General features: G+C 36.8%; 2 protein-coding genes and 3 long non-coding RNA genes across 7 annotated transcripts; 3 read left to right on the top strand and 2 right to left on the bottom strand.

Annotated features, from left to right (window-relative positions):
• Nucleotides 1-8,358: 8,358 nt before the first annotated feature.
• Nucleotides 8,359-12,963, bottom strand: LOC126765461 (uncharacterized). The gene is made up of 3 exons (XR_007668424.1): nt 12,898-12,963; nt 8,555-8,715; nt 8,359-8,468 (listed from the first exon to the last, which is right to left on the bottom strand). It is a non-coding gene; the product is annotated as an uncharacterized LOC126765461 (long non-coding RNA).
• Nucleotides 12,964-52,239: 39,276 nt separating this feature from the next.
• Nucleotides 52,240-54,559, top strand: LOC126765263 (reticulon-4-interacting protein 1, mitochondrial). 3 transcript variants are annotated; one of them, XM_050482966.1, is made up of 6 exons: nt 52,240-52,615; nt 52,666-52,880; nt 52,934-53,336; nt 53,433-53,539; nt 54,019-54,169; nt 54,229-54,559. In XM_050482966.1, exons 1-5 carry the CDS (start codon nt 52,339-52,341, stop codon nt 54,124-54,126), a joined length of 1,110 nt encoding a protein of 369 aa, XP_050338923.1. In that variant the 5' UTR covers nt 52,240-52,338; the 3' UTR covers nt 54,127-54,169; nt 54,229-54,559. The 3 variants fall into 3 exon arrangements, with proteins under 3 accessions (XP_050338923.1, XP_050338922.1, XP_050338921.1); XM_050482965.1 differs by having other exon boundaries at nt 52,723-52,880; nt 52,934-53,539; XM_050482964.1 differs by having other exon boundaries at nt 52,241-52,615; nt 52,934-53,539.
• Nucleotides 54,560-55,396: 837 nt separating this feature from the next.
• On the top strand, nt 55,397-56,638 carry LOC126765418 (uncharacterized). The gene is made up of 3 exons (XR_007668363.1): nt 55,397-55,994; nt 56,058-56,205; nt 56,264-56,638. It is a non-coding gene; the product is annotated as an uncharacterized LOC126765418 (long non-coding RNA).
• A 54-nt stretch (nt 56,639-56,692) lies between these two features.
• On the bottom strand, nt 56,693-58,012 carry LOC126765475 (uncharacterized). Its single transcript, XR_007668443.1, has 3 exons — nt 57,788-58,012; nt 57,532-57,727; nt 56,693-57,451 (listed from the first exon to the last, which is right to left on the bottom strand). It is a non-coding gene; the product is annotated as an uncharacterized LOC126765475 (long non-coding RNA).
• A 6,059-nt stretch (nt 58,013-64,071) lies between these two features.
• Nucleotides 64,072-64,999, top strand: LOC126765356 (uncharacterized). Its single transcript, XM_050483081.1, has 3 exons — nt 64,072-64,208; nt 64,291-64,595; nt 64,649-64,999. Exons 1-3 carry the CDS (start codon nt 64,142-64,144, stop codon nt 64,862-64,864), a joined length of 588 nt encoding a protein of 195 aa, XP_050339038.1. The 5' UTR covers nt 64,072-64,141; the 3' UTR covers nt 64,865-64,999.
• Nucleotides 65,000-72,089: the final 7,090 nt, after the last annotated feature.

Below are 72,089 nucleotides of genomic sequence, written 5' to 3'. Positions count from 1 at the left end.
TGACGTTGTATAACTCGGTTGTGTGTCTTAAGGGGCTATACCAGTGTGACGTATTGAAAACATTTTTTTTATTTGCTTCTTCGATAGCTTATATTTCCATAAATATCCTGTGAAATTGGGAAGGTCGTATTTTGAATAGTTTTTGGAGGTGCAAACATATATACATAAGTGAAACTTTAAATGAGTTTTTCTCGAAACGACATTTTTCAAAATTGCTGGCGTCATAACTCAACGAGAAATTAACCGATTGACCTCAAATTAAAACTACGATCTTTTTAATTGGTTGAAAATTGTCAATTGGCATTAAAAAAACGACCATTTTTTACATAAAAAAACGTTTTCTTTTTTTCAAATTACGACGGAGTTCCACTCTTAATTTATTATATTTTTTAATTGAGTGTCTTCTTCTTTCTCGTTGTTGTTTATTTGATTAACACTCTGGCGGAGAACTTAAAACAAGAACATTTGTTAGAATTGAAGTAATGAATTCACCTCACAGCCACCGGATTCACGCTGTGAAATGTTAACATTGTTTATAGTTCTCTCACATACCAGTGAAATGAAAGGAATGACCCAAGACGTTTTTATATGAGCACATTTAAGTTCATTTGGCACATTTTGTAATAGTCGAAATTAATATAATTTATTTAAAATTTTTTTAAACTAATTTTTCTCGATTTTGTAAAAAAATTTAAATTTTTACCATTTTTTTTTTCAAATGATACAAAACATTCACGCATATGTGACTTTGTATATTTTTTCTTCAAAGCATTTCTCTTTATTCATTCTCGCGTGAGATCAGTCGTTTCATCATACAGAATTCAATTTGCACCTTATCTATGTTTTTAAATTCTCTGGTTCAGAAGTCATTTCGTTGAAGTGTAATTTCGATGTGCGCGGAAAATGTGAAGCAACGCTTTTGGTGCGAACAATTTTATAAAAAAGGCAAAATATTTTCGTACGTACCACTTCTTAAAGAATTGCAAGCAAATTCTATGTCTGTAAGTGTATATCCTACTTTAGGTAGCGGTAAGCAATTGGCGACAAAAAAAATACGCTCAAAGACTATCATATCGCCGACCGTAATTTTGACGATTACTATATTATTTAAAAAACGACTCCTAATACCTAACTGAGGAGAATCTTTGTGCCTACTATCTCAAGAGGAACTGACTTTTCCCTAAATGAACTACTACTTAACATTTCTCAAAATCTTTCTAATTCAGCTGCCATTTAGACTAACTGATCCTTTAAACTCTATTCTCCTGTTCTTTTTTATTTTTAAAATCCTATTCTCTTCATGCAATTTTCTTTTTTTTCTTTCTGTCTCTGCTGTCGGACCACTACTTGTTTGCGCGGCTTTATCACTACTATTCAATAGTTCCTCCTCAAGGAGGGGTAGAGGCTTTGAAATTATTTCGTGATCTTCCCTTTCTAAAAGCTGATGCAGCTATCTCGATGCACCGTCGAGGTAGAGCCTCACATTTGTGGAACAAAATCGTCAATGCTATATTTATTTTTTGAGTTACGCATTTCTTCAGAAAAATGCCGCTCACACGCACGGTGCTTTTTCGTCGAGTTTTCAAAAACACTTACATGTTTGATCTAACATTTACGCCTATTAAAAGAAAAAATAATAATATACCAGATATTAATTATAATCATAAAAAATATATAATAATATTAATAGTGCAAAAATTGCCCGAAAAATAAATAAAATGAACCTTTATTTTAATAATCCCGTTCAATATTTCAAAGTTCGATTTTATAACTATCATAAATATTCAACGATAAGTCGTTACTTTAAAGTAATTTATGATTGAAATTTTATATATGTATGTATGAATTATCGAAACCCATATTTTAGCATATTATCGAAAACATTTGTAAATTAAATTCTCGGTTTCCAATTTCTACATATTCGCATATCTAACGTTTTTTTTACATTACTCACCGTTCGAGATCCGTTCCCTTATTTGGAAAATCAAAAATCCGTCCTCCCTCCCCGCAGCCAGCAACAAATTTTCTCCAATTAGTTGTTTTTTCGGCATTTTGTCTGCAAAATAAAGTTAAAAAGTATTAAAAAATGAAAATTTATTTAATAAAAGTTAAAATATTCTTACATGTTCACAAGCTGCCAGAGGTTTTTACTTCGCTATCCTCCGAAGTAACGGCCGTTTCAAATGGAAAGAAAAAATTAAAAATGTTTACTTCCGAATAATAATTTGGCTGGATTTTAATCTAGTAGTCCCTCCTTTCCAATTGCTAGACCTTAAAACCTCCTGAACTTTGACAGTTGGCTCTCTCATTTTTAAGTAGAAATGACAGGACATCTCTTTCTGTCTGACTAGGTTTTCAAGCCTTCAAAACTGAAGAGCTTCGAGTTATGGAAGTTCAACTGTATTTGTTACCCAGATTTCTGTTAGTGTAATTGTTTTGGTTAGCAGTTTGTTACCTTTAACATATAAATATGTTAGCACATTTAGTACCTATATGTTAGCAGTAACAAACAAATCTGTTACTTTGATTTCCCTTGATGTGTTATATTACTTGTTAGCGATTTTTTACTTCTAACAAATTCTTGGGTTAGCGTATCGGTTTAGTTACCATAGCTAGTTCCTAAAAATCCATTTTAAGTATTTTCCATAAATTTTTTTGTAATTTTAATTTTTTATGTTATTATTATTTTTTACAAATTTAAATAAAAATTTAAAATTAATTTGCGTCTTAAAATTATATATTAAGACTAACACCCCTATTCTGTGCACTTAACAAATTCAACATATTTCTTATTTGTCAAAATTTTAAATTTATCAAGCATTTGGTATTCTGTGTCTGAAATAAAAAACTCTTTTCTTTATAAGTTATTAAGAAGTCAAATGCTCTTGACAGTACTCGTTATGAATTAGATATCTTATTGTGCCTCTTGTTGTGAAAATGGAAGATATTTTACTTTTGCTATTATTGTTAAACGAAGATGAAAATTGTGAGAATAGGAATCACTCACGGTATTTTAAATGTTTACGTGACGATAGCAATCCATTTTCTTTGAGGGAGAATACCTTTGTGCAAGAAGAAACTTTTATAATAACGGGGCAAGTATTAATAATATATTAATTTAAGCTAATTTATTTGAAATATATTCCAGATCTTTTAGAAAATTTGTCATAAAAAGCACCACAGGAGCAATTGACTGCATTAATTTGAATAGAAATCAGCTCTTTTTATTTACATTATTTTGTTCACCACACGTGTGGGGAAAAGCTTTGAGAATTGAAGATTTTACTTTTATCAAGATTGTCACAGAATACCAAAATATTTCTCACTTGATAAATATTTGAGTTAATTTTCAATATTTCATTAATATGTCAAGTGCACAGAATAGGGGTGTAAGTTTGAAAATAAACTGTCAATTATATTAAAATATATCCTTATACATCATATTTCGAAGAAGGAAAATATTTTGTTTATTACATATGTACCCTGTTTATGTTTCGTGTGTTTGGTGGGGCCAGGCATCATATCTTTACTGCGTTATTGTCAAGGATATTATGCTAAACCGCAAATTTGTTTGCATGTCATGTTATGTTTTTTTGTTATGAATTATGTGCGTCGTTCGTCCATCGTTTACAAAGTAACCGCTATCGCAACCGGTAAATCTTTCAATGCCATTTTCTGCTGTGATATTATAAATGCATTAAGGTTCTACGTGGTGTGTCAAAAAACAAAAATGACAACACTTTGAGGTTCACTTATCAAATAGTACTCAGTGCCCGGAGCTCATTTATATATTGCATGTCATAAGGTTACGGAACTTTTCAAATCGTATGCAAAAAAATTTACGGTCTCCGTCCTTAAAACGCAACTGATGTCTCTGTCTAAGATGATATTTTGATCACTATCATTGCAGTTTGTTTTGGTCTATATATTTGATGGCATTGAAAATATCCATATGTTAGGTGAAAAGAGCTGTAAGCAAAATTCTTTCGTTTACATTTATTGATTTCACAGTTAAGATGACATCTCACAAGTTTTCATATGCCCAACGTTAAAGGTAAAATGCTCTTGTGGATTCTCACCATACGTTGATATCTGTACTACTTTCATCATTCATACTATAAAAATTACTTTTATTTTCATTGAAAATAATATGACGAATTGTTTCTTTAATGCTCTCAAATACCCGTCGTGTATTGTGGGGTATTGGTATATTGAGTACATTTGGAGTCTTTTTTTTGGTAACTAAGAGTATTTTAATTAAATAATATAAAAGCTTTAATAACTTTGGCTGTTGTGGTGGCTATATGTCCAACTTCAAAAGGATCAGCATCAAGAAGGAAATAGTTTTTTTACGATAGCACCCGCTTATTAAAATGTAGTCGAAACTGTTTGCAAAATCTGTAAAATAAAGTTCATTTTAAAAATGGTCACGTATGTTGGTGGGATATAGTACATTTTAATGAAATGGATTCTAGTCGAGTTATCGGTGTGGGCATAAATTAACCGATGCTCATATTTACCCCAATACCTTTCAAAACATTAAGATTAAATTCGTATCTCAAGTGTTGAGTAATACGGTAGCTTCTGGTATGTTATCTCTTTACAGCTCGGGAACCTTAAACTCAAACAGTGTAAACTTTATTAATACCGCAGAAATTGTTCTTTTTTTAATAAATTATTCGAGATTTTTAATAGCAGTTTTACTGAGGTTATTAAAAATCATTGACAAGACGACTATGTCAAGACTTAAGCTTATAGTATTTTTGGTCAGATTAGAAGTAATAATGTCCTAGAGTAACACCTTTCATTTTATCAAGTTTATTTTTATGTAGTTGTGAGCTGCCTTTAGAACAAGAAGTGACTTCTGCTGTGGCAGTCATTTCAGAACATATACATGGTGTTCTTCACAATGTGTGCAATGATTTCCTTTAAAGTGACCTTTTTTGGCAGGATTTTCAGGGCTTGCTACGGCCCGAGAACTCCAGATGCATCACTTAAGATGGTAGTTTGAAAGTTAATTTTTTAAAAGAAATGATTTTTGAAAAGTTTTGAATTTCTGTAACACGAAGTGATATTGTTTTTGTTAATTTTGTTTTATATGTCTTTAATTGTGATTTGTTATCGTTTGGTTTTTTATTTTTTTATGCAAATAATGGGTGATATAGGCCTAGAGGGGAACCGAGCACTCAAAAATAACTTCAGTATCGTACCCTTTTGCGTGCCTTATAGCCCTAAAGTGTTCAAAGTGTACAGACGTGTTTTTGAATTCGCTCCGTGAATCTGATTTTTGCAAAAAGTAAGCAAACAATAATAATAAATAAAAACAAACAAACAAATAAAAAACAGTACACACACTTTTAATATTAAACATTAACAAATAGTGCACAAAACAAATATATAAAAACAAAAAACAAACAATAATGAGTGTTTCGCAGCCTCAACCGCAAAACCGTAGGCATTCCTTAAATGCCTACTTCAGTTTTTTCGAGCCAACAAAAGCAACTCCTGGCAAAAACAAATGCAACGGCGATGATGAGTCATCGCAGCGATCAGATGAAAGAGAGACTAAGCAAGCGCAGTCAGCAGAAGCAGCAGTAAACAGCAATCGGGCAACAACAAATCCACTGACAGCAGCCACTATGCATCAGTTCAGAATGGTATTGATCGCTACATTAATGTAAAAAGGAAATTGAGTTCTATTAAAACAGCGGTCAATACCAAAAAATTTCAAGCAAACACGCCAAACGCCAAAAAGCCAGAAATTCTTAATGGCAACAGATTTGCCTTATTAAGCAAAGAGCCTAACGACGAAGCAAAGGGTACTACCACGGCCGTGAATGCCAAACCCCCTCCAATCTATTTGCGTGAGCGTAGCTCAAATGCGCTTGTTTCAAAAATTAGCAATATAATAGGCACAAAGTATTTCCACATTGTGCCCTTGAAAAAAAGTAACATAGATGGAACAAAAATGCAAACATATACTGAAAAAAGTTTCATGGAAATAGTAAAATTCCTATCAAATAATAACAAGAATTACTACTCTTACCAACTGTAGAGCTCAAAAGGCCTAGTTGTTGTCATAAAAGGTATAGAGTCTTCGGTAGACTCTAACGGCGTTAGAGAAGCACTAGAAGAAGGTGGTTTTAGCATTAAATCAGTAGTAAATATTTTTAACAGGAATGAAGTCCCACAGTACAATGTACAAACTGCCAAGAGTATGGACACACGAAAGCATATTGCACTCTACGAAGTGTCTGTGTAGTATGTGGTGATCTACATCCAACTTCAAAATGTACTCTTAAAAAAAAGGGTTTAAATAAAAATATGCAGTAATTGTGGAGGAAATCACACTGCTAACTACAGGGGTTGCCCTGTGTACAAAGATTTAAAATCGAAGTTGTCACAGGGCATCCAAGCACGTCGTAACCAAATGATGAATATTCCATCTAATGAAAATATTAAAATCCCCGTCCATATTTCAAAACCAGTAAATCTTAAAGACAATTCTACACAAGGGAGTTATGCAAACGTGGTGAAAGGCAATACTACACAAATGCAATTGCCCCAAAACCAACCAAATGGAAGCGTTGAAACTATGATTTTAAACCTTACTCAATGTATGACACAGTTTATGGCTTCAACGCAAAATATGATTCAAGAGATAATCAAATCACAAAACCAAATGTTGCAAACTTTTTTAAGTAAAAAATGAGTGTATTGAACATTCGTTTATGGAATGCTAACGGTGTTAACCAACATAAATTGGAACTTATTAGATTTTTGGATGAAAATAGTATCCATGTAATGCTATTGTCAGAAACTCATCTTACGGACAAAAACAATTTCTTTATACCGGGATTTAGACTCTATATTACAAACCACCCAGATGCAAGGGCACATGGAGGAACAGCAGTGTTGGTTAGAAAACGTTTGAATCACCACACATCAGAATCTTATGCCACAGCGCAATTACAAGCGACAACAATAACTATAAAAAATCGCTGCGGGGACTTAAATCTGACGGCCATATACTGGCCACCTCGGTTTAAAATTACAGACATCCAATTTAAAGACTTTTTTGGAACACTAGGCCATAGATTCCTAGCAGGTGGAGATTACAATGCAACGTACACTTATTGGGGCTCACGGCTAATTAATCCGAAAGGACGACAGCTGTATCACACTATTATAAATAAGCACAATAACCTTGACATAATATCTCCTAGTAACCCGACATATTGGCCTAGTGATCATAAAAAAATACCAGGGGGCTTACTCTGTAAAGCGATGCGAAAGACAATGCGATTCGAAAGCCCAATGCGATGCGATAGGCAATTGATACTCTGTTTTGCTTACGCATCACTAACAATGTTGTTCACCTTTGCTTTTTTTTCTTTTTATGTAATAGTTGGCATTACTTCCAAAAATGTCAAAGTATAAACGAGCAAAATAAATAAAATAATAATAATTTAAAACAAATATGATAAATGCTCGTAACCCAACTTAATTAAAACGAACTATTTGCAAATTAATAAATCCAGTCTTTTATTTCATTGTAATAACGAAAATTAAATTTAAATAATTACAGATTAAATTTGTAGTTTTTAATTCTGTTTCTCGCAGTTATATAGTTATTTAACTTACATTTTCCAGTTTCTCAATTTTTGTTCATCAATTTTTTGTTTATATAGAAATTTTTCCTTTTCAAAGGTTAGTCTCCGTTTTTATAATTTATTTCTTTTTTTCAATGTTTTAAAAATGTTTTTTATAATAAAATTTATGTCGTTTAACACTTTAATCGAGTTATTGTGGAATATAATTTGGTTTTCGACTTGTTGTTCAAGCAGAGTCTGCTGGTTTTTGCGCGGTGGGTACGTCACATTTGAACAATGTGGTAGTTAATTTTCTTGTGTATTAAGAGGAGTATGCTGTTTTTTGTGAGGTGTGCATGTCACTTTGGAACATTGTGGTAGTTCCCTGTTTTGTGTATTTGGTTCGGTAGGGTCTGCATTTACCTCCGACATGCTGCTTGTAGCTGCACCTAATGACAAGGTACCACTCATTCCATTTATTGATTCCTCTATTGACAATAACTCACTCACTTGTTGCTCTAACTGTGATAAGGGTATGAAAAGTGAGGGACCACCTCCAGTTCCCGAAATATTATTTTTGTTTCGTCGTATTTTTGCCTTTAAGTGAATCTTATAGTCCGCCCATACCTTTAACTGATTACATTTAATCACATTTATAATTTATCTGTCTTTCTATCTTTCCACCCGGGCAATGTCGCGCTATGGTGGCCCAGCTGCGTTTAAATGGGAAACTAAATTTTTCCATAAATTATTGGAGGTATTTTGTCGTCTGGTGTTTTTAGTGATCCTTTCGATAAATCGGGATGCGCCTTCATGAAATCCACGAGAATTTCAAATTGCTTTGGTTGAGTTTGTTGTTTTATTTTCGGTGCTTCCCTGTAAATTTGTGCCAAATAGTTCATATGCACGGCGTTATATATTTTAGTAGCAATTAAAACAACTAATTTATATTTGAAACTTACATTTTCAAGCAATGCGACTTCTTTATACTTGTAGCACAAAAATTACGAATATAACGCATGTTTGACAATTGCTTTAGCAAAGCAGAGTACCGCTAATGCGAAAGGGAAAAACTAAATTCGAAAATTTCAAAATTTACTGCGATTGTCGAATTACAGAGTACCTACCAAAATTGAAGATGCGAACATTTTCATATTCGTATCGCATTACAGAGTAACCCCCCAGATTTAATTGATGTGAACAACCCATATTCGTTAATCCAAAAGTGGGTTTAACTTCTTATCAAACAAACTGGCTAAAATATAAAAAATACGTCAGTAGCCACATTAATGTTGAGTACAAAATAAATACTGGAAGAGATATTAACGAAAGCATAGAAGAACTCAATGATATAATAACGAAAGCAGCTGTCTTAGCAACACCAAACAAAAACTATAAGCCGCTTGGTGCCAGAAAAATTACTAACAGAGTTATAGAAAAGCTTCTAAACGAAAAAAGGCGTGCAAGGCGTGAATGGCAGATAAATCACTCCCCTTCCACTCAGCTTCAATTGAAATCAGCTGCACGTAAATTAAAAAAAACGCTTAAACGTGAGGAAGAATCCAATACCGAAATGTATATAAAAAAGTTGTGTCCAAATTCAAGCAAGCAAAATTCTCTTTGGAAAACCCAAAAGTCCCTGAAGCCACCAACTAACTCCAACATGCCTATACGAGACTTGGGTGGAAATTGGGCTCGAAGTGACGAGGAAAAGGCTAATTGTTTTGCAAATCACCTAGAAAAGGTATTTCAACCAAATTGCCCAAAGAACAACTTCGAGTTGTCCAGCTTACCCAACACAGTTAACGAGTCACTCGAGTCTTTTAAGACTTCATCTACTGAAATTATTAGAATAATAAAATAACTTAAACCAAAAAAGTCACCAGGACATGATAATATTACCCCAAAAATGCTAATTGATATTATCCTAATTCATGGAAAAAGTCGCAGATTATCTTGATAGATAAACCTGGGAAAGACTTAACACAGCCGTCTTCATACAGACCAATCAGTCTTCTACCCTGTCTTTCTAAAATATTTGAAAAAGTGTTACTATCAAAGATGTCTCCTTTTCTCCACGAAAATAATACAATACCAATGCATCAATTCGGATTTCGTGCGAAACATGGCACAATAGAGCAAGTAAATAGAATTACTAACAAAATAAGGAAAGCATTTGAGCACAAACAGTACTGTTTCTAGATATAGCTCAGGCGTTTGATAAGGTGTGGCACGAAGGTCTTTTATGTAAGATTAAAAACATTCTACCTTTTGAATTGTATAAAACATTGGAGTCTTATTTAAAAAATAGAATATTTACGGCAAAAGTGGGAGATTTCATATCTGACGAACGACACTATACATCACATATACAGCAGATCTTCCTACAGCTAATAATATATTGACCTCAACTTTTGCGGATGACACAGCTTTAGTGAGCCGTAACAAATGCCACATAATAGCATCAAGAATATTAGCCGAGCACTTAAGGTCTGTCGAAGAATGGCTAGCCAACTGGCGTATAAATGTGAAGGAACAAGAATGCAAGCATGTTACGTTTTCACTAAGACCTAAAATGTGTCCGGCAGTAAAAATGAACTATATTTTAGTACCCCAAGGGAACGAAGTAACTTATCTTGGTATTCACCTAGAAGAAGACTTACGTAGAGAAAACACATATCTAGTAAAATAACTTGCATAAAAAGCTTAAATCATTTTATTGGGTATTGAATGGTCAAAAGTCAGTTGTTTTAACATAGCATACAAAGATTTAAACAATTTCTCTATATATTAATTAACCACTATATAGTAATTTTTATTCGTGCTAAATGTTGGGTGTTTTAATTTACATGCCCAAAAATTATTATAGTGACCCATCTGGCCATACTGGAAAATGTTATAAAACACGCTAATTTTGAAGCGCTCTCACACTGGAATAAGTTTTACATCCCTTTATCCACAGTAGATACAGTAATAAACTGAGGCGTAATTAAACTCCACATCAATTATTAAACGTTTATTTATTAAGTTAATTCAAATAATTTTATACTTGTTGGCGTCTGTACAATAAGTGACGCTTCTTAAACTGTAACTTTCCAGGAAGAATATCAAGAAAAATAAAGAATAGAATAACTAACAAACGGTGCTGCAGATGTCATACTTTTTGTCTGTGGTCCCACAGTACTCCCCCCTAAATAAAGTCTTGCTGGACATTTTTGAGGTGACCACTACCAGACCCTAGCGCGGGAGCAAATGCTTCAAGTTCTTTGGTGCATAGGTAGGCTGGTTGATGTACGTGGCGAATTCATTGGCTCGGTGAGAATACGGCTATGGGGCATACTGTCCAACACTTCGTCACTGGCCAAATGGGCTGGTTTTACGGGCTCGATGCTTACATTTATTACCTTGCCGTTAACCTCGATGGCAAAAACACGTTCATCAAGTCTTTTGATCACTTTGTGTGAGTCTGAATATGGCTGGTCAAGTGGCCGTTTAGTTGCGTCGATCCTCAGGAATACGTGTGTGCATGTAGACAGTCCTTTGAAACAGAACATTTTTTGACGGCAATAGTGGGTTGATGGAACTGGTCTGATTTTCCGAATATAAGAGCGAAAATCTTCAAGGAAAAATTGGGAATCTCCTGGTGGATCTCCATCTGAGAAAAGTTCGCCAGGAACCCGGAGTGTTGTCCCGTATAGATATTCTGCGGGTGATGCCTTTAACTCTTCCTTGTAGCACGTTCTCAATCCCAATAATACGCTTCTAGCCACTTCGTAAATTAGTCGACCATAGTCATGCAGTACTTGAATCCGTGAGAGTCTGGCAAAGCTGGAGCTCTTTGTCCAAGGCCTGAGCTCGAGGCAGCTCATCGTAGTCAAAACTGCTGGTAGATGCATAGTTTCAATGCGTGAAAAGGTGTCAGCGACGTTGTTGTCTGAACCGGAGAGGTATTCAATGTTAGTCGTGAATTGGCTGATGAATCCTAGCTGTCTGAAATGGCGAGGTGAGGATTTATCCGATTCTTGCTGGAACGCGAAAGTCAATGGTTTGTGATCCGTCTTGACTTCAAACTCACGACCTTCAACCCAGTGTCTAAAGTGCTTGATGACATTGTATTCAGCCGTTAATTTTCTATCATATGTGCTGTATTTAATCTGTGCGGGCGACAACTTCTTCGAGAAGAATCTAAGTGGCCTCCAATCGTTTTTATGCTTCTGCTCTGATACTGCTCCCAGCGCAGTACAAGATGCGTCACACGTAATCCGAAGTTCGGCGGCTGGTGATGGATGAGTTAGGAGAGTTGCGGCTGCTAGTTGTTTCTTGATGTAGATGAAAGCTTGCTGTCCAAGGTACTGATCTGTGATCGTTTTATTCTGATGTGGTTTTCGACTTGTTGTTCAAGCAGAGTCTGCTGGTTTTTGCGCGGTGGGTACGTCACATTTGAACAATGTGGTAGTTAATTTTCTTGTGTATTAAGAGGAGTATGCTGTTTTTTGTGAGGTGTGCATGTCACTTTGGAACATTGTGGTAGTTCCCTGTTTTGTGTATTTGGTTCGGTAGGGTCTGCATTTACCTCCGACATGCTGCTTGTAGCTGCACCTAATGACAAGGTACCACTCATTCCATTTATTGATTCCTCTATTGACAATAACTCACTCACTTGTTGCTCTAACTGTGATAAGGGTATGAAAAGTGAGGGACCACCTCCAGTTCCCGAAATATTATTTTTGTTTCGTCGTATTTTTGCCTTTAAGTGAATCTTATAGTCCGCCCATACCTTTAACTGATTACATTTAATCACATTTATAATTTATCTGTCTTTCTATCTTTCCACCCGGGCAATGTCGCGCTATGGTGGCCCAGCTGCGTTTAAATGGGAAACTAAATTTTTCCATAAATTATTGGAGGTATTTTGTCGTCTGGTGTTTTTAGTGATCCTTTCGATAAATCGGGATGCGCCTTCATGAAATCCACGAGAATTTCAAATTGCTTTGGTTGAGTTTGTTGTTTTATTTTTGTGCCAAATAGTTCATATGCACGGCGTTATATAAACCCTGTAAATTTGTGCCAAATAGTTCATATGCACGGCGTTATATGTTTTGGTAGCAATTAAAACAACTAATTTATATTTGAAACTTACATTTTCAAGCAATGCGACTTCTTTATACTTGTAGCACAAAAATTACGAATATAACGCATGTTTGACAATTGCTTTAGCAAAGCAGAGTACCGCTAATGCGAAAGGGAAAAACTAAATTCGAAAATTTCAAAATTTACTGCGATTGTCGAATTACAGAGTACCTACCAAAATTGAAGATGCGAACATTTTCATATTCGTATCGCATTACAGAGTAACCCCCCAGATTTAATTGATGTGAACAACCCATATTCGTTAATCCAAAAGTGGGTTTAACTTCTTATCAAACAAACTGGCTAAAATATAAAAAATACGTCAGTAGCCACATTAATGTTGAGTACAAAATAAATACTGGAAGAGATATTAACGAAAGCATAGAAGAACTCAATGATATAATAACGAAAGCAGCTGTCTTAGCAACACCAAACAAAAACTATAAGACGCTTGGTGCCAGAAAAATTACTAACAGAGTTATAGAAAAGCTTCTAAACGAAAAAAGGCGTGCAAGGCGTGAATGGCAGATAAATCACTCCCCTTCCACTCAGCTTCAATTGAAATCAGCTGCACGTAAATTAAAAAAAACGCTTAAACGTGAGGAAGAATCCAATACCGAAATGTATATAAAAAAGTTGTGTCCAAATTCAAGCAAGCAAAATTCTCTTTGGAAAACCCAAAAGTCCCTGAAGCCACCAACTAACTCCAACATGCCTATACGAGACTTGGGTGGAAATTGGGCTCGAAGTGACGAGGAAAAGGCTAATTGTTTTGCAAATCACCTAGAAAAGGTATTTCAACCAAATTGCCCAAAGAACAACTTCGAGTTGTCCAGCTTACCCAACACAGTTAACGAGTCACTCGAGTCTTTTAAGACTTCATCTACTGAAATTATTAGAATAATAAAATAACTTAAACCAAAAAAGTCACCAGGACATGATAATATTACCCCAAAAATGCTAATTGATTACCAATTATCCTAATTCATGGAAAAAATTCATGGAATTATCTTGATAGATAAACCTGGGAAAGACTTAACACAGCCGTCTTCATACAGACCAATCAGTCTTCTACCCTGTCTTTCTAAAATATTTGAAAAAGTGTTACTATCAAAGATGTCTCCTTTCCTCCACGAAAATAATACAATACCAATGCATCAATTCGGATTTCGTGCGAAACATGGCACAATAGAGCAAGTAAATAGAATTACTAACAAAATAAGGAAAGCATTTGAGCACAGGGAGTACTGTTGAGCAATATTTCTAGATATAGCTCAGGCGTTTGATAAGGTGTGGCACGAAGGTCTTTTATGTAAGATTAAAAACATTCTACCTTTTGAATTGTATAAAACATTGGAGTCTTATTTAAAAAATAGAATATTTACGGCAAAAGTGGGAGATTTCATATCTGACGAACGACACTATACATCACATATACAGCAGATCTTCCTACAGCTAATAATATATTGACCTCAACTTTTGCGGATGACACAGCTTTAGTGAGCCGTAACAAATGCCACATAATAGCATCAAGAATATTAGCCGAGCACTTAAGGTCTGTCGAAGAATGGCTAGCCAACTGGCGTATAAATGTGAAGGAACAAGAATGCAAGCATGTTACGTTTTCACTAAGACCTAAAATGTGTCCGGCAGTAAAAATGAACTATATTTTAGTACCCCAAGGGAACGAAGTAACTTATCTTGGTATTCACCTAGAAGAAGACTTACGTAGAGAAAACACATATCTAGTAAAATAACTTGCATAAAAAGCTTAAATCATTTTATTGGGTATTGAATGGTCAAAAGTCAGTTGTTTTAACATAGCATACAAAGATTTAAACAATTTCTCTATATATTAATTAACCACTATATAGTAATTTTTATTCGTGCTAAATGTTGGGTGTTTTAATTTACATGCCCAAAAATTATTATAGTGACCCATCTGGCCATACTGGAAAATGTTATAAAACACGCTAATTTTGAAGCGCTCTCACACTGGAATAAGTTTTACATCCCTTTATCCACAGTAGATACAGTAATAAACTGAGGCGTAATTAAACTCCACATCAATTATTAAACGTTTATTTATTAAGTTAATTCAAATAATTTTATACTTGTTGGCGTCTGTACAATAAGTGACGCTTCTTAAACTGTAACTTTCCAGGAAGAATATCAAGAAAAATAAAGAATAGAATAACTAACAAACGGTGCTGCCAGATGTCATACTTTTTGTCTGTGGTCCCACAGTACTCCCCCCTAAATAAAGTCTTGCTGGACATTTTTGAGGTGACCACTACCAGACCCTAGCGCGGGAGCAAATGCTTCAAGTTCTTTGGTGCATAGGTAGGCTGGTTGATGTACGTGGCGAATTCATTGGCTCAGTGAGAATACGGCTATGGGGCATACTGTCGAACACTTCGTCACTGGCCAAATGGGCTGGTTTTAGGGGCTCGATGCTTACATTTATTACCTTGCCGTTAACCTCGATGGCAAAAACACGTTCATCAAGTCTTTTGATCACTTTGTGTGAGTCTGAATATGGCTGGTCAAGTGGCCGTTTAGTTGCGTCGATCCTCAGGAATACGTGTGTGCATGTAGACAGTCCTTTGAAACAGAACATTTTTTGACGGCAATAGTGGGTTGAGGGAACTGGTCTGATTTTCCGAATATAAGAGCGAAAATCTTCAAGGAAAAATTGGGAATCTCCTGGTGGATCTCCATCTGAGAAAAGTTCGCCAGGAACCCGGAGTGTTGTCCCGTATAGATATTCTGCGGGTGATGCCTTTAACTCTTCCTTGTAGCACGTTCTCAATCCCAATAATACGCTTCTAGCCACTTCGTAAATTAGTCGACCATAGTCATGCAGTACTTGAATCCGTGAGAGTCTGGCAAAGCTGGAGCTCTTTGTCCAAGGCCTGAGCTCGAGGCAGCTCATCGTAGTCAAAACTTCTGGTAGATGCATAGTTTCAATGCGTGAAAAGGTGTCAGCGACGTTGTTGTCTGAACCGGAGAGGTATTCAATGTTAGTCGTGAATTGGCTGATGAATCCTAGCTGTCTGAAATGGCGAGGTGAGGATTTATCCGATTCTTGCTGGAACGCGAAAGTCAATGGTTTGTGATCCGTCTTGACATCAAACTCACGACCTTCAACCCAGTGTCTAAAGTGCTTGATGACATTGTATTCAGCCGTTAATTTTCTATCATATGTGCTGTATTTAATCTGTGCGGGCGACAACTTCTTCGAGAAGAATCTAAGTGGCCTCCAATCGTTTTTATGTTTCTGCTCTGGTACTGCTCCCAGCGCAGTACAAGATGCGTCACACGTAATCCGAAGTTCGGCGGCTGGTGATGGATGAGTTAGGAGAGTTGCGGCTGCTAGTTGTTTCTTGATGTAGATGAAAGCTTGCTGTCCAAGGTACTGATCTGTGATCGTTTTATTCTGAGTCTTTTAAGAACTCGTTGAGGGATGCCTTGGCAGCAGCAGCGTTTCTGATGTGTCGTCGGTAGAAGTTTATTGCGTCGATAAATCTTCTTTGCTCTAAAATTGTTTCAGGTTTTGGGAAATCCTATAGCGCTTTTACTCGGCTTTGAAGTGGTGCAGAACCGAGTTTTGAAATTTTATATCCCAAGAAATCGACTTCGGAAGCACCCAAAACACATTTTTCCGCATTAATGCACAGGCCGTATTGGCTAAGCCGCTGGAACACTAACCAGAGGTGTTGTATGTGTTGTTGTTCACTGGATGATGCTATCAGCAGGTCGTCGATATAAGCATATAGGCAATTGAGGCCCGTGAGTGCTTCGTTGATAAAACGCTGAAAGGACTGCGCCGCGTTGCGGAGCCCGAATGGCATGCTGATGAACTCGAATAACCCCGACGGGGTTATTAGGCGGTTTTTGGAATGTCTTCCTCGGCCACCAGAATATGATGAAACGCACGTCTGAGGTCGATTGTAGAAAATATGTTCTTTCCATCTAATATTGGCATAATCATGAAGAAGCGAGATTGGGTACCGGTCAGGAATAGTTCTTTCGTTGAGTCTACGGTAGTCACCGCATGGTCGCCAGTCTCCATTTTTTCTTTGCCATGTGTAAAGGACTATTTGACAGTCTGGCATGACCCAAATCGATTAGAAGCTCAAACTCGTTCTTGGCCACTTTGAAGCGTTCAGGACATAACGGTCGAACACGTTGCATGCACGGTGGCCCGATGGTAGGGATGACATGTTTAACGGAGAGGATAGCCGTAAATTTGTTGCTCTCGGTTAGGGCTGTGACCGCTGTAATGGGGGCGGTTGCATAGCAGCCTACACTGTGGGAGTCTGAGTTAGGGTCTACCAAGCGACCACGTTTTAGGTCCACAACTAATCCAAATTCATGGATGAGATCTGAACCGATGCACAGTGGTCGGTCTTGTATGGAATCAGCGGCCAAAAATACTTCTACTGCATATATAAAAGCGAAACTTTTGCCAAAGCTGTTTAAAATCTCCCTCTCCCGTTTCCCACTCTGCCACCCCCGACGGTTTAGCAAGTCCTGATTTGTAGCGATCCGTTAGTTTTTTCATGTATGATGGAGTCGATACATCTTAACGTCCTTATTGCTTGACTCAGCAGATTCGTATGAGAGCTCTATAATTGAGAGTGGTGCATAATGAATAACATCAGGAGCGTGAATTAAAATTTTACGGACTGACGAAGGAAGATAATACCAGAAATATTTTGAAGTTAATTCCTTTGCAGAATCTAGCGCAAATCTAGTGCATTCAGGGTTTATTAAATTAATTCCTTTTCAACTTCAACACCAGATTCTGAGACCTTTATTGGCTCAGGATAACTGTTTTTCCTTTGAAACTTTTTAAAAGTTATTATCAAGTTTTTTGTTAACGAAGCTTCTATTAAGTAAATAAGGAAACTTTATTAAATTTGCTTCGGTGATAAGTGATATTTCTTCACACATTTTCTAAACACCAAAATTCAAAAATATATAGGCGTGAAAGTTTACACCGATATGATGTGCCTAAATAAAATTACGTATAAAACAAATATTTGATAAAAGTGAAAAAATGATAAAATGAAAACCAAAGCTCAAATATGTGTAATACCCATTGTGTATATATGTATGATGAAAAAAAAACATAAAAAACAATAAAATATGCACGAATATACGTACACGTAAATACAAAAAATTATAAAAATAACACACAAAAAATCGCATGCCTGGTAGAATAACATGAATAACAAAGAAAGTTGCAAAAAGTTGCAGCTGAAATCAAAAGCATTCAAAACTTGATTCATTTAAGGGCGAGACAGGGATCACAACTTTTTGTATACCTTAAATCGATGTATAAGGAAAAACATACTGCTCAAAAGGGCACTTATAAAATAATTGTTTTAATATAATAAAACGATATATTATTACATAAAAATTACTTTGTTATATAACATATGCCTTTATTATCAATACTCATTTCGATTTATGGGGATTAAACACGATTTTATATCGCAATTTAATTTATTACAAGAGCTAATTTTTAAGCTATTTTCACTGCACAGTCGGTGTGTTTCTATTGTCTCACTTCTCTTGCTTTTCGTAGCCCCTATGAATGGGATAGACCAAAAATGTATTTACCGTTAGTTTTATTACTGTTTTAAGAAATAGCCTTGAAACAAACAGTGGTAAATTTCAAAATTTATTTTTTCTATTTTTGGCCTATGAAATCGACCAGTGTGCGATGATTGGATACGGTACGTTAGCTATACAAAATGTCCAATGGATCGGACGCCGTAGCCCTATGTTGAGGTTGAGTGCCTTATCTCCGTAGGTTTCGATTTTGCTACCGTTTGCAGCTTAAAGTCGAAAAGGTGTTGATATTTTGTTGTCGAGAAAGCGGTGTCACCGAAATATCCGCGCCAGTGTCGACGAGGAATTTCTAACCCGATATGCGATCGTAAACGAATAGTCGGCGATATGTTATGTTGCCACCAGCATCCGACATGTCTACTGGGGGCCGTTCCTGTTTCCCTGAAACGTGCACGGCCGTGCGCACTTTTTGGCACATTCGCCAAATCTCCGATGATAATAACATGGTGTGGTTGTAGCATTGTCCTGTGATGTGCTTGACCTACTGTTAGGGTCACTGTGACTGCTTCCGTTGAATGATGTTTTGTCGAGCCTCTGAGCTAGCTTTTCGACTTGCCAACTCTTCAAGTTGCTTTTGTATGTCACTACTAGCAGCAAATTTGTGGGTCATGTCCATTATACCGTGATCTCCATATCCTCGCTGTACTTCCATAAGGCGGTCTGCTGTTCGCGCGAGAATAGCACTGTCTACCTTACCGGTGGCAGTAAGTGCCAGCCTTATCTGTAAAGGGAGACGGTCAAAACAAATAGATTCAAAAAAGTGCATTAAGTGCAAGCGTTAGGCAATAACGCCGAAAGTGCAAATCAAAACATAAAACACATGGTGGCACGGCAGTGTTGATTAGAAATCGTTTAAACCACTACGCTCTAGAATCTCATGATTTCACCACAGTTACAAGCTACAACAATACCACTAAAAAATCGGGATTGTGACTTAAGCCTCACGGCTATATACTCTCCACCTCGGTTTAATATTACAGAAATCGATTTTAAAAACTTTTTTGGAACACTAGGTCAAAGATTTCTAGCAGGTGGAGATTACAACGCAAAACACACGTACTGGGGCTCACGTCTTATTAATCCGAAAGGACGACAACCGTATGAAATTGTTATAAATAGGCACAATAACCTTGAAATAATATCCCCTGGTAAGCCGATATATTGGCCTAGTGATCATAAGAAAATACCAGATTTAATTGATTTTGCTGTAATCAAAAATATAGATAAATCGCACATAACGGCTGATACATGTACTGATCTATCTTCTGATCACTCTCCTGTACTAATAAAGGTATGTGAACAACCCATGTTCGTTAATCCAAAAGTGGGTCTAACTTCTTATAAAACGAATTGGCTAAAATAAAAAAATACGTCAGTAGCCACATTAATGTTGAGTACAAAATAAATACAGAAAGAGATATTGACGAAAGCATAAGAGAAGTCAATGATATAATAACCAGCGCAGCTGTCTTAGCAACACCAAACAAAAGTAATAAGCCGGTTGGTTTCAGAAAAATCTTTAATAGAGAAATAGAAATGCTTGTAAATGAAAAAAGGCGTGCAAGACGTGAATGACAGATAAATCGTTCCCCTTCCACTCAGCTTCAATTAAAATCTGCTGTACGTAAATTAAAAAAAGCGCTTAAACGTGAGGAATAATTGAACACTGAAATGTATATAAAGAAGCTGTGTCCAAATTCAAGCAAGCAAAATTCCCTTTGGAAAGCCTAAAAGCCCATGAAGCCACCAACTGATTCCAACATGCCTATACGAGACTTGGGTGGAAATTGGGCTCGAAGTGACGAGGAAAAGGCTAATTGTTTTGCAAATTACCTAGAAAAGGTATTTCCAATTTTCCAAAGAACAACTTGCTCGCTCGAGTCTCTTAAGACTTCACCTTCTGAAATTATTGGTATCATCAAAGAACTTAATCCAAAAAAGTCGCCGAGACATGATAAAATTTCCCCAAAAATGCTGATTGAGTTACCAATTATTGCTGTAGAGGTGCTCTCTTTGCTCTTCAAGGCAATTCTAAGTTTCGAATACTATCCAATTTCATGGAAAATGTCGCAGATTATCTTGATAGATAAACCTGGGAAAGACTTAACACAGCCGTCTTCATACAGACCAATCAGTCTTCTACTCTGTCTGTCAAAAGTATTTGAAAAAGTATTAATATCAAATATGTCTCCTTTCCTTCACGAAAATAATACAATACCAATGCATCAATTCGGATTTCGTGCGAAACATTGCACAATAGAGCAAGTAAATAGAATTACTAACGAGATAAGGAAAGCATTTGAGCACAGGGAGTACGTTGATCAATATTTCTAGATGTAGCTCAGGCGTTTGATAAGGTGTGGCACGAAGGTCTTTTATGTAAGATTAAAAACATTCTACCTTTTGAATTGTATAAAACATTGGAGTCTTATTTAAAAAATAGAATATTTACGGTAAAAGTGGGAGATTTCATATCTGACGAACGACAGATAAGGGCTGGTGGACCCCAGGGCAGTGTTTTAGGCCCAACACTATACATCGCATATACAGCAGATCTTCCAACAGCTAATAATGTATTAACTTCAACTTTTGCGGACGACACAGCTATAGTAAGCCGTAACAAATGCCACATTTTAGCATCAAGAATATTAGCGGAGCATTTAAGTTCTGTCGAAGAATGGCTAGCGAACTGGCGCATAAATGTGAATGAACAGAAGTGTAAGCATATTACATTTTCGCTAAGACCAAAGTTGTGCCCGGCAGTAAAAATAAAAAATATCTTAGTACCCCAAGCGAACGAAGTAACTTATCTTGGTATTCACCTAGATAGAAGATTCACGTGGAGAAAACACATCTCTAGTAAAATAACATGTATGAAGATTAGAGCTGCAAATTTAAATTGGCTTTTAAATAAAAATTCCAAACTTAGCCTAGACAACAAAGTGCTTTTATATAATGCGGTCATAAAGCCGATTTGAATGTATGGCATTCAATTGTAGGGTACGACCTGTGCAACTTACATTGATATAATACAAAGGTTCCAATCAAAAATGCTTAGAACAATCACGGTGAACACGTGGTGGTACATGCATAACGAAAATATCCATAAAGACCTTGGTATTCCTATAGTAAGGAAAGAAGTAGAAGATAGCAGAATTAAATATATATCTAAACTCCGAGATCACCCAACCCCTTTGGCTAATGCTTTGGTACATTGGATCAAACACGACTTAAAAGAAGAGATATGCCTGCGTATTAAAGAGCGACGTATCACCAAAACAGCTCAATTACTTGCTTGAGCCTGTCTAGTATTTAAATAGATTTAAGATTTTGTAACTTATTGTTAGGCTTTATGAAAAAACAGATCCAATACATAAAATAAGTAAAAAAAAAGCAAATAGTGCGCACAAATGCTGAATCTAAATGATTTCCTCCCAGGCGATGAATCTCTACAAGCAGTTCGGATGGGCGTTGATCACGTAGTTCTACGCCCGATAGCAACATCTTGAAACGGCGTTCCTGAGGAATGGCATAGTGATTAAGCAGTGCCTCCTTTAAAGTGATATACTTATCTGTCTCGGGCGGATTAGAAATAATGTTCTCAACAACGATGAGTGTCTCTTGATCGAGGCGAGCTATTACTGCATAGTATTTCGTTGCGTCCGTTGCGATTTTTCTAATCTGGAACTGGCTTCGATGGCAGCAAACGACAATTGAACATGCTGGTTCCAAAACGGCGTCAGCTCGATTCGTTCAAATTGGTCGATCGGTCGGCAAACTACGCACTGCAGTGGTGGGAGCTGGGCAAGCGTCTTTGCTTCAAAAAATTTCGTAGTATAATTTTGCTGTTGGTCCATTTAACGGGTGTTGTTAAACCTAGGGGTCACCAATTATGTGGCGTAATAAAACTCCACATCAATTATTAAACGTTTCATTACTAAGTTAGTTCAAAGACTTCTATTCTTGTTGGCGACTGTACAATAAGTGACCCTTCTTAAAAACTAAATTCTGTGAATTTAATTGAAACAGTAACTTTTCAGGAAGAATAGCAAAAAAAAGAAAGAATAGAATAACTGACAAACGGTGCTGCCAGATGTCATACTTTTTGTCTGTGTGCCCACAAAACCTTCGCTTTGCTAATACTATGCTATGTAAACATAGGCACAGCTGAGAGGTGCCACTGTAAAAACGTCAAGGGGAGTCCAAGATGGCCGACTTTTAACCGGAAAATGTTTGCATTGTGTTATTTTCTTAAAATTTTTGGAAAGTTGTCCCAAAAATATTGGTTATATATACAACTTTAATATATTTTCAAAAGAAAATCTTTTTATCTTAATATATATTCTTAAAGATGAGAACAATATCAGCAAATACATGAAAAATTAAGTTTTTTATTTATGCCTTTTTTAACTGTGGTAAATTAATAAATGTTCACCACAGAAAAATGTTACGAACAAATAAGCAATCATGCCGAATAGTGGGGTCCAGATTATGCTCATTCACAGCTATATTTATCCTATATAATCCTTTACGATGGTTTATTTAGTTATTTGACTCTGGAAGAAGTGTTTGCAAATTTCCCTTGGGACGATAAATAACAGATCGACTGGGATTTTATTCCAATAATAGTACGAAATAACTAAACATGGCCTCGTTAATATTGCTGCGTAATGGGTCAGGTGCTGTTCCAATTTTATGATTTAAGAGATGAAAAAGCGATACGCGATGCTGTGAAGTACTCAAATGTAGTTATCAACTTAGTTGATCGTGAATTCGAGACAAAATTTTAAATTCAATGACGTGCTCGTGGAAGGTGCACGTCGCATTGCTAGGTATAGCTAAAATTAATCTTTATTTCAAAAGATTTACCATGCATTTAAGTTTTTTTTATAGAATCAGCAAAGAAGCTGGTGTAGAACGTTTGATTATTTGTCAGCTTTAATTGTTAGTCCCAAACCAATGAGCTTTGTGCTTGAGAGTGAAAGCAACTTTTTGAAGAGTAAATACTACGGTGAGCACAATCGGATGTTGCACAAGCTATTAACACGCTAAGGATCCCGATACTGCTGGTCAAGTTTATCAAGCTGTTGGGTAAGTTTTGAGCAAAATAGAATTTACATACTTTCTAATATGCTAAACACTCAACACTCACCTTGTAGACCAAAGCGTTACCAGTTGAGCGAATTAATTGACTGGTTCCATCGTGTTATGCGCAAAGATGAAAAATGGTGGGGATACCGTCGTTAAGACATGCTTTGCGATCATACCTTCCTATTGAAAGCCAAGTTCACTGAGCTTATCTGTCCTTGACAACCTATTGCTGAACGTATCGATCGCGAATGTATTACCGATTACCCGGTAGATATTTTTTTTAAGGTCACTCAAGATGTGCCCCTTAAAGTTAGAAACTTATTATACACTTATATATTTTTTTACTATTTTCAACATTTAATTAATAATTCAAATCGAATATCTATAATATTATATTATTTATATTATTATCAATTATTCATAATAAACCCGGAATACGAGGATTGGAGTACACACATTCATATCCATCTTTCATCCCCAAGAAGAATATAATACAGATGAACTTCTACAACTCGAAGTTCTCCATAACTTGGACTCTTCAATTAGCAATAGATGTCAAATTGCATACAAATTTCCTGTCATAACTCAAAGTTTTTTGTGGATTATGGTGATTCGAGTTAGGAAAGTTCAGCTGTAATTATAATTTTCATTAAAATTCTTAAGGGCCGTTTTCTTAATGTCTGGGTAACTGCCACTTGTCAGTAAAGTTCTGGTAGACTTAACCAAGATCCCTTCTTTCGGTAAAGAACTTCTTTTTCATTAGAACTGACAGATGGTGTTAACCTAACTGAACAGCCTTAAATTCGTTATTTTTTCCATAGACATTTATAAGTATGAACATATTCAAAATACACTAGTACAATCCCCTTGATTCTTATACCATCAAAAACGTGTTCACCTCTATTCGGTAATAAATTGTTCACTCTATTTGGTATGTCCAACGTATATTAACGTCCAAAACGCAGCACGAAATAATGTAAAAATTTGCACAATTATTTATTTAATTCCGTCGATTGTGCAATACCATTTGATGATCATATAAATAAGAAAATAAAAATAAATATTCTACTTACCTGGGCATTTCTCGCTCTCCAGGAAATTTATGCAGGCGTAACGAGCCTTTGCAGTCCAATACTCACTTGCGAGGCATTGTCCTTCTGCAAAAAAGTTTCAATTAGTATTTGGCTATAATTTAACTTATAGAATACTAACCTGTGAAAATAATAATAAAGTAATAATTATATTGAAAACTTAAATAGCTTACTTTTAAAATATACCGTCCGTCCGTTTGAACATTTTCAAATATTGTGCCAGTATTGCTATTGAGCATGGCAAAATAGTGTTGCGTAAGCTAATTTAAACTACTTTTTACTCTATACACATAGATGTTGCTAATTCAAAAAATTATTTCTTTAAGAATCCTTTTTATTTAAAAACTTAGCTCACAACTAAAAAATAATATGGTAAATCTGTTTGGATGGTCAAACACTCCATTTGGGAATGAGTAGGATTCCTGATCGCCGGCGTATAGTTAAATTCTGACATATACTATAAAACGTGTATGTAGTTTGTGATTACAAAAATTTATACTTAAAATATAGGAAACATGGCTATTATAATTATCTCTTAATTTATCTTATAATAAAAAATTGTGTTTTACTGTTCATACGAATTATTATGATATGTAATACCAAATTTTTCCACAATAGTTATCTCTATTTCCAATTTGTCCATGAATAAGTTAACTAAATATATAGCATATTTATTTATATCAAGAAGATATATGTAATTAAATCTTTTGATAAAAGCATTAAACTTCATTTTATAAGCAAAATTGAAAATAGTATTTATAAATGAAAAAATATAGTACTGTAAATTTATAATTTAATATTAAATAATTTTTGCCCTTATGCACCAGAGGTGGCCATGATGTTTTTATTGTGAACGTACACTTGGGGGGTGGGTTAAGGACTGTGAATGGCTTTTTTACTATGGTGAATGGGCACTTTCCCTACTCCCTTGTACCATGCTCGTTTCTATTAAAGTGCCCATACATGAGCACACAAGTGCGTTCGATCGGTATGAATTCGTTTGCCCATACACGACATACAAATCCATTTTGCGTTCGTTCTTCACAGAGTTAACATGTGCGACAGGCAAGCGGAACATTTCTTGGAATTTATTTCTAAAGTAGCATTTTTATCTATTTCTTTGTATTTCGTTAATAAGTTATTCCAACTTTTATTTTTCTCAATTTTATTAAACGTCGTATGGAATTAGGGCAAAGTTTATTATCATTGGCATAAAATTTTATTTTTTTATTTTTTTATTTTATAAAAGCTTACATAATAATACAATTATTATACAAACTTAAAAATTTAAACTGCAAAAAAAATTTAAGAAAAGTCAAGTTTCAACATACTCTTAAACAGCATAAAGTAAAATTTTTTTGGTCAAAAGCCACTATTTATTCAATTTTTAAAAATTTTTTAATATTTTACACTTTTTTTGGAATTTTCTTAAAATAATAAAAATATGAAATCATAAAAAATATGAATCTCTTTAAATTTTTTGATTCCAATAGAAATTGCGACCTGCATCCTGCCCGCCGTCCGAAAAATGCACATGCGAGATGCATCGGGCAATTGCTTCCCAAAGGCAGAATATCAAAGATTTCGTATCCAAAAAATTTGTGAAAGATGTTCAAATATATAACTATAAAACCTAGAAATTTGGCTTGAATCAATTATTTCTTTCCCTCCCAAAAAAAATCGATTTTTTGAAGCCTCGAAAGCAGGCTCTCCCCTTAACACTTCCCATTGTCCGCGATCTTCACTGTTCGGCGACACGAGAGAAATGAGATTTTGTGCGCAGACAACGCCATACACGATACACATGTTCGCGGACCGATCGTAAAAAATCAAACATTTTCGCAAACATGGATCGGTACGCGAACAAGCCCATACACGATAAATCGCAAGCACACACATACCGATCGAACGCACTTGTGTACTCATGTATGGGCACTTTTAGTGGATTTCTCCACAAAAATATTATAAGCGGTTTTCATCAATATTTAACATGAGGGTGTCGAGCATTTTTAGTGTTAAATGAGAAAATGTGCTAATTTCAATGTTTAGAAATGTACGCTTACAGATGTACATATGTATTTATGTGAATTATAGATATTCTCAATATATTCGATATAAAAGCATATATGTTAGTATATATGTGCAATTTGATTTATGTATATTATAATGAATTTTATAAAATCTGTTGAAATATATAATAATGTCATGTATTATTGCCAAAATATTTAATTTACATACATAGGTTTGGTAAGTTATCTACACTAATATTATAAAGAGGAAAGATTTGTACCTATTTTTGTATGTTTGTAATGAATAGGCTCAAAAAGTACTGGGCCGATTTAAAAAATTCTTTCACCAATAGAATGCTACTTCCAATTTGACATAGGCTACATTTCATTTCGAAAAAAATTAGGGATCCTTGGTAAAATTTGAACAATGTAACCGAAGGTGCAGAAAAATGAGTCTTAAAATGTCTTTCGTCGAATGCGCTGCCGAAACTATAAGCGATAGAACAAAATAATGTACAACAATAATGAAGAACATCACAATGTCTACAAAAAACTCCGCGGTAGCATATGTCCAACTATCGTAGTTATGTCGTAATTTTTAAATTTAAACATTAATGAAAATGCTAATGTGTTAATATTAATCCTTATCCAAATAAATTATTTAAATTGGACTTTTCATTCAAAAGATATTACGAATTAAAAAATTCAAACAGTAAACAAAACCGCCATAGCGCCGTGGCCGTTGTTTGCGATGCAGTCTGAAAAGCGCGCCGGGCCAGAGAATGTAAAGTATAGAGAAGGTGCAAATTGAATTCTGTATGATGTTCGATTTGGCGGCTAACAGAGCCGATAGATTCAAAATCGCCGTTGTAGCTGCTATTTAGCAGAATTGAGCACGTGCAGTGGCAAATATACATATATGTATATAAAACGACTGAATTCATACCAGAATAAATAAAGAGAAATGCTTTGAAGAAAAATATACAAAGCATTCTCTGAGTCACATATGCGTGATTATTTTGTATTATACGAGTATGAACCATTGTTTTCTGGAAAATGGTAAAAATTTTAATTATTTTTGCAAAATCGGGAAAAATTTGGAAACGTTATTTTAATTTTATTTTTCTTTAATTTAATTTTTTAGTTTTTAAATAAATTAATATTTCAAATAAATTATATTTATTTCGACCATTAAAAATTGAAGAAGAAAATTCATGACCTTCATGAAATATGCATATTCGTATTATTTCGTTATCATTTCCATATTTGTACCAATAGAATTTCTATGACATATGCATATGTACATATGTATATTATTTCTTTGGCACATTTGTCTGTATGTTTATGAAAGCAAATTCGAGCCATATACATATGTACATACATTCATAATAACAAGTGTCGCACGCTTCTTTCGCATCTCCGTTGTCACGGTCAACCAATGGCCGAAACTTGCGTTTTGTCAAAGAGTCAAGTGCTGAACACATTGAGCACCACAGACTGCAAGCGGGACGGCCTGCTAGACTTCTGGTGAAGGAATTGCGGGAGAACGTCATAGTAGCCACTATAATCACCGGGGCCGCGACCGGACAACTCGCCCACATACCGCGAGCATGGGGATCCATGATTCCTACGGACTACAGTTTCCCTCACAATAAATAAGTCCCAGGGTCAAACATTTTCGATGGTTGGCATCGACCTAAGAAAATAATGCTTTTCTCATGGACAACTGTACGAGTATGTTGCCCTTTCTCGAGTTGGATCTTCTGAAAATCAATACATTTTGTTGCCATCTACAAATACCACTGCCAACGTAGTTTACAGTGAAGCTTTAAGATAAAAACTGACAAATATAAAAGTAAAAAACGTAAATCTACCTTAATATTATATCTGTAAATAATGTAAAAGTAGACCTGAAAATAAAAAATACTAAAAATGTAAATTATTAAGTAAGAATAAGAATGAAAATGATTAATGACAAACCCTTTTTTAATAAAAAATAAAAAAAAAAACAAAAAAACATAAAAGAATATATAAAACCAAAATAAAAAGCACAAAACAACAAAACCAAACAAAAAATAATAATTTTGTAAGGAAAATACTAAATAATGATAGGCATGTTTCTATCGACACTAACAAAAATTTCTTTGAAATACCTAGATGTACAGGTATACATTTTTAGTTGAAAGTTGTCAACGTTTAATTTTGACTGTATATAGTTTATTCGACTCTGCTTTTATCCGAACTACTTAAAAAAACATAGTAAAACTTTATACAATATCCTATGTAAATATTACTTATTTAAGTGCCCGCCACTTAAGCCATCAAAGAAATTGAACATAAATAGACTTACATACAAATATAACTGTGGGATTTTTTTTAATACAAATAAAAATATTTGTGAAAAAAAGTGTTTTATATCCAAATTTCCAAAAATAAATAATTGTCTACCCTGTGCAAAGACGGGACGGGCTTTGGGCATTAGAATTTTTGATAACAATAAGACCAAGACGTCGCACATAGGAGCATTTACCCTCAAAAACCGGACAAAATTTAAAATTACAAACTTTAGCGATGGTACTCAAAATTAATTAAATGCTATATTGCAACACAAGTAGTCGGAACCTAGACTTCATTCAGAACGCACGTGCTTAATCGCGAAATTCTCCATTGTTCTCGAAATTGCAAGTGGTTTTTTTTTATTGCGTGAACGGAATTCTTGAAAATATTTCTTATGGATTCAGGACAACATGGTATGTATTTAATATTAATGATATAAAAATTAATTTAGTTGATGTATTTATATGTTTTTTTTTCGGGAAAACAATGAATCATTAAAAAAACTAAATTATTTTTTAAATTTTTTAGAAATTAGTGTTTTTGTTATAGTGTTGGGCGAGGTCAAGCTATGAATTATTTTTCTTAGTAAACTACAGAGCTTCTACTTAACATATTAGCTTAAACAACCAAAGTTATTCAAGCCCCTAGGTACCGAATATGTGAACCCGATACCAATAGTTGACTTTTGACCGAAAATATCGTTCATTGTGTGAGATATGAAATTGAAATTCACACAGAATCCTTTTCTGACAATAGTATTTCATTGTGTCAAAAATGGGTTAAATCGGGTCAATACTTTCCTGAGCCTTCATATACCTAATATAAAGATTTTAGAACTTCTAGGTCACTTTATGTTGGATATATCCGCCAATATTTGAGTCAAGTCTCAATGAAAATTGCAGAACATATTTTATTCAGAACAGTGTATCTTTGCGCCTAAAATAGATACAATTGCGCAAAAACATGACCCCTCCAACACAACCCCCCACCTATATAACTATTACCAAGATTTTCGGACATCCACTTGACCTTGCTCCACATGATTGCTGATTGTATTTAACGTACCTAAATGAAACCGAGGGAACATTTTTTTGAGTATGTGGCATATATATTTGTAGTATGTGGGATGAGCAAAAATAGATAAAATCTGGTCGGCACTACCCCTTCTCAAATATATTCAATATAAAATGTTCGGTTGCACCCAAACTTAGTCCTTCCTTACTTGTTTTATTTTCATATATTGCATTATTATATTTAATCATTTTCATTCATAAAATCACTTTAAATACTTTTGTCCGGTTTTTGAGACCAAATGCTCCTATGTGCGTCGCACAGATTCACATACCTATGCATGTAATTATGTGTACATATAAACAGATTTTAAGAAACCATACGCATAATGTTCACATATTCACATTTGTATGTAATTTTGTGTGCACGTAAACAAATTTGAAAGAATCATTAGCATAATGTTTGTAAATTTGTCTACACACAACTTTGTATGTAAATATATACACCCATTATTTTATACAAAAACTCCGTTGTCATAGACAACCAACGGCCGAATTTCACGTTTTGTCAAAAAGTCAAAGTGTCGAAGGACTGACGCGATGACAAAGCGTCATAGCATTGTGTTGTTGGATAGAAAATCCGAGCTGTGCCGAAAAAAATAAACGAACGGCCGCCGATTGTCACCGCATCCCTTGCCGCTGTAACAGCTTCGCCGGCAAACCAGCGTAATTATGTATGTTTATGTGTGAGTTTACATACATATATATCTAGGCAGATTTTTGCAAGCTGAGTAAACATATTTCATAATTACAAAATATTTTTTTACATTCCTTGACAAATACAATCAATCCCGGTTATATACCACAATCAAAGATCCACATTTTTGTGGTTTGTTAAAAATATAATATGGTACAAAATCGAGTCGTACTTAAAACAATAATTTCTATGTATTTCAAAAAACAAAACTTGAGATGCAGCAAGTTATAGGCAGTTAAGAGGGATGATTTTCATTTAAGCGGAGTACTACTTAACCAGGATTGACCGTACACATACATCAGAGGAATATTGAATATTTTCTTTGAAATATTTTTTGACTTGAAAATCGACAAACAAACTATGTTGTCAATTTTATTCTAATATATTTGAATATACTTATATTTACTGGGTTGTCATTTTTTCCTTCTCATACATTTTCAGAAATATGTTCAATTTATAATTTTTAGCTTTAGCCTTCGTCGCCAAAAACCGCTTGTAGGAAAAGATATGCTCGGGAAGAGGAGTATGTAATTGGTTTTATGAATGAATAGCATTTGCTTTTTGAAGTACTCTTCCGTTCATGAATGAAAATTTTGTTGTTGTAAATTACTACTATAAATTTTGACGTCGGCAATTTGGCTGCCGGTTGATTTCTGATACTATTTCAGACGATTGTTGTTTTTGTAGAACAATATTTGTAATTTTTGCGGGTGACATATTTAAATGATTACGCATATATGTAAGTATGTATGATGATGTTTGGGACGATTGTTGTTTTTGCAGAATAATGTTTGTAGTTTTTGAGGGCGACATATTTACATGTGAACGCATATACATTATTATTTGTGTGAGAATGTCATACGCATATATGTGTGTATGTACATATAGAGCAGTGCGCGAGTTAATTTTTACATTAAGTAAAAATGAGTCAAAAGAATATATTTTGAGCTGCACCGAAATGTGTACTCTTTATTTATGCTCTTAAGACTAACTTATTACATATTTCTTACTTCTATTTATACTAACTAGTATGTTTACTTATTACTAGTTGATACTTTGTCTAAATACAGATTGTATTATTTGTTTAGGTTTGTTTACATATGTATATATTTTTTGCCTAGATACATTTTCTTTGTTTTAAGATAAGGTTGTTGTGGTATTGAAACTCAATGTTGGTTTGATATTTGTTTGTTTAGGATTGTTTGTTGGAGTGATAGTGTATTTCAATTGTTCCAACTCAAGGTTGTTTCTACATTCTGTTTACTGAAACAAAAGGTTGATTTGATGTTTGTTACTATTATAAGGAATACATTCCTTAACTCGCGCATATTATATTATTAATAAATGATAATATCTTGGTTTGAAATTGATTTGTTGTTATCTACATACATACATACATATTTGCAGGATAGATGCGTATGAACGTTTTAAATGATAAAAGTTGTGATTTACATTAATTATTATTGTAATACATGTATTAAGTTTTTATAGTAGATAGCATATCACATATATAGCATATATACATGCATATGAAATTATATAACATTATCAAAGATAAGAAATATTTAAAAAGTATCTTTTATTTTCATGTTAACTACAAATATTGTTTTGAAAATTGCATAATTTAATTATACTATTATCAATATAATAATAATAATATTATCAATCTTGCATGCATTCACAAACATTTGCAAAACGATATTCATGTCAATTGATATGATAGCATATAAGTGTATAAAAATATAAGCCAAAGGCCCAACATACGTCTGTAATAGCAATGTATATTTCTGAGCATTATTTTCATTGAATGCTCGACTCTATTCACTTATGTATTTCTGTTAAAATTTGTCTTTCTGAGCTGATAGTGGTGAAATCCACTAAAAGAAAATTCATGGCTCTTGACAAATTACACGCCTGTCTGCAATTGAACCTTCGCTATAATTCACTTTTTCTGTTGGTTAGCCGTTACAACAGGAAATTAGTTCAAATCTGCACTTAGATATAAGAATATAATTTTATAAATAATTTATTGAAATAAAAGAAGCGAATTTAAAGTTGAAAAACAAGATTGGCTTAGAAAAGCAGCACCTTTTATGTTTTCTGTCGGTCAAATGTAAACAAATACAGCCGTAGAAAACTCAGCCACCGAGAAATCAAACACCAGGGACACATTTTATCTTTACTGTGGCTGATACATAGATAATACCATTACTACCATCTATCTATATCAGAGCCGCTCAAAATAATACGCAATTTTTCATGCCTATACTCGGAGTATAGGCAAGCAAATGCAGTCGAAACATGTACGGTATGACGCGTACATCAAATGTGTGATTGTGTGCGTTGGTAAATAAATTGCGCATTATATTGAGCGGCTCTGATCTATATGATTTCTATTAGTTAGATTATAACTATTAGTTAATGAGATATAGTATTTTTGTGAAGCAGTTCGTATTATTTTGCAAAAAAATGGACCATAAAGCTTTGCTTTTTGGGGGAAAATACTGTTGAATTGGGGTCTGCACCAGGGAAATCCGCCGTTGAAAAGAGATTTGCTAAGTTCGAAAGTTTCGAAAGAGGTGAAATGAGCACGGAGGACAGTGACGCCCTAAAGAGGGATAGCTCTCCAAAGAATAACAGATCCTCAGAAGTGTTTGAGTGCTTCTTAATCGTAATTAAACGGAATTTTTACATCGGTGTGTGACAATGGAAACAGCGTCTCAAGCGTGGAAAGACGAAAAAGTCGGCTGGCAAGGTTATGACATCAGTCTTTTTCGATGCACGTCAGTTATAATCCATTGTACTGCGTTTTTGGTTGCAGTTCTTTTGTACTATTCCAACAATTTAGCAATTGTATTATTTTTGGGAAAGGATCAGTTTGAAATTACTTCATCGTTTCCCTTTAAATATTCCTCCCTAGAGAGCTCCGATTTTTAAATCTGTAATATCTTCGAAAATATTTATTTAAATCATATGCTGTAATGGGCCGTATTGATCTATATTAAATCATCAATGTATTTGAGGTATTTAATGGGATAAGGATTAAAATCGTTTCGAAAATTAGTCATTATTTGTCGTAAAAAGTAAATGACAAAAAGGTTTTATTGTGGGACATCCATAAGAGATAGACACATACCATCGGGGAGTTTTCGGTATACCTTTTCAGTGTTTATAATATTTTGATAAATCTTGTAGGGTTCAGCCTGTGTTTTCAATGTAAGCGGAAAAAATGCAATTTACGACATCATATTAGAAACCTCAAAAATAACAGTATACCTCCACTATTTAAGGGATTTTATTATACATATAAGTCTTCATCTTCAATCACTGTGTCTATTAAAACAAACCGCTTCAATATCCGTTGAGTCGTTTTCAACACTTAAGCATACAAAGGGACAGAAAAAACGACATTATTTTATATTATGTAGTGATAACAATATTTGTAGTTGCTTTCCCTTTTATTTACGACCTCAATGTATACAGCACTGCGTTGCTACCGCTGGAAATCCAAGATGGCCGCTATCCACCCCTCAGAAAGCTACCACGAAAACGTTTTCTACTGTTTCTACAGTGCCTTTATCCTTGCTCTAGGCCATTGGTTCCCAAATTTATTTTTTCTACCGCCCACTTGGAGAATAAATATTTTTTTAGCGCCCCCATTTTTTCACCTATTTAAAAACCACTATAACTTCAAATTAATTATTGAGACCTACATATATATATTAACGGAGAATTCTAAACGAAACTTTTACTGTAACCAGCAACTTGGAACCTAAGCGCAGTAGGTAACATACAACGGCGCATAGGTCTCAAGTTAACTCTTACGGGCTCTTCTTGAAACACAACTTTATAGTATTAAAACAGATAATCTTTTATTAAAAATAAAACTAAAATAATCGATCCATATATAAAAATTAATGTGAAGGATGAATCTGATGCTGTTTAAAAATTTTGTTAATATCAGGCTCCAATTTACTCAAGAACAGTCGCAAGTCGCCACGTTCGGTAACAAGCAAATGATTTCTATTTTTAGTACGCAGTGTTATCACAGCACTAAATCCACGTTCACACAAATATGACGATGGGAATGCTATCAAGAATCGTTGAACGATTGACCACAATCCAGGGTACAATTGCGAGATCGGTTTTTGTAGCCAAAATTCTTGGTAACCATTTTTGAACTTGATTTTTATTTCCTCGTTTGTTGTCAATTCTATAAGTTCTCTTCCAGCTGAGGTGACATTGCTGTGTTGACATTTGAAAACGGATCCAACACCCAGTCTGGTATTTCCAAGTTCAAAATGTCCTGGTATCGTTCGGTGAAGTTAATGTGGAGGTTTTCCAAATGTTGGCAGTAGGCAATCAATTCGTCGTTACTGCATGATACTGATAAATTCGAAAAATTGTGAAACTCACGTCTCCCCAGATTCTTTTTGTGTTGAAGCAGTTTAGCTGTGAAAGCAGCAACGACGTTTTTTGTTTTAATTAAATTTAGTTCATCGCCTTGCAGTTGGAGATTCATGTCGTTGAACAATTTATAGAGGTCTGTCATGTAAACTATATCATTCTTTGATGTTATGAGCTTGTCTTGAAATTCTGTACCTTTAGTTTCCAAGAACTCTATAACAGGGTCAAACAGGTTGTAGAATCGAGTCAGACAATTACCTCTTGATAGCCAACGAACTTCAGTATGAAACAAAAAACGATTGAAATCCTCGTCATTAGTAACACAAAGCTGATGAAATAATCTATCATTCAAAGAGCTGTTGCGGATTTTATTGACTGCTTTGATGACATATTGCAGTGATTGAAATAGCTTTTCACTGAAGTTTCTAGCAACTTAATGTTGTCTATGAATAACGCAATGTTCACCAAGGACATCTGGAATTTTATTTTTTAAGTACGCTATGAAGCCTTTATGGCACCCTGTCATAGCCGGAGCGCCATCCGTAGCAATTGAAATAATATTTTTCAAAGGAATCTCTTTCTCATCGCAAAACTTTTCCAATATATTGAATATGGTTTCGCCTTTTGTTTCGGTCTCTAAATTTCTATCAAATAATAGTTCTTCACATATTTTCTCATCTTTAATAAAGCTCACGTAAGACAACAACAATGCTTCATTAGTTGGTAAAGTGGACTCATCCAGCTGAATTGAAAATTGACCTCAGGTGACCTCAGGTGATCGTACAATGATTCTTCAATGTTTTCAGCCATTTCATCAATTCGTCTTTGCACAGAATTATTACTCAAAGAAATTTTTCGGATAATATCTGCGGCCGGTTTATGAAGCACCGTCGTCATCTTGCTTAGCAGCCACCGAAAATAGTTTTGCTACACTTGGCTGACGCCAGTTGGATATTCCAAGCGAAGCCAGGTCCTTCTCCACTTGGTCCTTCCAACGGAGTGGAGGTCTTCCTCTTCCTGTGCCTCCCCCGGCGGGTACTGCGTCGAATACTTTCAGAGCTGGAGTGTTTTCATTCATCCTGACAACATGACCTAGCCAGCGTAGCCGCTGCCTTTTAATTCGCTGAACTATGTCAATGTCGTCGTATATCTCGTACAGCTCATCGTTCCATCGAATGCGATATTCGCCGTCTTAAATCTTTCGCAGAATTTTTCTCGCGAAAACTCGTAACGTCGAATCATCGGTTGCTGTCATCGCCCAAGCTTCTGCACCATATAGCAGGACGGGAATTATGAGCGACTTATAGAGTTCAGCTTTTGTTCGTCGAGAAAGGACTTTACTTTTAAATTGCCTACTCACTCCGAAGTAGCACCTGTTGGCAAGAGCAATCCTGCGTTGGATTTCCAGGCTGACATTGTTGGTGGTGTTAATGCTGGTTCCTAAATAGACGAAATTATCTACAACTTCAAAGTTATGACTGACGTGACAGCGAAATCGCGAGTGCGACGACTGTTTGTTTGATGACAGGAGATATTTCGTTTTGCCCTCGTTCACTGCCAGACCCATTTTCTGTGCTTCCTTGTCCAGCCTGGAGAAAGCAGAACTAACGGCGCAGGTGTTGAGGCCGATGATATCAATATCATCGAACGGCTCGGAGAGGTCCTTCCCGATCCTGACGGAGCTTTTCGTGTTGCTCAATGTCAGTTTACACAGCCGTATTAGTTTTGTGGGGATACCAAATTCAGACATCGCGGCATAAAGGCAGCTCCTTTTTGTGCTGTCGAAAGCAGCTTTGAAATCGACGAAAAGGTGGTGTGTGTCAATTTTCCTTTCACGGGTCTTTTCCAAGATTTGGCGCATGGTGAATATCTGGTCGGTTGTTAATTTTCCAGGTCTGAAGCCACACTGATAAGGTCCAATCAGTTTGTTGACGGAGGGCTTTAATCTTTCACACAATACGCTCGATAAAACCTTATATGCGATGTTGAGGAGGCTGATCCCACGGTAGTTGGCGCAGATTGTGGGGTCTCCTTTTTTATGGATTGGGCATAGCACACTTAAATTCCAATTGTTGGGCATGCTTTCGTCCGACCATATTTTACAAAGAAGCTGATGCATGCTCCTTATCAGTTCTTCGCCGCCGTGTTTGAATAGCTCGGCCGACAATCCGTCGGCCCCCGCCGCTTTGTTGTTCTTTAGGCGGGTAATTGCTATTCGAACTTTTTCATGGTCGGGCAACGGAACGTCTGCTCCATCGTAATCGATTGGGGAATCGGGTTCGCCTTCTCCTGGCGTTGTGCGTTCACTGCCATTCAGCAGGCTGGAGAAGTGTTCCCTCCATAATTTAACTATTCTCTGGGCATCAGTGACTATATCACCTTTGGGGGTTCTACAAGAGTATGCTCCGGTCTTGAAACCTTCTGTAAGCCGCCGCATTTTTTCGTAGAATTTTCGAGCGTTACCCCTGTCGGCCAGCTTATCAAGCTCTTCGTACTCACGCATTTCGGCCTCTTTCTTCTTCTGTCTGCAAATGCGTCTCGCTTCCCTCTTCAACTCTCGGTATCTATCCCATCCCGCACGTGTAGTGGTAGGCAGCCTGTTTTCTCTCCGCTGTGACACGGCACTCCTCGTCGTACCAGCTGTTCTTTTGCACTTTCCGAAAAACAATGGTTTCGGTTGCAGCTGTACGTAAGGAATTTGAAATGCCGTCCCACAGTTCCCTTATACCGAGTTGTTGACGAGTGCTCTCAGAGAGCAGGAGTGCAAGCCGAGTAGAAAATCGTTCGACTGTCTGTTGTGATTGCAGCTTCTCGACGTCGAACCTTCCTTGTGTTTGTTGGCGTGCGTTTTTTGCTGCACAGAGGCGGGTGCGAATCTTGGCTGCACCAAGATAGTGGTCCGAGTCGATGTTAGGACCACGGAGCGCACACACATCTAAAACACTGGAGACGTGTCTTCCGTCTATCATAACATGATCGATCTGGTTGGTAGTTTTTCGATCCGGAGACAGCCAGGTAGCTTGATGAATCTTCTTGCGCTGGAATCTAGTACTACAGATAACCATATTTCGGGCCCCGGCGAAGTCAATCAGCCTCAACCCATTTGGGGATGTTTCGTCGTGGAGGCTGAATTTACCGCCCGCAGAGCCAAATATACCTTCTTTGCCCACCCTGGCGTTAAAGTCGCCAAGCACGATTTGGACATCGTGGCGGGAGCAGCTCTCATAAGCGGGCTCCAAGCGCTCATAGAAAGCATCTTTGGTCACATCGTCCTTCTCTTCTGTCGGGGCGTGGGCGCAAATCAGCGATATGTTGAAGAACCTCACTTTGATGCGGATTGTGGCTAGACGTTCATTCACCGGAGTGAATGATAGTACTCGGCAACGGAGTCTCTCTCCCACCACGAATCCAACACCAAACTTGCGCTCCTTTATATGGGCACTGTAGTAAATGTCACAAGGACCTACTCGCCGCTGTCCTTGTCCCGTCCATCGCATTTCTTGAATGGCGGTGATGTCAGTCTTTATTTTTGCGAGGACATCAACCAGCTGGGCAGCGGCACCTTCCCAATTAATGGTCCGGACATTCTAGGTGCATGCTCTACTTAAAACTATAAAAATAAACGTATGTACAAATGCCAATATTTTTTGTAATTAAAAACTTTCTAATCTTTATCGTTCTAACTTTAGAGCCTATTAATGCGAATCTGCTTAAAAAACCTTATTTTTGAATTAAATATTTAGCTCATTGCAACCACTAAAAAAGGAAGATAGTGAAAGGAAGATAGTGAACATGAAAAGTGTAACTCTAGTACTTCCTCTACTTCTAATCTGACCAAAAAAATGCTCTAAGCTGTCTTGACATAGTCGTCTTGTCTTTAGGTAAGGAAATCCTGAGTGTGACAGCAATCGCTACAATCGTCTTAAACTATTAATATTAATTAACCGCCCCTTGATAAAATTGAAATTATGTGTTGTGTTGTTTCCTAACTCATCTACGACCCGAATTGTTTTCAAAACTTTTTCTGCCTCATCTAAAAACGAGACCCGAATTTAACTTTCATTTTTTGAAAGGTATTGGGGTAAATATGAGCATCGGTTAATTTATGCGCACACCGATAACTCGACTTAGAGTCCTGTTTATAAAAATGGACTATATCTGACCAACATACGTGACTATTTTTATAATCAACTTTATTTTTCATATTTTGTAAACAGTTTCGACTACATTTTAATAAATGGGGGCTATCGTAAAAAAAACATATGTCCTTACCATTAACGTTGAAAAAAAACCGTGACATTGAAACACCTAACAAATTAGCGAAATTTTGAAAATTGGTACCCTGATCACAAACAAAATGGCAAGGAACTAGCCCTATATTTTGAAGTTGGATAATGGCTTCAAGAATATATTTCTTGAGGACATCCCCTTTACATGAGCCTCTAACAAAAAAATAAGCTAACGGGTGGGACCAAGGTTCCCCACCTATACCTTGCACCATTATGGTCATTGTAGTTGTGGCTATTCTAGATGTGCGATTTTCATCGCCATAATCTTCAAAACCTATCGTCATATCAAATTTCCAATCATACTGAAAATGACATTTCAGTGACATTTCATCACAAGAAACTGATATGAACTTTTGTTCAAAAGAAAAGCCCTTACTCCTAATTTGTAAAGACTTTATGCTGCTTTGGGTGCAACCTGGAAAACGAGGCCAATCTGCGACAAAATTATGTAACGTAATTTCCGAGGGAAAACTCAGTTGGTGCTTTAGGTAGCGGTAAGCGATTGGCGATAAAAAAAATACACCCAAAGCTAAAGTTTTAAGAAAACTATCATATCGCCGACCGTGACTTTGGCGATTACTATTTAAAAAACTACTCCTACATAATACAGGCACTTAACTGAGGCGGAACTTTGCTGCAAACTATATCAAGAGGATCTGACTTTCCCTAAATGAACTACTTCTACCAACTGAGCTTTTAAACTCCTATTCTCCTGTTCTTTTTCATATAATTTTATTTTTAAAATCCTATTCTCTTCCCTCATTTTTTTTTCTATCTATCGCTGCTATAAGTTCAGTGTTTAGTAGTTCCTCCGCAAGAAGTGGCAGAGGCTCTAAAATATTATCGCGGTCTTCCCTTTCTAAAAGCGGAAGCAGCTGCCTCGATGCACCGTTTGCATTTGAGGCAGATCCTTCCATTTGGGGAAAAAAATCTTCAACGCCCATTTCAATAGTTTTTTCAAAAAAAGAATTTGGGGCGTTAAATATTGGCTCAATAACTAAGTTGATATCCGGAACGGCTCTCGGACGCAATTTTTTTGCGTTACGCATTTCATTAGAAAAAAGCCGCTCACAAGCAAAAATGTGTTTAGGTGTTTTTTAATTTAGACCTTCGTTTGAGCCAACGTTTACACCTATTAAAAGAAACAAAATAAAATACGAAATGTTATATATGTGACCTGGTCTACGAAAAGGGGGCTCAAAAAAAAGGAGAACAATTAATGAGATAACGAGAAACTGACGATTATTTTTAACGGCTTTTCCCAGAAAACTAGTTTTCGCACGTTAGCTGCCTTTTCGTAGACCAGGTCACATCAAAGCGCTTACCCACGAAGTCATAATAGAGATTCGGGACCTGGACGAAATCACAACCAAGGAGGACATTTCGGAAGCTATACGGAAGCAGGTGAAAAAACTAAATAACTTTGATGTGAGTGCGATAAAAACCCTCAGGGCGGCATATGCGGGTACACAGGTAGCGGTAGTAAGCCTCCCTACGCTGGAAGCAAGGATTCTGCTAGATGAGCGAAAAATTAGGATAGGCTGGGTAGTCTGCAGGTTAAGAGAGAAACCCAATTTAAAAAGGTGTTTCAGGTGCTTGGAATATGGGCATCTGGCAGCAGCATGTAAAAATTCGGACGACAGGAGCAAGTGCTGTCTAAGATGTGGCGAAAAAGGGCACTTCGCACAGACGTGCGACAAGGCTCCTTCTTGTGGTGCTTGCAAGAGCAAGGGAAGGGAAAACTCAAACCACCAAATAGGTAGTAAAAGATGCCCTCTATATCAGGAAGCATATAAAAAATTCAACAAATGAAAGTTATCCAGCTAAACCTGAATCATTGTGAAGCGGCGCAAGATTTGCTTAAGCAAACCGTCTTTGAGGAGAAGGTGGACGTGGCAATACTGTGCGAACAGTACAAAAACATAGACAACGCCACATGGGCTTCAGACACCACCCGCAAAGCTGCCATATGGGCATGTGGAGGTAAAGCTTTCCAGGAAAAGCCACTACTAGGAAAGCCCTACTTCACACGAGCCAGGATCTGTGGAATCAACTTTTATAGCTGCTATATACCACCGAGTGTCCCGCAAGGCGCGTTTGAGAGGATTTTGGATGATCTGGTACAGGAAATCCTAACAACTACGAATAACGTGGTAGCAGGTGATTTTAACGCATGGGCTGTGGACTGGGGAAGTGTCAGTACGAACAAACGAGGAGACGCTCTTCTCAAGGCATTCTCATCACTCGAAGTGGTGCTATTAAATACTGGAAATAGGAACACTTTCGAAAAAAATGGCCGTGGATCCGTGATTGACATCACGTTTGTTAGTAGCCCGTTGGTACGATCAACATGCTGGGAACTGTCGGACCTCTATACACATAGTGACCACCTAGCTATCATAATGGAGATCGGAAAATCCAGGAGTGGAATATACACGCACGCAAAGATGGTACAGACAAAAGGATGGAAAGCAGAAACGTTCGACGAAAATCTCTTTCGGCTTATGCTAGATGACAACATCGCAAATGTAGAAGATACAGAACGACAGGCGGAGATATTGGTGAGGCATGTCAGCAAAGCATGTGACGCTGCAATGTGCAGGAAAAAACAAGGCGCTAACGCTTACAGACAGCCTGCATACTGGTGGAATAGTGCAATCGACAGCCTGAGAACTGATTGCAACAAAGCAAGGCGTACTTGCCAGAGGAGACGAAGTGGGCCAGAATACGAAAACCTGCGCGAAAGTTTTAAGAGGAAACGCCGTGAGCTCAAGAAAGCAATCAAAAGAAGCAAACTCTCCTGTTTCAAAGAGCTCTGCGAAAATGCCGATGAGAATCCATGGGGCGATGCGTACAAAATAGTGATGTCAAAACTCAAAGGAAACAAAGGGAGAACACCAACCTGTCCCACCCTATTGAAAAACATCGTGGAAACGCTTTTCCCTACGCAGAGTAACGAAGGGCCTGTATTAGCAAATATATCTACGGTAATAGATGCACCATCGGTCACCGACGATGAAGTGATTGAAGCAGCCAAAAGGTTTGGAAATACCAAAACACCGGGTCTAGATGGAATCCCCAACAAGGCCCTTAAAACGGCCATAGCACACAAAGCGGTTCCCTTTTCACAGCTCTTTACCCGCTGTTTGCAAGAAGGTGTCTTTCCAAAAATTTGGAAGAAACAGCGCTTAGTACTTTTGCAGAAACCAAACAAACCGGCTGGAGAACCAAGTTCGTACCGCCCACTCTGCATGCTAGACACGCTTGGAAAAATTTTGGAGAGAATAATATGCGTACGTCTGGAGAAGCATCTGGAGCAAGAATATCCAGGACTCGCCGAAAACCAATTTGGTTTTCGTAAGCACAAGTCAACTATCGATGCGATCACAAAAGTGACAAATGTGGCAAGCAAGGCTATCGAAGGAACGAGGTGGATGTATGGTACGAAAGAATACTGTGCAGTCGTAACGTTTGACGTTAAAAATGCGTTCAATTCTGCGTATTGGCCATACATAATGAGCGCTCTGGAAGACAAAAGAACACCGAAGTATCTGTTGAGAATTATCTCCAAATACCTGTCGAATAGGCTGCTACTCTATGATACCGATGAGGGACCAAAGCAGTACAGGGTGACGGGAGGGGTACCACAAGGCTCAGTGCTAGGTCCACTGCTGTGGAACGTGTTGTACGACGGAGTACTTCGACTACCATTAGAAAGAGGGGTCCAAATCATCGGGTACGCCGATGATATTGCGGTAACGGTGGTAGGAAAAGAAATCAGTCAAGTAGAAAGTTTATGTGAAGACACCGCTTCAAGAATAAAGAGCTGGCTCACGGCAAAAAAGCTTCAATTAGCAGCCCAAAAAACGGAAGCAGTGCTAATTACCAGCAGAAAAAAATTAGAAAATGCTACTTTCAATATTGATGGCCATAGCATAACGACTCAGCAGTCGTTAAAATACCTAGGCGTTGAAATAGACACGCGGCTTAATTATTACACGCACATTGAAAAAGTCATGTGCAAAAGCGACGCGAATAACGGTGGCCCTATCCAGGATGATGGCTAATATTGGAGGACCAAGCCAGGGCAAGCGAGCACTCTTGGCTAAAGTGAGTCAATCGGTGCTAATGTATGCGGCGCCAATATGGGGACCAGCAATGTATAACAAGACATACGCGAAGAAAGCAAGAACTCTGACTCGGCTAAATGCAATAAGAGTTATTTGTGGATTTCGCACGGTGTCACACGAGGCGGCCGGGGTCATAGCGGGTATCATACCGCCGGACATAATGGCGTTAGAGCTCAAAAGAGTCTACGAAAAATCAAGAAGCGTTAGGAGGCGTCTTACAACAGCGGAGCGAAATAAAGAAAGGGAGGACAGTTTATGTGAGTGGCAGAGGCGCTGGGACATAGCAGACAATGGAAGGTGGACATACAAGCTAATCAGAAATGTGAAAACATGGGTGGAGAGGAAGAATGGCGATTCTGATTACTACCTGACACAATTCCTGACCGGACACGGATGCTTTCGAGAGTACCTGTACAAATACGGCCACGATAACGGAACAGAATGTTCATTCTGCGGAAATGGCAGCGAAAACGCACAGCATATTTTCTTTTACTGCCCGAAATTCGAAGCAGAAAGAAAAGACATAGAAAGTATTATCAACGAACGTGTGACTCCAGAGAATATCGTGCACCACATGATAAAATGCAAAATCGTGTGGAATAAAGTGAAGAATTGGTCCGCAATTGCGATGCAAGAACTAAGAAAAAAGGAAAGGCAACGAAGTAGCGATAGCAGAAGCGTTAGAGAAGAGTAGTCCAGAAAGGTGCCCACGAAGAGCCAATTTTGGCTGAGCCTGGTCCTGCGAAGAAATACTTAACGGCAGTGCCGTAGGATCAGTGAAATGCAGTCGGAGTTAGGGTTTAGTACGTAGGTGTACTGTTACGCAAGTTCAGCATGGTATGATCATCCATACTGGGCGTGGTCCCGAAAGAGGTGCACCCTTAGCGTGCAGTATGAATCGTGCATGCCGTCCAGGAATGACGGTATCTATGAAAGATTCCCCCTTCGAAACAAAAAAAAAAAAAAAAAAAAACTTATTGAGGCAGCTGCACGGCTACATAACTGTGTCCATAAGAACGTGTGTATTTTAATATTTGACAGTTGTCGCTTGCAGTCTTTCGCGCTCTACAAGTTCAGCACATCACACTTAAAAATACACGGAATTTCAATTTCTTTATCCAAAATTAATATTTTATTTGCACAATAAAAACACTTATTCCATCGAAATTTTTACAAAGTCACAAACACTTTTTGCACTATTTAATGTTTTTTACTTACCGTTCGAGATCAGTTCCACTGTTTGGAAAACTAAATGTTCTTCCTTCCCCGTTGCAACCAACAATACATTTTCTCCAACTGCTGGTTATTTTCGGCATTTTGTCTGTAAAATAAAAGAAAAAAGTTTTAAATAAATGCAAATTTATTAATTAAAAGTTAAAATATACTCACATCTTTCAATCTACGTGCTGTTTCGTTTTCGCTTTTCTTCGAACTAATGGCCGTTACAAATGGAGACAAAGAAATGAAAAATGTCTCCATTCGAATAATTATTTGACGGGATTTTAATCTGGTCGTTCCTCTTTTCCAATTGCTAAACGTCAAAACCTCCTGAACTCGATCAACTGTCAAAGTTCAGGAGGTTTTGACGTTTAGCAATTGTTCTCTCATTTCCAGAGAGAGAGGAGTTGGACATCTCTTTATCTCTGTCCTCAACTCTACTGTCACTGGAAATGTGAGAACCTCTCACCTATCGTACTGTGACAGTTGACTGGATTGGGTAGGTTTTGACGTTTTGCAATTGGAATGACTGGAACGGTCAGATTGAAATTATACCAAAAATATATGTGAACGGAGGAATTTGTTGCCGCCGTTCGCTAATAAAAATTCAAAACAATGAAAATTAAATGAAAATGCGAAATTTAAATATATTTCATGAAACGGTTTGTAATTTGATGCATAGTAATATTAATTTTCAATTACCAATGATTAAAAACATTTAATAATTGAGAGCTAACAGGCTTAATTCACCTTATCAAGTATTGAAAGATCAAAAGTCAGTTGTTTTAATATACCATAAAATCATAAAAAAGGATTTAAGTAGTTTCGTCATATATTAAAAGTCCAATATATAATAATTTGCAATCGTAATAAATGTTGGGTGTTTTAATTTAAAATGCCCAAAAATTCTTATTTTGTTCGATCTGGCCATAATGGAAAATGTTATAAGAAACTCTTATTTTGAGGCGCTCTCACACTGGAATAAGTTGGGCATCCCATTATCCCTGCTTAGCACCATTGCTGAAATGAAAACATTCATAGTTGTAACTGAGAAATCCCCTTATTCGATAAATCTTACCATTTGTTCGCATGATATTTACATTGCTGAAATGGATATCTCCAGCGATGATACCGACTTTAGTCTAATTCGTTGCAAACAATTGCGCTTGTTATCAAGTAGCGACGAATAATTATGTAGCTACATAAATATTTTTTCCTTATTTTTATTCAAATTTTTCTGTACTTAATTCTGGAAAAAACAGATTTCTTTTGTTTTTGCTAAATCTACCAGTTTTTCACCTGTATGAATTATATATTTTAAGTTTTAATGTTCAATAAAATGCTATAGGAACATACTATTTGTATGCATATCTGAAATTGTATACTTTTCAACATTTTTTCACGGTTTTTCGAATAAATATAGTTCTTTACTTCATCTTACACGGTTTTCAGATGACATGGAACGTATCCCCCATTTTACTATAGGAAACGCCTCTTTTTTAAACGGTTTTTTTCACACGGATTTCTGAGGAACGTATATACCGCATAAATGAAAGTTGGGTGTATTTTAATGTTTGACGGATGTCGCTCGCAGTCTGTCGTGCTCTATGTATTCCGGGCGTCACACTGGAATAAGTTGGATACCTTTTTAGCTCTGAGAGAAGACCCCTTTCAAGTTCGAAAAGGGAGAGTGTGGTAATAAAAAATTCTGACACTAATTTTAATCACTTTCGGCTGGCAGGGAAGACGCCTTTCATGTTCGAAGTCAGACTGTGGTAATAAAAAGGTCTGAGGGAATTGCAACTTGAACCTAATGTGGTGAACACTTTTTTTTTTTTTTTTTTTTTGCGGGTGAGGGGGTGGAAAATGCCTTCCGCATCATCGGTGCTATCGTCACAGCAGCGGTATGTGCCACTTGCAGGTCACTAAAAACCCCCCCCTCTAAGGAACCGTCGCCCATCCTGAGACCGCGTTTGCATTACTTCAGGGTGGCGTTCCATTTTTCTCATTGAGAGATTTACATCTGCGCACCTGCGTCCAGGTCCCGCTTTTTGCTGCGAAGCAAAATTGCTGCGAAATTCTTGATGATCTCCCAGTTTGCTTCACTCTCCAACATGACGCTGACTAAATTGTCCACGTTTAGGTTTTCTACGGCGGTGCGTTTTTGTTGCCAGCGCACACATTCAAAGAATGTGTGTTCAGCGTCGTCTTCTGTCGCGTCGTTATATAGGCATGACGGCTCTTCGACTTTTCCCATTCTGTGGAGGTACTTTTTGAAGTATCCGTGACCGGATAGTAACTGAGTTGTGTAAAAATCGACTTCTCCGAATTTACGGCTTGTCCATAAGTCTAGATTTTTTATTAGCCTGGCCGTCCATCTGCCGCGACTTTCATTCTCCCATCTTTGTTGCCATGTTGTTATTGTGTCTTTCCTTATTTGTTGAATTGCGCTCTTGTTGTTATTGGATGATTTCTTTAGCTCCCACAGTTTTTTCCTTTCATATGCTAGAAGGTCAATTGGGGCATTACCGCTTATAACTAATATTGCATCGCCTGATACTGTCCGGTACGCTGATGCAACTCTGAGGGCTGCGGTGCGGTGCACTCTGGCCATTACCTTACGCCGGTTTTCCTTTTTAAGAGCGTCTGCCCAGATCTCGGCTCCGTATAGTAAGACGCTTATTGTCGTCGACATTAGGAGCTTTCTCTTTTCTTGGCTGGGGCCCCCTATGTTGGCCATTAATCGGCTCAGTTGAGAGGTGATTTTCGCTGCCTTTCCTGCGGCGTGCTGGATTTGAACGCAGAAGGTTAGTCTGGGGTCCAGTCTTACGCTCAGGTAGTTTACTGCTCTCTGCGTCCTAAGAATATCCATAGTTGTGTGCATGCTTATCTCGAGAGGTATGTGCTTGTTTGTTAGCAGCAGTAGCTCTGTTTTCTCCGTAGCGAGCTGGAGGTTGTGTGTGTCAAGCCATGTTTGCGTCCGTATCATGACCTGATTCAGCTTTCTTCGCGCTTCTTCTGTGTCCCTTGCTGTGATTACTGCCGCAATGTCGTCCGCGTAGCCAATTAAATATGATTCGTCTGGCATTTCTAGTTTTAATATAGCGTCGTAGCTGATGTTCCATAAGTCTGGGCCTAGAATGGATCCTTGTGCTGCTCCTGACGTAACCGCTATCTGTCGTGACCCTTCTTTGGTTTCATACAGCAGTTTTCTGTTGCTAAGGTAGCTCCGCACCGCAGCCCTGAGGTAGTCGGGTATCTTGAAGCTTTTTTCGAGAGCGTCAATCATGTCCACCCATCTAGCACTGTTGAAAGCGTTTCGGACATCTAGAGTCGCCAGTAACACTATTCTTTTATATTTATGCCATCTACGCTGCGCTGCTTCTACGCTTTCGACGACGCATTTTATGGCTCCTATTGTTGATCTACCGGGTCTGAAACCATATTGTCTAGGGGACAATCCTCCAGCTTCGTTAATGGCCGCTTCGAGTCTGGGTTTTATGAGGCTTTCGTATAGCTTTCCCGCTGTATGAAGCATGCATAGAGGACGGTAAGCTGATGGCGAATTGGGGTCTCCTTTTCCCTTACTGATTAACACTAGCCGTTGCTTCTTCCATGGTTCAGGGAATATTCCGGTTTCAAGGCAGGCGTTGTACATTTTCAGTAGTACTGCCGGGCGCTCTGCAGCGATTATTTTGAGGATTTCTGCTGGGATCCCGTCCGGGCCGAGTGATTTGTTGGCCTTGAGCTTGCCAGTGGCTAGCTGCAGCTCTTCAAGGGTGAACAGGGGGATTTGCGCAGATCTTGGTGTTTGTTCTGGATCACTAGCCCTGCTTTGGTGTGTGGGGAATAGTGCGTTCACGATGTGATCCATTTTGACAGCGGTTAAGTCAGGTGGCTTTGCTCGAGCGCCGAGTTTCTTCATAAATACTTTATATCCGAGTCCCCAGGGGTTTTCTGTTTATATCCTCGCGTAGTTCCTCCCATATTTTCTTTTTGCTGTTGTCGATGGCGTGCTTCAACTCCTTTTTTGCTGCTTTGTATTGCTCGGCTTGTGCGGGTGCGGCTCCTCTGCGCCTGGATCTCGAGTAGGATCTGCGAAGGTGGAGGCATGTGCGTCTGAGTTGAGCGATATTTTCAGTCCACCAGTAGACTGCTGCCTTATGTTTGTTTTGGGAAGCCTTGGGCATTGATTTTTTACAGGCTCTTGTTATATTGAGCATTGTGTGCTCGACAATTTCTTTTGCATTATTTGGGGAGCTGCTAGATGGGTTTTGGTCGTCTATTGCAGAGATCAGTTTCGAAGTATTTAGCTTCGAAATGTTGTCCTGTTGCAGTCTTTTTCCTGTGCTGGTTAGCGTTTGTTCCAGTATCGATAGTGAAGGAAATGTACTGGTGATCGCTACCAGTGTAATCCTCCAGGACTTTCCATTTCTTTATTGAGCCTGCCAAGCGTTCTGATGATAGAGTGATGTCTGGTGTAGTTTCCTCGCATCCCGGTCTTCTAAACGTGGTTGCATTTCCCGTGTTGAGCACTATTAGACTTAGGCGCGCTGCCATTTCTAGGATGCGCTTTCCCCTCGAATCCGTATTTGGCATACCCCACTCTACGGCTTTGGCATTTAGGTCTCCGGCGATTATTAGTTGACCTCCTATAGACCTGGCTGTGTCCTCAATATTGTCCAGCTTTTCTTGGAATTCCTGCATGCTATCGCTTGGCGTCAAGTAGCAGCTAATTACTGTAAAAAGGTCGCATTTGGCCCAGACAAAACCATTGCCGTTCCCTTTGTCTACAGCGATGGCGTTACTCCCTGGTGGTAGCCATATAGCGACGGTCGAGCTGCTATCTTCCAGCCAGATACCTCTCTCTTTCTTTTGGTATTGCCCGCTTGTGATGATTAACTCGTAGGCGTTCTCCATCACCATTTGCGAGAGTAGTGCGTCAGCAGCCTTGCATCTATGCATATTGGCCTGTAAGATATTCATTTGTTTTGGTATTTCCTATATACCATACATTTCGCGGAACCCGGGATATGGTCAACTTTTTCGTGTTTAGCCTCCACGCAGAGGCAGCATGAAGAAGGCTTTGTGCACTCTTTCATTTTGTGACCTGGTTGGCCGCATTTTATGCAGACCCCTTCTCCTCTTCTATCGGGCCCTTTGCAGTCCCAGGTTAAATGGCCTGGTCCAAAGCAGCGAAAGCATCTTTTTGGAGTTTCTTTCAGTCGGAGCCTGCAGTTAACCCAGCCGACTTTTATGCGTGCCTGTCGCATCAGTGTGTCAGCCTTATCCTCGTCGAGCGTTATATATGCCCTGACCTGCTCTCTTATGTTAGGTGCTATTATGCTTATCTTCAAGTCTCCGATGGAGTCTTGTAGCACTTTTTTACAGCCTCTGCTACTTCCTCCTTTGTTGAAAGGGAGTCGAGGTCTCTGATCTCTATTGTTGCTTTTGTCTTAAGGTCGGCCACAGTTGCGGATTCTCAGAGGGTCGTCTTGAGTGCCTCGCAGAAACTGGCTTTTGTGGATTGTCCCTTCTCCAGCTCTAGTAGTAGAGCCCCGGCTCTTGTTTTGCGGATCCCTTTGATTTTTACCTCCGCTTCTCTTAGGTTTACCTTGCTACGGATATTCTTGAGGACCTCGGCGTAGCTGTTTCCTTCTGCTGGCTTAATAATTACGGCCTCCGATTGTCGTTTGGGCCTGCTTTTTGCTCTATGGTTTGAGACGGTATTCTTCCCTTGTTGTCCTCCTTCTTTTGGGTTTTTGTTTTCCGTTCCTTCGATTGCGAGTGTCTTCCTTGCTTTTTTGGGCAAAACTTTCTGCCACTGGCGGTCCTTTTCGCTTTTTGGTCGCACTGTTTCTCGAGGCTCCACTGGGCTTGTCGCCCGCCGCTTCGAGGTTGTTGGCTCTGGGTTCATGATCCGTCTGCTTAGAAGTCCGCGTCTTTTCTCGTTTTCTGCGATGAGCCAGTTTCTGCGGTAGCTCTTCATTACATCAAAGAGTTCTTCCAGCTGTGCCGCTCCGTTCTTGACATCCAAGCTGACGTTCTTTTGCTTTGCCATCGCCGTCTTCATGATTTGTACAATACTCTTACATTTTTCCAAAGATTCTTCTTCTGCTCGTCTCATTTGAGTGATGTACTCCTGTTTCGGTGAGTTTTGAGGTCCTTCTGTGGTGGCCACTGGGGTGCTCTTCCCTTCTGTTTGTTTTGCTGGTGGTTCCTGTGTGACAGGAGTTTCTTTCCCGCTTTTTCGACTTGCTTGGGAGTGATGGTCAGTATAGGGGATCTAAGCATCCTACTACTTTTGCGGAACACGGTATTCCTCGTCTTGAGCATCTTTGTTTTGTTGTTCTTTATGTGATTCCTTCTGTTGGTGTTTTTGTTGTTGTTGTGGTGTACTCATTTTAGATCTAGTGGGTCTCCGCTTCAAGCCGCTATCTCCGCACGTTGTAACAGTTGCCCTTTATGAACCCCGTGGTTATCTATGCAAGCAGGGAGGCCATGCTAGGGTTGACACAAGTCCTCAAAAACAATTTTTTTGGCGACGTGCATTGAACGTACTTGAAGACCTGCCAGGGTTTTAACGAGACGGAGGCGAGAGCAGTATTAGCCTGCCAGCCATTTCGGTAAGATGTCACTCTTACCTACTGAGGTGATAGAATACTGCCCTCACCAGCCCTTTGTCAGACTATTCCTTTTTTTTTCAGTATTCCTTACTGGCCTCGATTCTGATGGACGCTTGCCCAGGGTTTTTCGTCGTCGTCTGTGCACTTTTGGTGCTGCTTACTGTATGGTTCCCTCCTCGCTTTATTGCCTCCCTCTCGTGGGTAGGTTCTCCCTCGGTGCAACCCCGGTGGGGGTTGTGGACGCTTATTTAAAGGCGGCATCTTCTCGCCTCTTCGCCGGAGGTTCATTTTGCATTTTAGGCGTTTTGAGCCAAGCCTTCCTCTCCTGCAGCTCTTGGTCGGGGGCTGCGTATTACTATTCGCAGCTAACCTACTTAGCGTAGGCCGTCCACTATCCGCCAGCTGTGACCCCGGTAGTAGCCTGAGCTCAGCCCCACCATATGGTGAACACTTAGAGAGCGACACTACATGACTGCACGACGGTGAACTGCAAATGACGTCGTGAAGGTTGATACATGAACATTTGTGAGACGGCAGCGACATATTTTAGCAACACTATGGCCGGCATATACACAAAACAACACAGCTGTCCATTTTGCACGTATACACTACAATGAAATTTTAATATGCAAAAAATTAGTAAGTAGGTAATTTTATTTGTTTAAATTATCAGTTGCTATTACAAGGCATATAACAAAGCTATTTTATGCTTCTATTTGTAAAATAACGTCAGGTTTGTTGGAACTTTAAATAATTTTACATATCGTAAAGTACGTGCAGTCGTGCAGCTGTCTAAATAAGTGACTGATGTCGATTGAAGTGCGTCGCCTCCTTTATATTTACAGCATTGTTTGAAAAATTTTTCTTGATAGTGTAACTTCCGGTTTAGTCCATTTCAACCGGTTGTCGAAAGGTAATCGGTTCCAGGTATTGTCTGTGATATATTCATCACATCATTTATTGCCGTTTGAATTAGTTAAAGTTGCAATTTTTTGAGGGTTTAAAAATATGAATATCCGAGGTATAAAAAGTGCAATAGGAATATATTTAAATCGGCTTTGCTTTACACGCGAAGTTGCGACTAAAATACCAGTTGCCAAAGGAAACAAGTTTCCTAACACAAATAGCAGCTTAAAAATGGATGGGTGGCAAATTCACAACTATGGCACGACTGAAGAATTGCAGTTTGCTACGGGTCTAAGAATGCCTATAATTATAAATTCTACTGATTGCTTAGTCCGTATTAACGCTACAACGGTTAACCCTATTGATGTAGCTATGCTAAGTAAGTAGGACCGAACAATTAACTTCATAGTTTACATTTGAAATTAATAGGAGGATATGGTTCAAAAACTTTAAATCTATTGCGGTATCAATATTCAAAAACGATAGAGTTTCCATTAATTCTTGGGCGAGAATTTTGTGGAGAAGTTGTTCAATGTGGAATGGGCGTCGATAATAAAATTTCTGTGGGCGATAGAGTATATGGTGTGGTGCCGTTACATGTAAATGGATCACATGCCCAATATGTTGTTGTGCCAGAACATTGTGTAACTATATATACAAATATATTTCTAAATTGATTATATATCTTAAATTTTAGCTGTCAATAGCTCCAGCTTCTTTATCGAATGAGCAAGCAGCGTCAGTCCTTTATGCTGGTCTTACTGCATGGTCGGGGCTATATGTTACCGGCCGTTTAGGGAGCATTTGTGGTGCAGTCTCCTGTTCTGGTGGTGGTAAAAATCGCCGTGTATTGGTCATGGGTGGCTCTGGAAGTGTCGGTTCTCTTGCAATACAACTACTAAAATCACAAAAAGTTACTGTTTATGCTACATGTAGTGATAATGCTATTGAACTTGTAAAAAATTTGGGAGCTGATTATGTGTTCGATTATAAAAACTCAGCTGAATTCGAAGCGTTGCGGAATTATGCACCTTTCGATATTGTGTTGGATTGCACAGGACAAGGAATAGAACTAGCAAAAAATCTTAATTTTCAATTTGGTCAGTATATAACGTTTTCTTCTCCTTTGTTGAAGAATGTAGATAAGTTTGGCATAAGTTTCGGAATGTTGAAAAATATAACGCATTTTATTCAAGCCAATATGAAATCATTATCCGGGAAGGGGTTTTTCCTAAAATATGGTTTCTTTATGCCAGCACCACAAGGGATTGAACTACTGACACGTTTGGTGAAGAAAAATCAGGTAGGTAGTTATGGTACCTCTAAAATCTAACACTGATCAGACGAAGCATGTAAAGTTGGTTTCGAATAGTGTGAAAAATGACGCTTTCAAAAATGATGTGCGTACAAATTTTGTAATTTTTCTAACCATTTATATCTCTGTGACAACTTTATTTTCTAATTTTCTCTATTTAATTAAAATTACCTTTTTTTAAATGAGAAACTCCTGCTGTCCTTTTTTTCTTTCTTCTTTATTTTAATCGTACCGTCAATACTTGTATCTTTAACAGTTTTTAGCTTTTCAAACCATTTTAAATCGCCTATTTGAAGCATCTTACAGTACTACTTAAATTAATTTATTCAAAACTTATCTTAACAACTTTAACATTAGCTTTTGATTGTATTCACTTATGCCCAGTTTTTCGTGGTTTTGAGAAAGCTTTACATGACATGTCTGCCCATGTTGAAAATATTCAAAATATTCAAATATCTTTATTTTAGTTATTGCCAATAATTGATAGTTCATTTACTTTTGCCGAGTTGCCCCTTGCTTTTGAGAAGGTGAATCGTGGTCATTTGCGAGGAAAAGTTGTAATAACAATGTCATAATTTAGAAATAAAATGTTCACCTACTTTCGCTCTAAATTAAATGGTAAGTCTTATATGTACATATTTATGAGTATATGACTACTACCTCATTGCTCTCTTTAGGACTAGCACTGTGATTAATGCCAGGAACTTGCCAGTCGCCATTGAGGCAATGTGCTTTTTATTCGAATATTTAGATATAAGGGCCTTATTGCAGATCGCTACGCCACCTAGAAGCAGATGCTCCAGAGTTCCTCCACTTCATGTCGCATAATCGGCAGTAGGCACAGGAGGCTATAACCATGTTGAAAAGATACAAAAACAGTATATCAATGCTGTTTATGACAAATTTATTTATTTTAGTTTGTATTTCAAGCGTTATTTTTTTATCTATTATTCTAAATGAAGTTCTACTTGTAATATGAAATAAAATTTTTGAACTCATTACTAATTAGGTCAAAAAAGTATTAATTCGTGAATAAAAATTGTCATTTTGCAATGAAATGAGCCGCAAATCAGACAATGACTAAACTCTGGGGTCAATTCATTACATCCGTGCACGGATCGGCAAACATACGAAAGGAAATTACGTGATACGTCAATCGTATGCGGCGATTGGCATTATGACATACGATAGCAAACGGATCGTAATGTGTTATCAATTCACAATAGTTTTTAAATTTCACATTGCTTTGGGTCGTATTTTTAGGTCACAATAGATGTGGAACTGTCAAAACTATTGCAAAATGTTCAATAAATTTATTAGTTTAAATATCAAGTGGTTGAATATCAGGATGGATCCGACTTTGTTTTTTTTTTTATTTAAGCTCTAGTGAGAGTGATGGGGATGAAAAATAGTGCGGAGGCAACTAAGAGATCGGAACAATCCCTTGGCACTGCCGAATACAGCGTAGGTATATAAAAAATAAATCCTGAAACCTCATTAACGAAGTTTTCTTTGCAGATTTTTAAAACGATTTCGTCTAACTAAAGAGGTTTTTGAATATGTCTTAAATAATATATGTTTAACGCAATCTGGCGTCAGAGCAGTGCCTCCAGTGCTGTAATTAGCAACCGCGCTCTCGCATTTGGCTAGCGGTGGATACCAGCACAGTGTAGGCAGTGACTATATGATTGGGATTTGTCAAAGCACTGTTCCCAAGCTGACATCCCATGTGCTTAAAGAAATGGAAACAAAGTTGTGCCCACAGTTTATACGGTTTACACCAGAGGACTCCCTTACGTGTAAAGAGTGGTTTGTGCACCAATATAAAATTCTTGGAGGTAAATATACACTTTACTAAAATAGTAATAATGGGTTGTCAAAAAAGTATTGCGGTACTTTCGCTAGTTGGCGCTGAAAGCGCGTAGTTCTAGTTTTATTCGTCGCATCGGGTCATGTTATATCTTTTTGGAAAGCTCATTTCACGCGCTAACGTGTTTTTGATTGATTGTCGTTTCTTTCAAGTCGTTCGTGAGTTATAGCGTCGCATACATGGAGCAAAATAAAGGGAAAATACGGCATATTTTACAGTACTACTACGATAAAGGCAAATATGCATCTCAAGCCGCCAATAAAAATGGTGCAGTTTATGGACCCGATACAGTTTCCATTTCCACCGCACAACGATGGTTTCAACGTTTTCGTTCTGGTGTAGTGGTGGTCGCAGATGCCCCACGCTCCGAAAGGCCTGTCGTCGCAAATTGAGATAAAATCGCTGAATTGGTCGAAAGAGACCGGCATAGTAGCAGCCGTAGCATCGGTTAAGAGCTGGGCATGAGTCCTCAAAAATTCATTTCAATTTACTTATTTACTTTTTTGTAAGCCCACAGTAAACGAGTACATGCACTAGAAAAGGCTACCATAGTATCAACGCCATGATAGTAAGGTGCTATTATAATATATTTCTTGAATATACTATATGTATATTTGATACATTTTTTATTGTCAGATATGTGATCACACTTACAAAATTATGGCTATTAACTGTCAATACGGCGGTGCAGCCCACGACTCATTTCTTTGGAAACAATCGGGCCAGAGAAGAGTTTTGGAAGAACGATTTCAGCACTACAGGAATGAAAATTCATGGCTTTTAGGTATACATATTTTCACTTTGTTCTTTTTACCATATTGATTTTATTTATATTTTAACAGGGGATTCTGGCTACCCATTGGAACCATGGTGCATAACTCCTTACAGAAACGCTTCGGATGGTTCAAGTGAAGCTATGTTCAATGAAATTAATTCCAAGGCAAGATGTATCGTCGAACGAACTATCGGAATTTTAAAAGTACGCTGGAGAATTTTAGGATATGGGAAGAGAGGAAGGTACCTTCCGACAAAAGTGGCAAAATTTGCTAACGTTTGTGCAGCGTTACACAACATCTGCATAAAATTTAAAATAAATTATGATCCTCAGAATTGCTATTCTGATCAAACAACGGATATCGACACCAGGGTAGCGAACCGCCTCACCGCAATCGGCCAAACAATAAGAGATCAAATAAAGTACTCTTTAATAAATTGAAGATGAAAATGTCTATGTCTTTAACCTTGTAAATATTTTTTTTCTTTTAAACAAATTTTGTTCACATAAATTCATTATTTTAATTTTAATTAGTCGTTTCATCACGTTTGTTGCTTTTATCACATTTCTTAAATACTAAATAATTAAAATTCAAAAATAAATAAAGCTCTATTAAATTAAAAAATTCATTAAACGCTTAAAACTAAAAATATATACATTCAAGTACCAAGTTTTATAATAATTTTCTTCGTAAGGTTTCGAGCTCCAATTTTGTTATTTCGTGGTCTAACTGTCGTGTCGATTGTTGGATGCGGTGCTTTTCTATCTTAATAGCAAACAATTTTTCTTGTAGGGCCAGCATTTTTTCTTGTGCTGCTACTAACCTCTCAAGCTTCTGGTCTATGCCTTTTTGAAAAACTGATAGCGACTTCATGTTTTGTTGAAGTAATTCCAACTTTTCGTCACTCCTACTTTTTCTCCTCGGTGTGCGTGGAGTTTTTTCTGTTGACGTTGTTGTTGTAGCGACTGTGTTGAAGTTGTTGGGCATGGTAAAGAGCTGGGGAAAGGGTTTGCCTCCTCATCACTACTATCACAGTTAACTATAAACGTCGAAGCTTGCGTAGTTGGGTTATTTCCAAATGCAGAAACATTTGTTATGCCCTCTACGCAAGCTTCGAGTCCAGCTGCTTCGATTAACAGTTCGTCCGTCACAGTGATCAGTTTTCCGTTATAGGGCCCTCCACCAGTTCGCTGCTTCAATGCCTTATTGAAGGAAAGCTTTTTTTTTTGCTTGGTATTTTTGATCACCAAAAACCTAAAAAAAAATCATAAAAAATTAATATTCTATCAAAATATATTGCATATAAATACATATATGTATATATATATATATACCTTCCTCCACAACTTAGCATCTTTAACTGGTGGCCTCACGGCATTAAGCTGCTTCGCCAGTTCCTCCCATAAATTATTGGAAGCAATTCTTCCTTGCGCGGAATTTGGAAAGTTATTTTTTGCCAAGTATGGATGGCTTGACATGAATTCCGCCATTTCATCTTTTTTAGTAGGATTTAGTTTATTATACTTTGTCCTTAAATAGATTTATTATTAAAATTTTTCTAAAATAATAAATTATTTACAATCTACTCACATTTTTAAATAAATTCGTCTGTTACGATCGGTAGTTTGTGTTCGAATGACGGTTCGAACGAACGGATACGTTTATATACTCGCTCACGTATGTCACCATGCCAGATTACGATATAAGCGTTGCGATCACGTATGTCATAATACGAAATACATACTTTTACGTGACGAGTGATACGACCCCTGGATATTTTAATTTTTTTATATGGTGTGTTCCCTATAATATGGGCACGAATCCAAAACAGAATTGCTTGGCTGTCAGAATTGCAAACCAATTCTGATTTTCAATGATGTCACAGAATCTGTTTGGATTTTCGTCTTTTCGAACCTACGCAAAACCAATATTCGAATCAATTGTTTACCAATGTGACAAAACTTGCAAATGAATACGTTTGGAATCAATCCTATTAAAGTTTTTAATGAGTTCCGAATTAAATAAAGATTTTAAGATATAACATTTATCGAATGAATAAAAACGCATTTGGGAGTTAAACTACGTTTATTATGTTTTGTAAATCCAATATTTTTAAATATCCTGATTTTTTTACAAAAACTCCTTAATTAAGCCATTTCGTGTTTTATACTTATGTTTGCTCCTATAGAAATAAAGACAAATCAATTGGAAATAATAAAATAACTTGTTTTTTTAACTTACATTTCAAATCTGTGAGCGACTATCTTCTTGCTTTGTTTCTGATAGCAAACCCGGTAAAATTGGTTTCCGTGACACCCAAAACCGATACATATTCTGTTTCAAATATCAAACCAATAATATCTGAATTCATGATACCTACTACTTTTTTTGATCGGTTTCAATTCTGATTTCGATAACTATCAGATTCCACAACACCTCTGATTAGCAGGAGCGATCCCTATGTGCTTTATTCAATATCCAAACTGGAACTAAACTTAAAAGTATAATGCTGCATTTAGTCATCCACGCCCGTTATGACACCCTGTTCTTCTCCGCCAACTCAAATTAATTTTCATTCAGTTTTTTAAACGGCTGCGATGTCTTGTCGGACCCGACTGACCCTTCGTTTGCGTCGCTTGACGACTTCCTCGTAAAACTTGAAAACTTCAAAAAAGACAATGAAAATCATTTTCACTTTGGATTTGCTCATCATCAGCGGCCACTTCCCGGCCCTCGAAAAAGACCTGTTGCCCCCGAAATACACCACTTCTTGCTAAAGCAACATCTGAATAAGCCTGCTTGATCATATCAAATGTCTCTGTCGCAGATTTACCGAGTTTCATACAGAATTTAATCGCGCACCTCTGATCTAACGAACGCTGCGTTTTTGGTTTGCACCACTCACAGAAACACGTCGTGCGAAAATGTTTGTCCCGACTCTCCAGGTGCTCGGAGACAACTGACCAGTCGCTCGTTCCTTAGCTAGGAACGCCAGGCACTTTCATTTATTGAAAGGTACTTTTTAACATAATCGTTATAACGGAGTGAGCTTAAGTGGTTTTGAGGTCTGTACATTTAACCTATTATTTTACATACTTATATGTACTTATACACAGTAAGTAAATTATTATTGAGATAACTCACATGTTGGTCGAAGCCACCTAAAATTTTGAAAATCGTTGTATTAGGTATGTATATGGGAGCTAAGGTATGGAGACGATTTAACCCATTTTTGACACACAGACCACAGACACGTGGACCACGCCCACTTTTTGCAAAATTTTCAGCCCAGAGGTGCCCCGAAATACGAACTCCCTCTTGTTTTTTTTTATCAAGGAACATGTGTACCAAGTTTTATCAAGATATCTTAATTTTTACTCAAGTTACGCCTTGCACAGACGGACAGATAGGCAGATAGTCACCCCCATTTCAACTCCTCTTCTCATCTTGATCATTTATGCATATACTTATGTATACATGTTCATTCGTGACCACGTAAACCTCACCACTCAAAATTTTCAAGTATTGTGCATATTCGACTACATTTTATAGCGGTACTTTTTGCGGTATACAATTTTTTTATTTAGAAATTAGTTAATGACATGTTATTAATCAAAAATATTAAAAACTTGGAACAAAACACATTCAGCTATGTATAGATAAATCAATTGAAAGATAGTGAACTTTACAAAGTGAGCTCGAAATGTAATAGGCTGACATGCGATATAAAAACGATATTTTTAAATTTTTTTTAAATTTAATTTCATTTACACTATATTTGAAATAATTATTTCATTTTATTTTATTTTTTTTTAATTGAAACACAAGTTTAGTCGGTGTATCACTTTAAAAACACTAAAATCGGCCGCTTTTATATAAGTACAGAAAAGCTAATTTGTGTTTTACTCATTAAACGTAATAAATTAAAACTTTAATTATAATTAAAACTCTTCTATGGATAAATTTTTTTTTATTAAAACGCCAAAAGGAAATATGCGATACCCTATAAAGTAAATTCATAAATGTTAGCGTGAGGAGGGGAGGCGATTCAGCTATATCCGTCTGATTACGGGCTCCCACACAAACTGATCTGTCAAAATCAAGTCCTCGTATGAAAAGCCTTTTCTAATTGCCAAGATATCTTCACGAAAAGTGGCATGGATTCTTGTTGAAGGCAGGGCTATAATCTCGCGAATATTGTCCAGATTGAACTACTATAGGTAATGCAGCTAAGAAGGGTATCATAGCTTCCGGCCAGCCGAAGTGAACGTTTTATTACACAAAAGAACAAACCCTAAATCAATAAATATAATGCTATTTCTTAAATAAGCTTTATTAAAAATGACTGAACACAGAAAAACAGAGTGTTACACAATTTGTGTAAACGGGCCGAAAGAGATCATTAAAAACGCTTTTTGCTTTATTACCATAGGGTGATATGAAGTCAATGATATCGTCAGTATGATACTCAAAAAATTCGTTAAAATCTGAATATCAAGATACATAACAGGCTTCGTCGGCTGCCATATAGATGGAAATACCGATATTAAATCCATATAATTTTTGGTCAACCCTAACCTTCAAAAGATTCCTGTATAAATTTGACACCATTCGAACTCTTAATTAATGAGATATAGCATTTTGAAGGAGGAACTTGTGTTAAGTACAAAAAATGGATAAAAAGGAATTTCGTGTATTAGTAAAGTATTGCTTTTAGGAGAAAAGATGCTGTTGAAGCCACGATTGGACTTAATAAACATTATTCACACTCTGCACCAGGAAAATCAAACGTTGGGAAGTGGTTTACTAAATTTAACACTAAACTTACCGACAATTCTTGTATACCTATTCCTACCGCGTGTGGTCAAATTGACCGGCCATTATAAAAGTTATGGATTTTATTATTCAATGCAAATAATTGTTGATTTATTGCTGAATGTATATAAAATAAAGTGTTCATGAAAATTCGTAAAATAAATTTATGTAATTTCTAAAATTTATTATTAAAGAAAAAATAAGACTAAATTTTTATACAGAATGTTATGTATATATATACTCTATTCGGCTTCGTCACATTGTTTACAAATTATTTTAGTCTGGAAAGTGCATTTTCCACAAACATATTTTTCGCACTTCGAACAAATTTTTGTTGTTTTATAACCTTTACAAAATTTGATTCGGCAAGTTTTTCGTACTGGCAAATCAGAGCTTGAAGAGGGTGTTGATAAACGCTTTTTTCTTGAGATTCTATATATGCATCTCCTAATTCTGAAGCTAACTGGAACAAAAATTCATGCCTCAAATATTTTCACCCGTTATTTCTTTGTACCTTCCAGCTACCTGCGCTGAGTGTACAAAACTTTGAATCGATTTTCCCAAATATGTCATTTTTGAAGTCGGCGACCAGCCTACAGAAAAAACATCGATCGACGATAAATCCCTTATTTCTCCCTATTTTTCGATAAAACTTTTTTTAAGTATCTTTCAAATGTTGTACTTTCATATAATAATAAGTAAAATAAACCTACAGCAATAATTTTTTCTAAAAAAATTCATGAAAAAAGGTATTTTTTCGACGAAACAAAATTCGGACAGTGGATGCTGTAATAAACATTTTCTCAAAATTTGAAATAGAAATTCAAATTACAGCGTTTCTTGTAGAAAAGGAACAGAGTGTGGAAAGGAGCACATTCAATTTTTAAACGCGTTTTTCTAAGAATGGTGTTTTCAAAACGGTTTCCACTCTCAACAGTTTAATAATCTTTTTGAAATTTTTGTTTTAGATCCAAATTGCGGCCTCAATCGTGGACATCGTACAGGACCTTTTTTACGTGTCATTTCAACAATTTATTCAACTATTATACACTCAATAAATGAACATAAAAAAGTAATTTTGTTTCCGTCTTGAATTTAATTGCTTATAAAATAAAAACATTAAGAAAAAAACTGCGAAAACCAGTCATTTTTCGGATGGTCAGTGAGACGATCCCTTAAATGGACTTGGAATCACTTATATTTTATATTTTTTTTATAATTTATATCCCTTTCCCTTACCATATTAGTTATCTGTATTAAAATTTCCCCCACTCTTTAAAGTTTACATAGGTGTTCTAACATTAAAAAAATTAATTAACCTTAAATTCAAATGTCAACAAATTAAAATTAATAACCAAAGGAGAAGCAATACTACACCCTTTCTTTAATTACAGTTAATAATTTTGAAGCGCCCTCGCTGTCCCTTGAATATATTTAAAATTTCACACTCTTGTGGGTTTATATCATATATGAAAAGTTAATTAATTGTGGTAATAAATAATAAATGAAACTCTGCACACTTTGGTGCCAGTTTACGCCACAGAAATACGTTATAGTCTAAATTCGCACAGGATTGGTCAAAAGCAGACAGCATTATTCATTTCAGCGACAAACGGTTTCACATCTTTCCCACAGATCAGATACAATATATACTATACATACTTAGCTAGTCATAATGAACAATATATGCAATGTTGTACTCATTTTATCATTCTGACTCATTTCAAAAAATTTCTTGCCGTATTTTTCTGTCAATCTGATCATATGGAATAGCGCGACTATTTTTTCGTCTTTTAAACTGATCACGCTTATTTTGATTCTCGTTTGGTGATAATTCCCAGACAATTCACTTATCAGAGCGAAATTGTTTTAAAATTTCCATATGCTTATGCAAATTGTGTACATATTAACAAAAATAATGCATGAATTGGTGTTAGTATTTTTTCTTTTTATTGTTCGTTAATATAAATATGTATGTATTTTTCTTTCATGGAAGTATAACTAGATTACAAAATCATTTAAATCCCGACTGATTATTATAATTATCGCAGTGATTTTTACGTGTCATGCCTATGGCCGCATGCAAGAATATGTATAAATACATATACATATTTATATATAGTGTTGCATATTTATTTATTACCATCTACAATGAGACCTGTGAAATGGGCAATGTCTTCGTACTGATAATGTGCGCGTGCCAATATAAAGCTGTCTACTTAAATCTAAAAACCGCGTGGCGTGACACTCGTCTGTACAAATAATATTGTCAATAATCATTGGTATACTAAGAATAATAAACAATAATAAACAAATTTAATTTGAAAAATAAATTTGAGCATGTGTTCAAAAGCAAATATCTACATATATAAAGATATATGAATTTCAGCATCTTTATCTTTTGGCGCCACAGCTCTTTGTAAGCTTTTGTCTGCTGAACTGTACCCTCCAAACATTTCGGTCATATACCGTTTCTTTATAATTATAGTTGCCAAGCTTCTTCAGTTATTCTTTTCATTCATCGTTCATCAATCCTTCCACTTGACGCGGTGGTGAATCCTGTGGTCTCTACAATTTTCTTCTGCGCTCGCTTGTTAACAAGAGTCGTTACTTGACCGAGCCATCTTATCCACTGCTATTTGATAAAGCATATGACATTTTCACCTTGTATAATCTGATCTAGCTCACTGTTTTACCATATTCGAACACATCATAGGTAAAACCTGTTTATATATACCATACTAAACATTTGCAATCTAACTTAATTTATTTACCAACAATAACTATATTTGCAGAAGTAGCAATAAACGATTTTTGAGAAAAAAGTTGTGGGAAGACTTTAGTAGTTAAAAAAAAGTATTTCACATGTTATACGAAACTTCATCACTTTTAAGTAATTAAGGAATTCCAAATTCTTATTTTATTACTCAATCAGCACAGTTTCAGTAGTTATCAGAGATGTAAAACTTTGTCGAATACTACAAGTCAAAAGAAATAAATATCTTCTTCAAAGCTTTTAAAATCAAAAATGTTCATTATTCATTTTTAATTCAGTTTTTATTTGAAAAGTTTGTTCCCAAATTCTTTTTTGTACATACATATATATACATATATAAATATATTATTTCAATGGAGGATCCAAATTCAACATTGTTGCCATATATTTTGGAGACACTTAGTCGCAAGCCAGAGCTCTGTAACGTTTTGAAAAGAACTACTGGTTTTTTATTTGCTTTTAATAAGCATATGTACGTATGTTCGTTTAATGTGCGTTGCAGGTGACACTTTTGATCATATTTGCAAAGACATTGAGGAACAACTAATTGCTGATAATAATACGCGCTATGGAAATGTTCGGATCGCTGTGCAGCGTGCTTTAAGTGTTGGCCAATCGCTAGGAATTTTAACTTTGACCAACGAAACCATACGCATGCCTTTCAATTTTCGTTCAAGCACTGCTAAAAACACAAAAATTGTACCAACATCAGGGAACCTACAAGTTCAACAGCCAGCAATAGGAACTGGAAACCCGGTGGTTCAAAATGAAACTGAGAAGAACAGCATAGTAGCTTCGAAAACGCCTGTAATACCTAATTCACATCATATCTTAAATATTGATTAAGTTCTGTATTTTAGAAATGTAACGTGCCAAACAATTTTGATGGCCGACGAGGTAACCCTGACTTTGGGTTTGCATCGCCTCATCGTTCCAAAAAACTTCGAGGCCGACCAAGAGGACGCAGTTGTGCCCGGAAATCAACAGCTAAACGAAGTTACTCACGCGGAAGGTCGGCACGTGGCCGCAAACGTGCCCGTAGTGCTAATGGAAGAAAAATCAATAGAAAGCGGTAGAACTTGTAGTTTTAATATAAATCAACTGTACTAAATACATTTCCTTGTATTATTTTTACGTAATGTACTTCAGAATTTTTCGTTTGACAATATGATCAAAAGAAATTAAACAAAAACAAGTAAAAAAGGGCTAAATTTAGTATTTTCCTGTTTTACATATATTGAAGGATATTAACTTGGATTTTGCTTTATTCTTCTTCTTCTTAATTGGCGTAGACACCGCTTACGCGATTATAGCCGAGTTAACAACAGCGCGCCAGTCGTTTCTTCTTTTCGCTACGTGGCGCCAATTAGATATTCCAAGCGAAGCCAGGTCCTTCTCCACTTGGTCCTTCCAACGGAGTGGAGGTCTTCCTCTTCCTCTGCTTCCCCCCGCTGTACTGCGTCGAATACTTTCAGAGCTGGAGTGTTTTCATCCATCCGGACAACATGACCTAGCCAGCGTAGCCGCTGTCTTTTAATTCGCTGAACTATGTCAATGTCGTCGTATATCTCGTACAGCTCATCGTTCCATCGAATGCGATATTCGCCGTGGCCAATGCGCAAAGGACCATAAATCTTTCGCAGAATTTTTCTCTCGAAAACTCGTAACGTCGACTCATCGGTTGCTGTCATCGCCCAAGCCTCTGCACCATATAGCAGGACGGGAATTATGAGGGACTTATAGAGTTTAGTTTTTGTTCGTCGAGAGAGGACTTTACTTTTCAATTGCCTACTCAGTCCGAAGTAGCACCTGTTGGCAAGAGCAATCCTGCGTTGGATTTCCACGCTGACATTGTTGGTGGTGTTAATACTGGTTCCTAAAAAGACGAAATTATCTACAACTTCAAAGTTATGACTGTCAACAGTGACGTGTTTGATGACAGCAGATATTTTGTCTTGCCCTCGTTCACTGTCAGATCCATTTTCTGTGCTTCCTTGTCCAGCCTTGGAAAAGCAGAACTAACGGCGCGGGTGTTGAGGCCGATGATATCAATATCGTCGGCATACGCCAGCAGCTGTACACTCTTATAGAAGATGGTACCTTCTCTGTTTAGTTCTGCAGCTCGAACTATTTTCTCCAAAAGCAGGTTGAAGAAGTCACACGATAGGGAGTCGCCTTGTCTGAAACCTCGTTTGGTATCGAACGGCTCGGAGAGGTCCTTCCCGATCCTGACGGAGCTTTTCGTGTTGCTCAGCGTCAACTTACACAGCCGTATTAGTTTTGCGGGGATACCAAATTCAGACATCGCGGCATAAAGGCAGCTCCTTTTCGTGCTGTCGAAAGCAGCTTTGAAATCGACAAAGAGGTGGTGTGTGTCGATTCTCCTTTCACGGGTCTTTTCCAAGATTTGGCGCATGGTGAATATCTGGTCGGTTGTTGATTTTCCAGGTCTGAAGCCACACTGATAAGGTCCAATCAGTTTGTTGACGATGGGCTTTAATCTTTCACACAATACGCTCGATAGAACCTTATATGCGATGTTCAGGAGGCTAATCCCACGGTAGTTGGCGCAGATTGTGGGGTCTCCTTTTTTATGGATTGGGCATAGCACACTTAAATTCCAATCGTTGGGCATGCTTTCGTCCGACCATATTTTACAAAGAAGCTGATGCATGCTCCTTATCAGTTCTTCGCCGCCGTGTTTGAATAGCTCGGCCGGTAGTCCATCGGCCCCTGCCGCTTTGTTGTTTTTGAGGCGGGCAATTGCTATTCGAACTTCTTCATGGTCGGGTAATGGAACGTCTGCTCCATCGTCATCGATTGGGGAATCGGGTTCTTCTTCTCCTGGTGTTGTGCGTTCACTGCCATTCAGCAGGCTGGAGAAGTGTTCCCTCCATAATTTAAGTATGCTCTGGGCATCAGTGACTAGATCACCTTTGGGGGTTCTACAAGAGTATGCTCCGGTCTTGAAACCTTCTGTAAGCCGCCGCATTTTTTCGTAGAATTTTCGAGCATTACCCCTGTCGGCCAGCTTATCAAGCTCTTCGTACTCACGCATTTCGGCCTCTTTCTTCTTCTGTCTGCAAATGCGTCTCGCTTCCCTCTTCAACTCTCGGTATCTATCCCATCCCGCACGTGTAGTGGTCGATCGTAACGTTGCGAGGTAGGCAGCCTGTTTTCTCTCCGCTGCGACACGGCACTCCTCGTCGTACCAGCTGTTCTTTTGCACTTTCCGAAAACCAATGGTTTCGGTTGCAGCTGTACGTAAGGAATTTGAAATGCCGTCCCACAGTTCCCTTATTATATTTATAATTATATTATTTTGCTTTATTGCTAAATTTTAATTCGCGTTGGCTAAAATTGTATAAAAAACATGTTCAAATGATATAAGTGAAATTTATTATATAGAATTGGTGTGAAAAATATTAAGCATATCGTCACCTAAAATGCAAAATAACGTATTATCAAATTTATTAATTACGATTCACCACATTATATTACATACGTATGTTTCACAAAGCTTAAGTCTCTGCGATCAGAAATACCCAAGTTATACTGAAAATTCGACAAAACGTATCATCCAGTGCTTGATTTCGTTAACCCTTATGTTAGTAACCTTAGTAAAACTTTACCAACGTAAACCGTAACGTAAACGTGAACCGGGATACCCACGATCTGAGTATTAAAAATTTTGTTTGTTTTATTAAAAAAAAAATTTACAAATATTAATAGTCGGTGACAATTTAAAGAAAAAAATAATAACGTAGAATCGTGAATGACATCTGAAACACCCCAGGTAGTCGGTCGGCTTTTATTGTTCGGAGCCGAGCAGGTGTCGTTCCGGAGAGAAAGAACATCTTTTGGATTTCACGAAAAGGTTACCATGTGTTCCTACGTGCCTAAAAAAAATAAAGCTGTTATTCTGATATCGACAATGCATTCAGATATATCAGTTGGTGATGACGCTAAACAAAAACCAGAAATAATAAATTTTTATAATAAATAAAAAGCTGGAGTTGACACAATGGACCAAATGGTGCGGATATACACCAGTCAACGACGATCTTCGATTTGGCCAATGGCAATGTTCTTCAACATGCTAGATATTTCTTCACTTGCGGCATATATAATTTATTATGAAAATAATAAAATGATTGTCAAAAAAACGACAGAACGTCGTCAATTTATGCGTAAACTAAGTGAAGAACTAGCATTGCCGATGATTGAACACTTCTCCACAAAGATTGCCGTTGAAAGTGTATTAGGCCATACACTGACAGAAACAGTCGTGATAAATCTTGGTCCAGAGACTCCAAAAGATAAAACCGGAAGGAAAAGGTAACAGGATCTTGTCATGTCTGCAATGATTTGCCAATAAGAAGACGGCGAAAGACACGGTAGGCCTGTGCCAATTGTCACCAACCTGTTTGTGACGAGCACTCAGTTAATCGTATACAATGTGTTCAATGTCATTAATTATAAAAAAGTATAATATTTCTTTATTTTTTTTTTTAATAAAGTTTAGTTGCACGCATTTATAGAAACTACATATATACAATTTATTTCCCATGCTTTCCACTGTGGGTACCCGGGTACCCGGTTGCTAATTGGCGATGGCTAAAGTTTTAGCTTATTAAAAAAATAAAAATAAAAAATAAATCAATTAAATGAACTCACAAATAGCTTTCTTTTAAGTTAAAAAACCACGATTTGAGAGCCTAAAATGAAATATTGATTTTTTTTTAAGCTATTCACACAAATACACCGCGGTGGGTACCCGGTTACTAACATAAGGGTTAAACAAAATAACGTATCATGTAAAAATAAGTATTTGTAGTAGTATTTTACTTATTTTTTTTATTACGAAGTTAGCCTTGATTTATTGTTTTATTGTTTATTTTTATTGGTTATGTTCAATGTGTTTTAGTTAGTTTAGGTTAAATGGCTGGTTAAAGACCGCACGTAGTAGTCCTTTGTAAGGTCATAGAAAAGAAGAACTCCTGTGTTCGAACTATAAATTAGCAAAATTCTTAGTAGCCAATACAAATTTCCACAGGCATTTAATTTTCTTTCCCGCCAGCTCGGTGAGATATCTGAAGATATGCACTCCCAATGTTTATGTCCTGAAGAAAGTATTGAGTTGTTTGCACCTCATCTTCTTCATTACAGCTTCTGCAGATGGCGTTTGGTAGGATTCCCGCCTTACTGCGTGGACGCCAATAGAGGAATGAACCAGTTAAAAGCCCCAAACCTAGGGAGAGGCTTTTGGGACAGCGCAATGGTGGCCCAGCGCTGACCAAGCTTTCGCGAGGCCCAGCAATTCAGTAGTAGAACACAAAAGGATACGGGAGCACTGATCCGCTCTCATTCTACCGAGAGCGGTTCTAGGGTGCCTTTTCTTGCTAGCTCATTAGTTTTTTCAGTTTCCTGCGATTCCACTGTGGCCTGGCCATACCAGTCTTATACTTTTTTCACCGAAGTGATGAACAACGAAAAATAAAACAACTGGGTTAGAAGTTTAATCGATAATCAGCCTTCCGTTTTATTTCGTGCTTTCTTAAATACTAATATTTTGCCTTCTTGCAACAACTTAAAAATAAATGTTTGCATAACAATTCTCAGGAAATGTGTCTTGTGCATTTTGCAAAGTAATACAATTAATACTAATAAAGTTATTATACATTTTGTTAACTGTTGCATTTTCGTTAGCGGAAATGCACTTGAATGAACAATAAATACAAATTATTAAAATTCTTCGGAATTAATGGTACATTTTGTTAAGTGTTGCATTTTCGTTAGCGAAAATGCACTTGGACAAACAATTCTTTGGAAAACTCAATTAATGAATATTCGTATTAAAATTCTTTGGAAATAGTATTCTTTATAACACTCCCACCGTTAGTTTGAGGCTCCGACGAAATTATATTATCTTTGTCGGATTGTTTATAATAGTTTCATTTTTTAATTGTACATTTGGAATATATGTTTTTGTATTCTTAAAGAGGTATATACAAATAATTAAGATACATATTGATATAATAATTGAGATATCTATACCAAAACTAAGTATTTTTGAGTTCTTATCTGTATATAGTATATTTTTCAGTGTTTTTTCGTATTCTATTTGCTTTAGATATAAAGATTCAATTTTTATGTCTGCTAGTGTTGTATTACTATTGTCTTTAATTTTTGTAATGATATTAGGTAGAATAAGCTTGTCTTGTATTTTTATTTTAACATTTGTAAAAGTCTTGTTTAACGCGTTTATTTCACAATTTTTCGAATTTGATTAAGTAATTTCCTGAAATGTTTAATTTAGCTTTGTTGCAGTTGTGGGATATTGTGCTGTTAAAATGTTTAAGAATTAGTACTTCAGGAATTATTTCGCTTATCTCTTGTGTATTTAATGTTTGCATTTTGCAATTCGCTTCTTCAAAGTTTAGTATTTTGTTTAAACAATCATCGTTAATTTTTATAAGATTTCTTTTTAGATTATTTTTAATATATGTGATATAAATATTGCTTTGTAAATCTATGAGAACATCAGAGTGGTTAAGCTTTATGGATTTATTATTTTTGTCAGGAATGGGTACGAATGTCACCATGGATAGTGAATCTTGCGAATATTGTGGTATAGAGAGAATTATTATAATGTTACCTTCGTGAAGTGCTATGGCTACTTTAATATTAATATAACTGTCGAAGTCTGTGATTTTTACCCCCTCTTATCTCTCTAATGTAATTTGGTCCGCCTTCTAATTCTATATCCTTCCGGTTTTCATTTAACTTCTGAATGTACTTTTCTTCCTTTGAATTTATAAGATCATGAATTTCTATGTATCTATCTTCATGTACTTTGCCATTTGCAAAATCAATCGGTTTGATGCCGGTCGTGCTATGTATTATATTATTATAAAAACCTATTATTCGTATCATTTTATCTTCTATACTTTCGTCTTTGTTTTCTTTATCGTGCCTTAACAAGCGTATGTGCTCATTGATTGTGTTGTGTAGTCTCTCAATGTCGGCGTTAGACGTATGGTTACTATTGGAAGTATAGTGAATATCTATGTTCTCCTTTTTCAAAAATTCTTGTATCGGTATAGCTTTTAAGCTTAGTTCATTATCCACAACAATTTTATTTATTTTCCCATAAGTATTGATTATCAGCAAAAGTATTGTTTTAAATTCTGTCCAAGTCCTACCGTTTATTTGAAATGCTAACGCGAACTTCGAAAATTTATCATAAAAAGTTTTTTACCTAAAGTATAAAATACGTCTATATGTAATGTTTCCAGAGGTTTGGATGGAGTTTCTGTAATTTTGTAAGGGATCTTCGGGGGTTTCCTATCGTACTTTTCTAAGTTACAAATTTCACAGTTATTTATGAACTGAGCTATCCTTTTTTTAATTTAGGATTGTAAATTCGCGTAATTAATTCTTTATATACTGCCTGAATTCCTCTATGGTTTTTGTCAAGATGTTCGTTTTTAATAATTTCAGTTAATCGATTTTCGTCTTCTATGTCTTCCGTCATGAGTGTAGATCAAAGTACTTTAAAATTTGGGTTATTTGAAAATAGTTCTTCGTTAACAGTTTTAAACATAGTATAAAATTCGTCTTCGATAAAAATAGCATTCAGTTGTGTTGGATTAAAATGATTCTTTAGTATTGTAATTGCTGTTTCCCTGTCCATTTCCCTAATAGAAATTATTCTTCTTTTACTTTTAAAAACAGATTTATTGTTTATTCTTAATGATCCAGAGGTAGTTTTCATTATAACTACTTGATTTTTAAACATATTAATTGGTGAAGTAGTACTTTTTATCGTTCCCCTGTCGCACTCTAGTGTATTAATGCTGGGTTCAATTTCAATCCTTGACAAAGCGTCGGCATTACTATTCTTTGTTCCTTTCTTGTACCTAATATCATAATCGTATTCAGATAGTCTTAATCTCCACCTAACAAGTTTTGAATGTGGTTCCTTTATAGAAAAGAGCCATGTCAGTGGCTTGTGATCTGTCTCTATTATAAACTTACGACCAAAAAGGTATGGCCTAAAATATTTTGTAGCCCATACGATTGCCAATAATTCCTTCTCTATTGTGCTATAATTTGTTTCATGCGTATTAAGGGTGCGACTGGCGTAGCATATTGGATGATTATCTTGCGAAAGTACCGCTCCCAAAGCGTAATTACTCGCGTCTGTTGTCAATGTAAATGTTTTAGAAAAGTTTGGGTATGTTAATATTGGATCATGTGTTAGTAAAGTCTTGAGGGTGTTAAAAATTTTTTCGTATT

Source organism: Bactrocera neohumeralis, unplaced genomic scaffold (genome assembly GCF_024586455.1).
Source record: "Bactrocera neohumeralis isolate Rockhampton unplaced genomic scaffold, APGP_CSIRO_Bneo_wtdbg2-racon-allhic-juicebox.fasta_v2 cluster10, whole genome shotgun sequence".
NCBI classification, from domain to species: domain Eukaryota; kingdom Metazoa; phylum Arthropoda; class Insecta; order Diptera; family Tephritidae; genus Bactrocera; species Bactrocera neohumeralis.
Note: the sequence above shows the minus strand (reverse complement) of the source record. Positions and strands in the feature narration are given on the sequence as shown.

Excerpts from the sequence above, each read along its gene's own strand:
- LOC126765356 (XM_050483081.1), top strand. The coding sequence starts at position 64,142 with ATGGAGGATCCAAATTCAACATTGTTGCCATATATTTTGGAGACACTT. Across the intron at positions 64,209-64,290 it reads TAGTCGCAAGCCAGAGCTCT|GTGACACTTTTGATCATATT; the intron begins GTAACGTTTTGA and ends TGTGCGTTGCAG. Across the intron at positions 64,596-64,648 it reads TAGTAGCTTCGAAAACGCCT|AAATGTAACGTGCCAAACAA; the intron begins GTAATACCTAAT and ends TCTGTATTTTAG.
- LOC126765263 (XM_050482964.1), top strand. The coding sequence starts at position 52,339 with ATGAATATCCGAGGTATAAAAAGTGCAATAGGAATATATTTAAATCGG. Across the intron at positions 52,616-52,665 it reads TATTGATGTAGCTATGCTAA|GAGGATATGGTTCAAAAACT; the intron begins GTAAGTAGGACC and ends TGAAATTAATAG. Across the intron at positions 52,881-52,933 it reads TTGTTGTGCCAGAACATTGT|CTGTCAATAGCTCCAGCTTC; the intron begins GTAACTATATAT and ends CTTAAATTTTAG.